This window comes from Leptosomus discolor, chromosome 5 (genome assembly GCF_034619465.1).
Source record: "Leptosomus discolor isolate bLepDis1 chromosome 5, bLepDis1.hap2, whole genome shotgun sequence".
In the NCBI taxonomy this organism is placed as follows: Eukaryota; Metazoa; Chordata; class Aves; order Leptosomiformes; family Leptosomidae; genus Leptosomus; species Leptosomus discolor.
The window spans coordinates 43,209,329-43,271,140 of NC_141395.1; the positions used below are offsets into that span (position 1 = coordinate 43,209,329).

Consider the following 61,812-nt stretch of genomic DNA (forward strand, 5'->3'; position numbering starts at 1 on the left):
TCGTGTTTCTCTTCTAACATGCAGAAAATCATGAAGAGGGGAACTCTAGGCAGGGGAGACGAGATGCTGAGACACCAATGCTGTACCCATCCTGCTCACCCACCACTGCAGAGCCTGGGGGGGGAACCAGTTTCGGCCCCCCATCTCCATTCTCCTTCCCTTGCCGTTTTGCCAGGAATACCGATGAAGGCTGCCAGGTGTCAGCTCAGAAATCTTTTAACTTTACCTCGTCTCCCCAAATGGACAATGTCTCCGCTCATTAGGTACACGCCCAGGGGGCAGATGTCAGCTCTGCTCGTGGCTTTTCTCAGCTCATCTCTGCTGAGCCTTTTGACGTCTTCAGAGCGCTCAGGTCCCATCACGTCATGCCGGCTCCTGCCCGCGGGGCTGCCCGCTCTGCCTGCCCAGCGGCTGTGCTATCCCGGCGGCATCTCACCTATGCCCCCCCCCCACCCCCACCTTGGTCTCACCACCTCTCTTGAGGAGTGTGGATTTGACGGACGTTATGTTAGAAGGCTGGAAAATAATGGGCACCGGTGGCACATGCATGGTGTGTGTGTGTGTGTGCAGAGCTTGAATCGGTTTTCCTTGCCCAGGCAGCGCCTGGGAGGAGAAGCAGTCTCTCAAGTCTGCCTTTTGAGGCTGATGCATCCTGACAGCTTGTTCACTGGGACATTAAAATCATTGCCTCTATCTGCGTAAAACACCCAGTAAGGCAGATGATGGGAACACAGGTCAGGGGAGGATCGTTCTCTCCCCTGCGCGATGAGCGGTGGCACTGAAAACGCCAAGCAGCAGAACAAAGCGGATCCCAGCAGCGCAGGGGCTGCTGCACCCTGACTGGATGGCAGCAGGGTCCTCTCCAATACGAAGGGAGCCAGCAGCCTGGGGGGACACTGCAGACGGAGCCATCTTGCTGGTGTTCCCATCTGTAAGGTGTACTATAGCTCAGGGATTTGGTGATAAGGTGGCAGAACATCCCTATCCCTATCCCCATCCCATCCCCATCCCATCCCATCCGGTGCATCTGTCACCAGCTGCACAGCATGTTTTCCCAAAGAGCTTCAGTTTTCCCTGGGGGGTTGTGGCAAAGCAAGAGGGCATCTGCAAGCTCTCCGTGCTCTCTGCAGACCTTGGACCCCATACAGGTGCCCCATGGTCCAAAAGACAGGACCAAGCAAGATGCCCTATGGGCACTGACAGCCAGTTACTCACAGAGGAGGAGAAGCTGAAGTCCAGCTTGGCTGTCTGAGTTTGCAAGGAGAGGCAGGCTGGGTGTTGGAGCAGGCTTTTTTTGGGAGGTGGGCATGGAGGGAAGGTATGTAATAGGGGACATGGGAGGACCTGCTGGTATTTGGGATGGTAGGATAGGGCAGCATGCCAGGGTCCTGAGTGGGCTGCTTCTGCATCTCCAGCCTAGAGTAGGCACATAGATGGGCAGGGCTGCTGAAAATCTGGGTTTGATTGAGCAAGCCTTGCTTTGAGGGCCTCTTAAAAATGATTCCTAGTGTGATCTGCTGGTTTGGGCAGGGCAACAAGGCAGTGTGTGAGCTTGGGTGCTCTGGCCACCCACCAAGGCAGCGCCAGGGGCAGCCCCCGTGCCTAGGTGCTGCTTTGGATGGCCACAGATGTCCTCAAGAGAAGTGTTGACCAACTTGCTCTGCCTGAGCAAAAGTGGGGGAGTTGCCAGAGCCCAATGGGACCAGGCATAGGACCTGTTCACATGTGGAAGTATCCATCAACTCACCTCTGAGGCTGGGCGCAAGCAGGGAGCCGCACCCAGTTTGTTCACCTTTGCATCCTATTGCTGCCACGTGGTCTAACCCTCTTCAGAGAACGTTTGGCCATATCTCCGTGACTCCTCCTTACCCACTCAAGACTAAATGCTGTGAAATTTTGAGCCCCCTGGAATGAGGTGACTGAGTCCTCCAGTGCACATGGATGGCGTCAAGCTGAGGGTTCTGCTGAGCCCCTGAGGAGTGCTGTCCTGCATGCATTCCCTGAGGGTGCTTGGTGCCTCTCTGGGATGAGTTAAGGCTGTTGAAATGTCATAGTGTACAAAGGTTGGCTTTTGGGGGTACTGGCTACATCAGTGCATTGGAATTCATTGCATCCTCAGGTGCTTTTATTTGGGAGAAATAGGTGTGATTTTGCTGGGATCTGGACACCTTTGCCACTCTGCTGTTCACAAGTGACTCCTTCGGCATCCTGGGTGACCCCTTGTGAACACTGCTGACCAGACTTGCTAATGGGACCTAGTCCATGAGAGCTAGCAGGGGAGCTGGCCATGCAGGGATGGAGCTGTGCTCCCCACTGCCATTTATCAGGAGATAGAAAGCTTTCAGCATGATAAGCTTGCTGGTATCTCTCTCACAGCACCAATGCATATTTCACTGGAGAGAAACAACCAGGAAAAAAAGTAATGAACTCCTCTGCTTGTACTTCCAGAGTAGACACAAGGTGCAGAGGCTTTAGCCATGCTGGAGAGAGGATTTGGGAGATGATGGCAAGAATGATAGTCTACCAGGAGACCAAAAAGTTGCTTATACATAAGCTTGTGGTGCTGCCTTTTAAGACAACTCCTGACTGCCTTGCATTGGTCACTGATGAGCAAGATACCACTCTTGTGTGGGAACACAGGCAGCTGCCACAGCCAGTGCTGCTTTGGCCGTGGTAGTGCCACTGGATGGCTGCTGGCAGCAGAGTTCTTCTGGAAACAGGCCCACACGAGGTGTCAGGATATGCTTAAAGCAGCTGTGGTCAAGGCATGCTTTGCAGTGCTGAGGTTCCTGCTTGGAGGCAGCTTTTGGATCACTTGAAGTGCACTCATACCTATGCTGAAACTGAGGTTGCTCCCAGCATGGCACCAGTCCTCTGGGAAACACAGCCATGTCCATACCTGGAGATGACCTGCACCTTAATCACAGAGAACAGAAGTTAGGTGGCTAGACAAGCATGCAGCTCCTCTGCATGGCCTGACTGACCTGCTCCTGTTCGTCTCAGGAGGCTGCAAGACATAGAAATAGCAGCTTTTGAGACTGGCTTACAATTCTATTTGCACAAAACATTTTGAGGAAAAAGCTGCGCTGGAAGCAGGAGTTTCTGTGCATGGGTGTGCACATGCTGCACACTGCAAGACCACAGGGTTGTGGTTGGGAATCTCACCGTGCTGCATGTTGGTGAAAGGGTGAAAGTGTTGTAACATAACAAGAAGCAGAACTACTGGGAGACAGACCAATATTTGATGAAAACTTCTGACAAATTATGTAATGACACGTTTCCTGAATGCTAAGCCTTGTCTTGGGATAAACTCAAACCTGTAACCTGGAAGAGAAGTAAAATTTCTTTCCTCATGAATTTGTCAGCTGCACTGCTGTGGGTCGCTGCTCTCTGCCGGCATGGGCAGCAGGGAGGCAGGGTGTGCCTATGGGGCTGAGGCAGAGGGGCTTGTGCCTGGACTGCCACTGGAGAGAAGGAGGAGGGTTTCCTTGCAACCCCTTGTCCTTCCAGCATCCTGAATCCTTGTCTGAGCCCTCTTGTTTGTATGTGTGAACATGTGATGAAGCTGGTGCCGTGGTCGGTGTTTTCCCTTCTTTTTCTCAGTGCTGGAATCAGTGACCAGAAGTTTGTGCTTATTGGCATAAAAAAATAGCCAAGGATCCCTCTGCTCAGGGCTGTTTTCCCTTGTGCTTCCCTGTTCCCCAGCTTGTCCTTGGCCACAGCAGCAGTGCTGGGAGGATGCTCTTGCGGGTTCCCGGGTGAGGGGGCTGGCTGGACACGCCGGGGTGCTGAAATGTCGTGCTGTCTTCCAGGTCCTCCCCTGCTGCCTCCACTGCTGACCCCCAGCGCTCTGCCCCACAGGATCCTCGACCTGCCCCCACTGCTCCTCCAACAGTGAGTCATAGTTTGGGTTTTCCATCCTTTCCAATTTTTTTTGGCTATTTGGATTCGTTCGGGGTTGTTCCTTTTTTTTTTTTTTTTTTTCCCCCTTCTCTTTTGAGAGTCCATGGGGAAGGATGTTACGACTGTGACAATGGGATTTAAAATTTATTTTGCTTGTGTAGGCTCAGTGAAGAGTAGTGAAGTTCCTCAGGGTCTGTCCTGGGACCTGTCTTGCTTGCAGGTGGCACCATCTGGGGTTGCAGTCACTACCTTGGAGGACATGCTGCTGTTCAGAAAGACATATAGGGTATTGTAGGGAAAAAACGTTTTCTGAGGAGAGTTGGTTGCTGAGAGAGGCTGTGTAGTCTCCATCCTTGGAGGTTTTCAAGCCCCGAAGGAGTAAAGCCCTGCTCTGAACTTAGTGCTGACACTACTGTGAGCAACAGGTGGGATGGAAGACTGACCTCAGGGGGTCCCATGAGCTCCCCTCCCACTGATGATCTCCTTTCCACAGCAGCAACATCAGCTTCTCATGCCCAGGTCACTGGGGACGAGCAAGATGGTTGCTGAGTCACCAGGAAGAGGAAGGTTTCCCCTTACAATACACACGCTGCCCTGGCACATCAAGAGCACCGCCAGTTCCAAGCAATGAGTGGGGCCTGCAGCACACCCACCCCGCTGCCCAAAAAAATTTTGGGCAATGGAGGTTTTTCTGCCCTCTGGCACTCAGCTTATTAGCGGCTCAGGCTGCTCAATTGATTTTATTGATGGGTAACGCATGCTCCAGTTAACTTATTGGAAACAGCAGCAAAAATAAAGCAATAAAAATAACCCAGCACCCATGTCAGTGAAACGTGCTGGATTATTTCCGTTGCAGTTTGATTTCTGTATGAAGCAGACTCCTGGCTCGTGCTTTCCCCATGGGGGCAGTTCCTGCAGCCAGACCACTGGGCTGTGGTCACCTGGGGGTCTCACTGCGGTCATGTCCTGGGCATCCCACTCCACAGCCCAGCTCTTTGGATGACTTCCCTTAGTTGATGGGTGCTGGGGCAGGACCTGCCCAAACCTGCTTTGAAAGTAGAGAAAAATATAGGCAGGGCTTAGCTGCCAATGCCATAAACAACCTGGAGGTGATGCTTCCAATCATTTTGTGTCCCCCCCCAACCCAAATCATGTTTTATTTCTCTCTGAAATTCATTTTTCCTGGATGGTAAGCAGCCATTATGTGTCCTTCCTCTGCACTGTGCCTAAACTGTGCTGTGTCCTGGTCTGCAGACTTGTGCTGCAGACTGACAGTTTCCGCCCCATGCTCAGCATGCCCTTTTCTGGTGGAACTGGACCCTCTGAGGAGTCGCTCTGGAGCTCGAGACCAGCCTGCTGGGTAAGGTAAGGTGAGCTCAGTCCCTTTCCAAATACTGGGGAGCCTTTGCAGTGGCACCACAGTCTTACTTAGGCTATAAAATGCCTGCAGGGAGGATGTGGTTGGACTCTGCAGAGAGAGGTACTGATGCACCGCAGGGACCTGGCTCCACATGAGGAGCAATGCTGCAGTGTGGGCAAAAAAGGAAAAGGGGTTTTTGTGCCCTGAATGGTGCAATCCTGCTAACAGGGCTTCTATGAGAGGTGTGTTTTGCTGCTAGCACCTCTCTCTGCAAAGGGGCTGGTGTGGTCATGCATCCAGGGGGGTCTCCTGTCCTGCTGCCTCTGTCCTTGTTGCACTTGGCCGCCTGCTTTCCACCACATTGGTCACAGGGGTCCATTAAAACCAGCTAAAGAGCTAAGCTTGGAAGTGCATAGATGGGGTCATTTTCATCAGCCACTCTGCTTCTGTTACTAAAATAGATCTGCTTTGGCCTGGGGCCATCGTGTTGTCCCAGGCATTGACTGTTGTAAATGAATGGCGGGGCAACATTTTCCATTAGTGAAGAGGAGGACACATGCCTCTGAGTGAGAAGACAGCTCCATAAAGCAAAAATGTTGTAGTGACAGACAAATCCACCTCTATTCTCTCTCTTTCCTTTTAAAAGTGTCGCTATCCCTGTTTTCTGCACATAAAACCCTGGGAGAGACTGGCTGGAGCAACACCCTATACTTGCAACAAGATGTTGTGTTTTGGATAACGCGATGAAGGTTTCTCAGAGGAGCTGCAGGTGACCCATTAAGGTGCAACAAGGGTAAAACTTGACCAAAAACCTACGAGGAGGCTTGTCCATGGTCACTGGTGATGTGGTGGGTACTGGTTATGCCTGGTCTTGAGCATGCATCGTCTGAGGTCTCTGCTGCCACCATCTGCAGCTCCTGTGTGCTATGGGCAGCCTGTGACAAACGCATCCATATGCAGAGGGGTTTTTGCAGGGGTGGAGGGCTACTTTGTCTTTCCTGCTGGTAGCCTGGAGGCCACGAGCTGAAGGAAGGATGCACTTGGGAGTGTTTCCCTGGAGGGTCCTGCCTCTTCCCTGCTTGCTGGCATCTCCCTGAGCGTGGCAGGTCTTGGGGAAGGGATCCCCATCGCCAGCTCCAGGAAAACTGGGACATGCCCTTGCTGAGCAAGCCAAGTGTCCAGCCTGGGACCAAGTCCCCAGACTGTCCTTCCACAAGTGTTCATAACCCCAATCTGTCCAGCCAATGTGTTTTATTCTCTGGCTTTAGTGAAGACACTTTCCTGCAATTAAATCAGCATTTGATGTTGGATGAACATCATAACATCCCACAGCTCCCACCTTCCTCCATGAAGGTCTTCAGTCTCATTTCTCTGCCTTCCCATGCTCCCTGTCCAACAACACATCCCTTCTCCCAGGCCTGTGCCCCAGCCCCTCTCCCACATCCGCAGGCAGGAGAGGAGCCTGGTGCCTGGCTTTGTGCAAGCCTGCAGCATCTGGCTCAAAATGCAAAGCAAGGTTTGGTTTTCATTTTAAATGCTAAGCCCTCTTCAAGTCTGTGTCTTGGACCTCTTGCCCTATGGGATTTCACCCTTTGAACTCAGAGCTGATCCTGTGCGTGTAGTACCATGACTATTTTACAGAAAAACTACAGGCATGAGGGACATCTGGAAGAGTTTTTGGAGACGACTTGGCACTGGGAAACTGCTGGTGCTCCATGTCACATCCAGGCAATGTGACGAGTGGTCACTGCTGGTGCTGGGGGCCGGAGATGCTGTAGGGTTAGCAAGGTGCTCGGGTGGGAAGTGTCCATGCTGTCAAGGAGAAAAGGCTGCGACACAAGGCTGCGGGGTGGTGGTGGAAACATGCCAGCCAGTTGCAAACGATTTCCCAGTTTGACCTTCGGCTTAATCTGAACTTGAAGGTGAATGAGCAAAGCTAACGGCATCGATCCGGGATGTGGCTGATGAGCTCTGTGCCCTGCGGAGAGCTCGGCCCCCAGTGTCAGGTCCCTTTGTCACAATTTTTTTCCTGCCTCCACTTCACGCCTTTCCAAAGTGATCAGTCAGAGCATGGCACCCCATGTCTCCGACCTTGCTGGGGGACAGGGGGATGCCATATAGGCGCCTGCAGAGAGCTGCCCTGCTGTCTGATGGGCTTCTCCCAGCTGCAGCCGCCTCTCCGCCACCGCTAAGCCTGGCGTCTGCCTGCCATCACCTTGGGGGTGCGAGGAGGCACATGCTGAAGGCAAAGGCGTTGGTACCAATAAAGCCCGTGCTGTGTGCCAGAAGGCACGTTTCTCATAGGTACTTGTCTGCTGAGCCGCACGCTTATTCTCCTGACTCAAGGGGTCTAATGTCTTAACAAGCAGTGATGCATTGATGGTGTTTGATTCGGACTTGCCTTGCGGGGCAAAATGTAACTTGAAGCATCTCCATGCTGCTCTTGTCTTTAGATAAAATGCCACACAAACTGGCAAATTGTATTTCTTTGACCCATTGGGAAACAGAACCTGAGCATAGGTTGGAAACCTAGAACATGCCTTGACTAATATATAGAAAGCTTGTTTTGGGGGAAGGAAAGAAAGATGATGCCCCTTCCCTCAGCATCTTCCAAGCTTTAGCCACAGAATTTCCGCAGCTGAAAATAACAAACCATTTTAATCTAAGTATTGCTTGTTCTGATCTTTTAATCCAGCTTGCTTTCTATTGACAGAGCAGCCTAAAATTATTTCTCTGCCTGCCTCTCTATTATATAATTATTCAGAAGATTACTCGGGAGCCAGATTTAGCTGGGCATTTCTGGGGAAGGATGAGGGGGTTGCGAACGGGGGGATCTGCAGGGCTGGAAGGTGTATGTGGGATTCTTTTCTCCCTTTGCACACTGGCTATCACAAAACACAGGAGGGGAAAACAGTGAGCTGAGCCCTTTTGGCTGTGTCTGTAGTTTGCATTTGAGTATGGCAAGTTTCTCCCTTGGCTTGCATTTGTTGGACTAAAATGGATTGTCTGGTGAAGTGTGACCCCCTCACAAACCAGAGAGGATTTCACATGAAACCCTGAACTTCTCTACACCATTTGAGGCATTTTGGGGCTGTACTTCTGTCTTTGATAACAGCATCTTGAGACAGTCCAGCCTCAAGAAGGACTTGGAAATAGGGGCTGTGCTCCTGATGCCTCCCATCCCCGTGCAGAGCTGTGTGCGGAGGAATAGCTGCAAGGAAGAACCAGCAACCGGGCTGAGTGCCGGGCTGGGCTGTGGCGGTGATGCCAAGAAGGCATGGAGGTGGCCAGAGGTGTGGTTTTTCACCAAAGCCCAAGCTCAGCTGGTTCTTCAAGGAGCATTAGGTGTTACCCTTAGATAAGAAGGGCTCAAGCCCTTGGATGATCGGATGGCTGGGGACAGCTGCCCTGCAGAAGAAATGCCACTGAAATTCAAGGGCAGATGCCAGTGGTAGATTCACTTGGGGCTTTCCATTGGCAGGGATGATGAACAGACATATCGCTGGCATGACAAGATGGCATAGCTGAGGGATTTGCCAGTGGAGACTCAGGTTGTCAGAAAATGCATCTTCTGATTGGCGCAACCCATGGGCTTGAGTTTTGACAGGAGAAGTAAGAGGGTGTCTTGGGCTACAAAAATTCCTTTTCCCTTCCCCAGACTGAGTGGGCTGGTACCTGCCGTTACTGAGGGAAAGCCAGTAGCTGCTTGGCCTGTGGACCATGACTGGCTGGGATGTGGTGGCTCAGAGCTGCTGTCCCCTGGGAAATGCAGAGCTGGGGCAAGGAAGAACCCCCAGTGCCAGTCAAAGTCAGATGCTGGGAGCTGTGGCTTGTCTTGCCTTGTTCCACGGGACCTCGGGGACCCTTCTGGGGCGGAATATCCCCAGAATTGTGCTGAGTTTTAGTGGGGTGAGTGTCTGTGGGGAGACACTTTGCAATGCCCTTTGAGCCTGGCATGGCCATGTGGTGGGGGCAGGGGGCAGGCGATGCCCACCCAGAGTGTGCCACACTCCCTCCACTGCGCTTGGTCCTTCTTCCAAAAAAGCTGTTTCAGCAGACCCTCTACCTCCAAAGCAGGAAACTTGTCATCTGCAACCACCATGCATTAGCCAGGAGGGCAGCAGAGGATCAGACTGGGAGAGGTTCAGGAGCAATGTGGGGGCACAGGATGGTCTTTTTTTTGGTGATGGAGCAGTGGTAACACATTCCTTTCCTCCAAGGCTCAGGGAGCCAGCTGAGCTCTGGGGTCTGCAGTCAGGGCTTCAGCCTGGTCCTTCCCTCTGCTGCTGCTGCTGCTGCTGAGATGGAGTGTTTAGCACAGCCCATTGCCAGCAGCCCAATGTGCACTGCTGTATGCCCTCCTCTCCCTCCCGGAGGCTCTGTCCCCAGAGTGGGTGGGCAGGCACTGCTCTGCCAGTACCCTGGTAAAGCATCTCCAAATTTCCCCCTGCACACAGGAATCATCCCGGTGCTTGTCTCGTACCCGAACTCCTTTCTCCTCCATGTTGAAAGCAGTGGCTGGTTCGCTCTCATTGCCTCAAGGCAACCCAATTTGCTCAGTGGCCTTTAAAAAAAAAAAAAATCAAAGCCCACTGAAATGACAAGAACATCAGCATTGGGTGCATCCCCCTTTCCAGCAAACCAAGGGATTTGGGAGAAAATAGGTCACGTGCTCTTCATCCCATGCCACGTGGTGGACCTCCCAGGGCCAATGAGGTTCAGAGCCCTCTGCGCCGTACAGCGAAAAAAATCACTGGGATTTTTTTCCCCCATAGCATTTTTCATCCTTTCCAAACGTGAAAAGACTGGCCATCTGTCTGGACACCCCTCACGCCAAATCGGCACTAAAGCGGCTCTTTGGGGAAGGTAAGAAGATTTAAAAGATTGTGTTGGTGGAAGAGCACCTGCCATGTGCAACTTTTCCTACTGATGAAAATCAAGGAAGAATCATTAAATGAGTCAGGTCTGGGGCTCCAGTATGTGTTAGAAGAGCTTTGAATGCTTAAGAGCAGTTTTAAGTGAATCTCTTATAGAGGAGTTTTAAGTCTGTGTTGGAGGTAGGTGGGATTATGGGAGAAATAAGTGCGCGAGCAAGGGGGCTAGCTTAAGTTAACAGCTGCTCCTCAAGTCTCTCCTATAAGATATTTGCAAAATATTTTTGCAAAATTGCTTTGCAAAATATTTTTGCAGATTTGTTTTGCAAAATTGTCATTCTCTGTTATAGAGTATTTTTCATTTTGATAAAATTCAGGTTTACCTGTGTCTCGCGGCTAAAGCCAAAGATTGTATCCCTGTGTAGGGAAGCATCCATCTCTGCATTAACCAGAATATTCAGCAGTTCCTAATTTGCGTGATTTACAGTGCAGGCTTTGGACAGTGTCATTTACGTATGCGCCTGGGTGGGAATAGCACAAAGCAAATTGCCTTAAACAAATTGACACTAAAATAAGATAGATGTTAATCATGTCTTAGTCTGGCAACAAAATAAAATCCCCAACCCTGTTTGATTTAATTTTCACCTTTTGGTTCTATCTCCATTAATTTATTTCCCTTGTGCCAGGGAAATTTGATTTGGCGAGAGGAATAACTTTTATGAGGCTCGCTTTGTTTTCTTTTCAGTTTGCCTTTAGATATCCATTTTACTCAGGGTGGCTAAAGTCTTTCTGATACTGTCAGGTTTCTGTTGCATATTCTTTGGTTACACCATTACTTTATAAGTAGAAAAGTGAAATATTAGTTGCAAAGGTTATAGAGGTCTTCAATGCCGTCGAAATCAATCCCAAAATATCATCTCCTTATTAGAATGGGAAAATGTTCTCAGACATATTTTTTTTGTAATCTGAGTTTTCTGGGATAATGTCATTTTAATATTAACCTTATTAGAAAATCTTATTTTATTAGTTGGAAGTCACATCCATCTTAAAAATAAACCAGAAACAGTGGATCAAGGGCATTGTGTTTAAGTTTCCATAAAATGATTGACCTTTATTTTGACAGATGCAAAGACAGATGCTAGCCTGCATTTTGATACAGAAACCAAACACTGAAAAATGGCAGTTTTTCCTAATGTCTGAGGTTTTGCTTTTAATACAGAATTCCAAAATAATTCAGTAATATTTCTGAAGCTCTTAATCTCAGACTTTCCTCCTCGTTTATGGATTAATTTATATAAACATTTTTAGTGTTCTCAGATACAAAAGCAATTTTGAAATTCTTTCTTCCTGAGAAATAACCATAGAAAATGTTCTTTTAATATTGCTGAATTAAGACGACATTTCTTTCTGAAGAAAACCGGTTATTTTGGGTTGGGGAAAAAAAGGCTACTGATCAAGACCAAGAGAAAAAAAACCTCTCTAATTGGTTTCAATGTGATTTTAATGTTCATATTGCAATAGGTGCAATTTCTGCCTTCAGAATGCATTAGAGAAGCTGTGGGATTTTAGTGCATGAGATCAGAAAATACAAATGCTGTCAGAATGGGTGCCGTGGGTCGTGCAGAGTGGACTGAGCAAACCACCTCTGCAGTGGCCAGCACCCGTTTGAGGTGGAAGCAAAGGAGACCTAGGTACCTACACGGGGAGGTGCTCACCACCTTGCAGGATGCTCTTCTGGGTACCTAGCAACAATGCTTTTTCCCTCCCTGGTTTGGTGGTCCCAGGACCACTTTTCTCAGATGATGAATGTTTTTTCCTCCAAGTTGGACACACACTTGGGAAATGGGCATTTGCTGTGCACCAAGCAGAGGGGGCACCTTGCTGGCAGCACACTGCTGGCCAGTGTGGCTCCCTGCAGCAGAGGGGCTTATGCTTGGCACACGGCGACGAGCTCAATCCCACCAGCAGCAGAGCGCTTGCAGCCCTGGCCTCTATCTGTAGCAAAGCAACATGTCTGCTTTTGGTGAAGCAGAGGATGCTTTCCTGGCCCCGGGACATGCTGCATAAGGTGACATCTCTGGCATCAAGCCCCTGCTTCTGCAGTGTGAGGGTGGGTGGCAGCCTGTATGGCTTGAGTTTGCCAGGCCTCTGCAGCTGCTTTTTGGCCAGCTGAAATGGAAAGTGAATTTAAATGCTTCCCCAATGGGTAAGAGCTGTCCCCATCCCTGTAGTGAGCTTTTTTCAGCTTCTCACTGAGTGCAGCCATACTGGCGCTGCAATTGCGCACACACACATATCTGGTTTAATTTCTTTATTTTATTTTGGGAGCTGGTAGGGATGAGCACAGGGCACCCCGCTGACACCAGACCTGCTCTACTGCATGGATGCACCATCTGCTGGAGCTGCTGGGGTACCATCCATGGCAGAGGCAGGTTGGGGTGCTGGTGGCGCATCCCACCCTGGATTTCAGCAGAGACCCACAGCCCTGTGGGGATGGGAACACTGCAGCAGTGATGTTCTTGCAGCCAGGGCCAGGTCTGGGGACAAGAGTGGTCATGTCCCTTTCCCAGCAGACCTGCTTCCCAGCCGAGCAAACTGACCAATTCCCTTGCCAGTGCATTTTGCTCAGTGTTTAGACCTGAGGTTACAGAGGACCTACCATGGAGAGAAGGAGAGAGGAGAAGGAGGCTTTCCTTGATTTTAATCGGGGTTGAGGTTTAGCTGAAGTGAAAACAGATCTGGAGTGACAGTTTTGGAGCCTGCTGTCAGGGTCTGAGTGCAGCGCGGCGGCGATCCACCCCCAGCCTCTGAGGGTCCCCATCCTCCCCCTCCTCGCTGACCGTACCCGGGGAGAGCCGCCACCGCCAAGCGTGGAATGGGGACCATGCAGCCTGGCCCCACTGCTGGCATGGCTGCCGGACAGCTTTGTCACACACCGCCCCTGCATCCTCCTTCCTCGCGGCTGCTTTCGGCTGAGGGCAGCATCAGGCAGGACATGGCCTTGCGGTGGCCGCTGAACGTGGACTCACCCCCCCGCCTTCTCCAGCCCTGTGAAAATGGATCCTTGAAAAAGGAAGGATGGGGTTAGTGCTGCATCCTGACCGATCCGCTCGGTCCTGAGTGATGCTCTTCCAGGGCAGGGAGAGACCCCAAGGGTCTCCCTTCCCATGTCTCCCATTCCCAAATAGCCTCTATGGCCAGGGTAAAATTCAGGGGTTTAGGCCTGTGGAGAAAGGGCATAGGCAGAGCACTGGATACAACCCTGAAACTGAAGGAGCTGGGATTTATGGGGCCAGGCTGGTTGTGGCTTCCCCGTCAGCCTCGCTTGGTCCCCATGTATTTTGCGTGGAGGGGACCAGCAGAATGATGATGTACCCAGTCTGTCCCTTATGTCCCAAACATGGTGGCAGGAGCGAATGGGAAGACCTGCCTGTTCCCCGTCCCTGGATCAGGAGGGGCTAGGACCTGTCCCAGGTGCTTTGAGAAGTTCAGTGGCATTCACTAGAGCAGCCCCAACTCTCCACCTTTCATCCTGTACAGCATGGCATTGGGCTGCCATCTACTTTAAAAAAAAAAAAAAATCTGCTAAATCCATTTGGCTTTGTACATACTGAGCATGGTCAAAATAACAGGCTCCTTGCCTGTCTTGACCTGGCACCTGCTGTTTGCCCCTGTGTGCTCTGGGTCAGTCTGTCTGTCTGTCCGCTGGTGCCTGGACAGACCTCTCCAGGGCAGACTATGTGCTGCAAGCCTTGTCCCTGTTTCCAGGGATTAGAGAGAGAGAAATGAAGATGGGATGAGGCAGTAGATTGCTTTGCTCTTGGGATGAAGGGATTTGTGGACTGCCCCCAGATCAGTAGATTGAAAATGGAGGGAAATTATTGGGATGATGCTGCCTTCAGGATTAAACCAGGGCAGTCAGCAGGCTCTGGAGGAGGAGAATGAGGGGAGTCGTGAAGGGGGGGGGGCCTGCTGGATGCCTGCTGCTCTGGGCTGCGGGGAGATGCTCCTGGTTGCATCCTCATCTGTTTCAGAGGATGCACTGGAAGCAGATGCCCCCCTGGCCCCAGCTCTCCAGGATGCCTGAAAGGGTGTGCAGCTTGATGAGCCAAGGTGGAGAGAGGGATGAGGGGACAGGACGCCATGTCCCTGGTGGCTGGATCAAGAAAAATAGCGGTGTGGGGGTGGTGGTACCTGCTCTGAAGTTGTTGCCTCGGTACAGCAGTGATGTAGAAACAACACGGGCAAAAGTCTTGTGCTGGTTAAGTCCATTCAGCTCTTTTAGGTGACCCCGTTGAGGTTATGGTTAAGGCTGTGCTGTCTCTGGCACAGCAGCGGGATAAATGTGCCCGTTGCTTTTTCCTTTCCTGACGCACTGGAGATGCTCTCCTCTCAGCTGACCCCCAAGTTAAAAGGATGCCAGGAGTGTGCCTGGAGCTCTTTGCAGATCTGTGGCCTTTTGTTTCCAGGCTGCTAGAGGACAAGCCGCTTGTCCTCCGAGGTCCATACAGCTCCCTGGGGTCCCTCCTCCTTTATGAGCAGCCAGCATGGACCTATGGCCATGAGCATCTATTTTTTGTGTGTCCTTTCACCTTCCGCTGAAAAATGGCATGTAAAAACTGGTACATAGGGGACTGCTATCTGATTGTCTCACCTCTCAATCTGCAGAGGGGCGAGTTGCCAATGCTGGCTGCGCTGGCATCCTTTGGGCAAGACACAGGTCCTTCAGAGCTGATGCATGGCCCCAGCAGAGCATCCCTGGGCCATCTGTTGAAGCATCTCCTAGTGCAAGGTGGCATCTTCTTGCTCCCATTCCTTAGCCTTTGGCTGGGGGGAAAACAAGGCTAAATTGGGTGCATCCCTGAAGCATGACCAACCTTGGGCATACCTCAGTGTCAAGGTTATAAGTGCAGTTGTCCAACAGAGATGAGCTTTCTTTGCAAATATGCAAATGTTTGTAAGATTTTGTCACCAACAGCACATGGCTGTAGGGAAGCTCTTTTCCAGTGCCTGACCTTCACTGCAGTTCAGGCCGCTCACTCAACACCTTCAGGCCCTGTCTTCTGCCACCCCCTTGTCCTGCAGAGCCTTGGTTCCTCCAGCCCTTCCCCATGGGCCATGTTTTCTGTCTCCAGGGAGCTGGGGTTGTTCTCTGCTGGCTGGATCTCCTGTGAAGACCCACCTTGTCATTCTTGGTTTCCTTCTGCAGATCCTGCAAGTTGAGTTGTCGCTCCCAGCCATTTTTGTGTGGTTGGGGAGCTCTTTTTCTGTGCACTTATTTGCACACAGCCAAGCTTGGTACTTTGCCTTTCTGAACTGCATCTTATTTTGTCCCCTTTGCCAAGCTCGCTTTGGCTTCTTACTCTTTTCTCCAAGAGCTTCCCCCACCCAGGTTGTCACCTGGTGGTTTAACAGTAGTGCCATTGATAAAAGTTCTGGGGGTGTTTAGGGCATTTGCCAGCCATTTTCAAATGGTTTCATCTACCCCAGGCTTTCCTGGCTTTTTCAAGACAATGCCATGTAGGACAGTGTTAACAGCCTTGTCACTGCCATGCCTGTACTACTAGTCAGGGCTTTTCCCCACTCTGTGAAGCCTCATCCCAGGGCATGTTTATTACCAGTGCTTGCAGAAATGCTGGATGGACTGCCCTGGCTCCCTTCACGTCACACGAATTTCTCCATTCTCCAGCGGCTCGGTCCAGTCACCCTCTGCAGCACTACTAGTGGTGTTTCCCATGTCCTGTGACACTGAAGTAGTCATCTTCCTGGTCTCTGCAGTGCAAGGTGGTGCCATTTCAGCTAATTCATAAAAGCTTTGGGATTTTTTTCCTGTCACTTGGATGCTGCAGCAGAATCCACCCCACTCTGCAGTGCTGAGCCCTGCGGCAGGGTCCAGGCTGCGGGTGTAATGTAGTGCTGCTGGCTCTGCCTTCCTGAGATGACCAGGGCACCTACATGGTCCTCACTGATCCATCAGCAGCTCCTCTGGGGCCCTCACTCCCAGCCTCTTCAAAACATTGGCTTGGGCATGGAGGAAAAGCCAGTATTTCAGAAAAAAAACTAATGGATCATTTTTATCTGTTCTTTAATCTGCTGGCAGACCAAAGGAGACAGTGACCTTCCTTATCCCAGGAAATGTTATTTTCTCTGCACACAGGGTCTTGAGTCCATCCAGCAATTACTAAAGGCTCACAGACATCTGAGGGTGCTCTTTGTCACTGAGTTGTAATGGACCCAACCAAGTCATGCAAAGAGCATTGGCTTTCGTCATGTCATGGGATGAAATTTCTGATGTACTTAAGCAGTTTGACATTCACTGAAAATGCTATTTTTATTGGCAAATTGTTCCAAAAGTAACTAACAGGGTGAATTGGAAGTGGCTGAATTAAAGTGCACTGTTCCCACCCACCCGCTCACCCAAGGCTTCCAAAAGCAGTTTTAGTTCACTACAAAATGAAACAAATTCAATGAAGACCCATTATTATTCCAAGCAGGGTTATCTCAGTTTGTTGAGATGGTGGTTTAACAGGTTCAAGTCACTAATTTTGCTCTGGGTCCCACAATCAAAGAGCCCTGAAACCAGCCGAGATAGGGTTTTCTGGCTTGCATGAGGGCATCTGATAGCCTGCTCCTACTAGTCAGTGTTGTGTGTACAACCTCTGATTGCAACACAGCAGCAGCTCATGTGAATGAATGGAAATTCTGGATCCTATAGATCTCTGCAGATACATATCTCAGGCACGGTTACCTAAATTTCCTCTATACCTGGTAATTAACATAAGCCTCCAAGTTTAGTCTCCTGCAGATGTATCAGGACAAGAGGGAGGTGCTACCACCCTGTTGTCCTGTTGCATAGGGTGTTCAAGACCTTCATCCTGGGAAGACTGGTAGGGAAAAGCTGCAGCCTTGCTTGCTAACCTTCACACAAAAGATTGTGATAATGGCGAAGCCACTGCGACAAAACCAGTCGTTCTCCTCACACTGAACTTGTCTTAGAGATGGTGGAGACTAACACCATCTGACATGTGGGGCCCAATTCTGATTTCACGCATGATCGCACATCCCTGCACCAGCCGTGCCAAGGTTGCACTTCTGTAGGTGGCTGCTGCTGGTCTTAGATTAACTGTTGAGGTGCAGTAGGCTGTGATGAACCACACAGTGCTCAGAGGATGAGCTGGGGTTCTCACTGGACATCCCTCCCTAGGCTAATTGGCATAGAGGTGAGTGAGACCGGAAGAGCCCCGTGTTGTACACAATCAAGAACGGGAAGGCAGGTTATAATTGCTTGTCAGAAGCCAATGAATGACATCCTAGTCCTTGAGAGAAGCCATCTTACCCAGAGGACAGCAGGGAAATGGGAGCAGGTGACTGAGAATGAAGCCTCCAGAGGTGCCTGTGGTGAGGGAAAGAGCAGGGACATTTGTCTCCCGATGCTTGAAAGATCAAGGGCAGGTGAGAAGCAGAAATATACTGCTGGCTGATGTACCAGGGTAGCATGGAGCATCTTTTTTTTTCTTTTTTGGTTAGAGATATCTAAAGTACTTCTCTGAAGCTGGAGAGTAAGCAGAGGAAAGGTCAACCAAAGTGACCACAATCTGTGGAAAATGGCAGCAGCTGGAAATGCAAGTTAATTGAAAAATGGCATTTGGTGCCATTTGTGTAGATGGTGCTACTGTCCTTTCACATCTTCATCTTCTGACAGCCAAAGCCTGCTAGTGGCTGATGTGTTTCCATTTGGAGCCTGGGTTTAAGGAATGCTTGGTTTTGGTTTTCTGCCGTAGCGGTTTTTTTTCCTTCCACCCCCATCCTGACCTGGCCAGACTGTGTTGCATCATAATCCTGAGCTGGCTGCATCACAGTGCTTCCCAGCCACTAAAACACGACTGAAAATCACCGGATTAGGTCTTAATGGCAGGATCAAGCCACTGGGAGATGAGTGGGGAGAAAGCTCCTGCTTATGCAGGTGGACAGGCAGTGCTCCTCAGGAAAGCAAGCTAGAAAGCGTAAAATGTCAGAAAAGCAGCTTCTTTCGTAGCTTCCCCTGCTTTTCTCTACATTTAGCACATCTTTCATTTTTCAAGGGTCTGAAAATGCTGGTCTGAAGGTATGCTTTTGTGAAGGAGGTATTGAGAGGTCAGAGGTGTTTAAGCATTTCTTCCCTAGCAGTGTAAAATGTTGTCTTGAGTGATGGACTTTCTAGCCAAGTTGTTAATCCCCAACATGAGTCTGCCAACCACATTAGAAATCTGAGCTGTGCTGTAGTGTATTGGGGTGCGCTGAAGGACACTGAAGCTTTGTGGTTGTCTCTAACACCTGGCTTTCTGCTCATGGGGCTCCTGAAACACCAAAGAGCCTGGGAAGTATGTTGATGTTTTTCAGGGTGGCATTGCCATGGAGCAACCACCAAGGTGCTCCAGGGCAGGGTCTTGGGGACCTCTGGGCAGGTGGCACAGCATCCCCATACAGACTGGTGCCCCAGCCACCCTGCTCTTTACCTGCACAGGTTGGCAAGGGTTCTAGGTCAACAGGGCTCCAAGGTGTTTGAGTTTATCAGCCTGCACTGACCAAACCTATCAAGAATGTATGATTTTCTGCAGGCTGTGTGATGGGTGAGAGGGGTGACAGAGACTTTCTTCTTTGAGTTTGCTTGGCAGTGCCTATGAACTTTCCATCCAGATCTTTCAGGCAGGGAGTGGGTTATGCCTGTGGGGTATTTTTGCAGCAAGTTGTCCTCTTTGTTTGTTTTTTGGACAGCTTGAACAAAACATTGCTGTCAAGCAAAACAAATACCTAGATGAAGCAATGAAATTTGTTCTCTATAACGCTGATGAGAATATTCCATGACAAGATCTACCAAATAAACTCTACTTTGTGTGTCTGTCTTCTGGCAGGACCGTCTGTCCCAGAGGCACCAGGGTGACTTTAGTTCAGATAAGAGAGACGCTCCCTCTGGAGTTGAGGTCTGCAGGCAGTAGCAATGCTAGTGCCAAAGCAAGAGGAACAATTTTGTGATGGAGCTCATTTATAAGAGCCTCAACCACCTTCTCCAAAATGCAGGCTGCTACTGCTGTGTCCCAAGGTGGTGGGGACTGTCTCAGGGGAGCTGCCCCCCAGTACTGGCGGCAAATGCCTTGGCTCTTCAATGGGCATTAGCAGAGGAGGCGTAGACAGCGTTTGCTGGAGCTGTGCCGCAGGACTTGCTCACACGTGGCTGACGTGCCTGGGGAGCCCCAGTGGATGCATGGGAGGAGGAAGAGGAGGAGGAGGAGGCCTGGCACAGGCAGCAGAGCCAGAGATGTCTCCTAGCCCCTGCAGGGATACTGGCTCTGCCTGAGCTCAGCTGAGTCTCCTGCTATCGCCCGTCTGGAGGGGGCTGTGGGGATCCCAGCATCTGCTTTTCTGGCTCACATTTGGAAAGCAGGCTGGGGAAGAAAGTCTAGCTCAGAGCTCAGTGTTTCTCCCCCTATTCTGCTTCATGTGCTGTCTCCTGTCTGGGAGATGATCATGGTATTAAGTTCATTTAATACATGGTGTTCAGATTTCCCCTAATTGGAAGGTTTTGCTCAAATTTTAGGAGTGTTAGTATTTGTGAGGTATCAGCAAGCATAAACGCAAGAGCTTAGGCAATCACAGCAATCTCTAAAAAACTGGAAAGGAGAAAAATCAGAGTGTGTGTGTTTGCACGTGGGGAAGAGATGTCTTTCTCCTGTTCTGGATTTCCTCTTTTCCTGCTTCTCCTTGGTCACTGGTACCTGAGCTGCTTTTTCAGACATAAGAAATTCCTGATAGATTAAGGAACTTTCCCAGAATTTAATATATTTGATCTCAAAATCAAGGGAAAAGGAAGAACTGGATTGCTTTGAGTACTGATGATGCCTCCTCCAAGCACTCTTCCCAAAGGCAACTGCATTTAAAAGGCCTATTTATTCTGCAATGGGATTATCCTTTGAAAATATGTTATCCAGTTTGGGGCAAATCAGTGCCAGGCACCATTTTCCCCACCCTGCAGAACTCCACTTGCTACAGTGCAAAGACATCTGGCTGCTCCCCGCCATGGCCATGCATGGGAGGATGCTGCTCCGGTCCTCCAGCTGCAGTTGTCCAGGCATGATGCTCAGCAGAGCCTTGCTTGGCTCACTGTGCAGCTTCCATTTTGGGGCCAAATTTGAGACTTTTGTCTCCTAATGCTGCATCTTTGATCTTTGCGGGTCTGCACCTGCTTTGCACTAATTGGAGTTGGGCTCTGGATCTACTCTGTCCATGGGACTGGATGTAATGGTGTCCTCAGGGCTTTCAAGTAGATGGGCAAAGAAGCCATTACAAAGCTGCTGTGAACTAGGCAGCATACAATGGTGAAGAGGAAGGGTTCAAGATGGGTCTTTCTCCAGGCAGGGAATGCTCTGAAATGCTCAAAATGGCGTTTGGTGGATAATTTTTCCTAGCCCTTTGTCTGTGAAGAATGAAGGCTGTGGGAGGAGGCACATGCCCAGGTTAAATGCCTTGGTTCTATTGTTCCCATCATTTCCATTCAGTTTATGAACCCCCATATAAAAGACTTACCTTTCACTAGTATGATTAAGAAAAGGCCAATGTAGCTTTCCCGCTCACTGGAGCATGAAGCGTGTTTAATTTAATAATGCTGATAAATCTTAAAGCCAGGAGCATTTGGCTAACACATGACCCACTTTTTCAATCAATTGGAAACATTTACATAACGGCCTGATGCAGGATTCCTCTTGTGAGGGATGTGGAGCAGGGGATGACAGACACCCCTGCAATAAGTGCAGCCACTGTAGGGCAATTGGTGAAAGCAAAATGGTGAATTTGGCCAGTCCTTAGCGGGCAAGTCATGACCCACCTCATTGGGACCACCAGCTTCCCCACTACCACAAGGATGTGCCTGGGCTTAGAGCACCTCATCCACCCAGCTGGGCTTTGGGGTACATCACCCCGATGGCAAAGCCCAGACTGCTCCAGGGTCCCACCTCCCCTGCCAGCTTGCAGCCACAGGGCTGGCACCCAGGGCTGCAGCTGCCCAGGCAACCGCGGTTGGACAGCTTGCAAAAGAAAGCCCTTGGGGTGATGTGCAGGGCAGAATGGCTTTGTAAATACTGCCTCTGCAAGTCATGAAAGTCACTGCCTGTGGATACGCCTTGACTATCATCTGTGAACAGCCTCTGCCTTCCTCTAGCTGGTGCTGTCAGAGAACTCTCATCATCCGGGAAGGGGAGCTGCACCTCTCTGTTGATGTGCACCAGCCTTGTGGGTGGCTGCAGTGGTGTTGTGGCTTTGTTTCTTTCCCTGTGGCAAGGCTAGTTTGCTCCTGGGGCAGGACATTGCAGATGATGGCTGTCCCCCTGTGTGACGAGGGCACCTCTTCAGTGCAGGCGCTTTGTCTCCTGACATATGAAGAGCACTAGCAATGCTGACCTCCACCAAGCAGCCTGTTCAACTTTTTCAGCTTTGCCTCCCATGCACAGAAGTCAGCCTGTGGTTAACCGACACAACCAGTTATTCATTTGCCTTTGTCGTTCACCTGCAATGGGCTCAGTCTTGAAAGAGAAAGTTCCTGATCTCGCACATTGTGCTATCATGTCTCAGCCCGTTCCCATTACCCTGGTCCCCAATGTTGTCACCTTCTTCCTTGGAAATATTCTCCTCCTCCCTACCTTTAACAGTGCCTTTTGGCTTGACATTTAATTAAATTCAACGTATTCACTTTCTTATCCTTGTAAGGATTTTACTTTTTTCCATTTGTAACATCCAGTGGCCTCAAGACCAGCATTTGCAGGTAAATTATGAGCAACCTCATTCCCAGTAAGCTGGTCTCCTGTTAGCTTGGTGGGAACACCATCTCCCTGATAATCATACAGGTTTTATCCATTTTGGGTTTCATAATAACCTCTTGGAAGAGGTTTTACATCAAACCCATCTCCCAGACATGATTTGTGCATTGCTGCATATTTATTCATCCCAACTGCCTCTTTGCATTAAAGTAATACTTAAGAACTGGTTTACTTCCCATTTTTTGGTCACATAAGTCCCCGCCTGAGCAAAGAAAAATGCCAGATGCTCGTGACCAGGATGAAAAATCTCCATCTGATACATACTGAGGGATTAAATAACATGGGGGAGAATTGCTACAAATCTCTTGGTATTGCACATAGAAGGATGCTGGCACCTCCCTCTGAGATAGGACCGGTCTCCCCATGCAGCAGGCTGCAGAGACATTTTGTATGCTGGGTCCTCACACAGAGGTGCAACTAAGGAGACGTCAAGAAAGAAAAATGATTTGTTGCTGTTTTGTGATTTTTTTCCCCCTGTCTTCAAAACATCAGTGGCGTTTTTCCCTCTAGAGGGCAGAGGAGGAAAGAGAGAGAATGGGAAGGGAAAGGAATGTGACAGCACCAGGAAAACTCACAGAGGTTTCGTTAGATACATGCAAAGCGTGAACAGCTGGAAATGGCGTAATCCTGAGATTCAGTGCCCAACTAGGGCACTCACAGGTCGGGATGAAGATGCAGATGTGTAGCAATCAGGACACCAGCTCCATCCTTCCCACTCTGTGCTTCTGGGGTCAGATAGATATTTCCTGGTTACTGAAAAATTGGCTTTTGTGTTTCTGAGTGCCCATTCACACTTGAAATGGTGAATTTTGGTTTGCTAGGTAGGTGCCCTGGGTCTTTAAAGTCTCGATTCAACCATCAGTCTTTGGCCAGATTGCTCTGCCTACTCACTGCTCCTGTATCCATGCTGCTTTTCATCTCACGCAGGTGTGGGCTAGCCGACTGGCTGGGCTACCTCAGCCATTTGAGTCTTGGCTCCCGCAATGGCTTTTGCATAAAGCTGGTGGCAAAGCCACGGCAGAGCTACAGGCTGTTCCCAGGCTCACACCCAGCTCAGTCCCTGTGGTGAGCAGCCAGCCCGATCTGCACCCATGAAGGTGCTCAGCCCTTGACATCTGCCCACAGCTCCTCCAGTTGTGGCTTTCCCATGCCCTGCTGCTCTACAAGGTCCATCCCACATTGAGGAACCTGCCTGTTTTGAGAGAAAACCTTTCCCCTCTCTGTCCCCAGGTGATACGGCCGTGGTGCTGTCTCCTTCTGCACCAGGGCTGCCCTCCCAGCTAACACACGTCTCCCGTCCCCTGGTAGGAAATGGAGTCCAAGGTCTCTGAAGGTGGCCTGAACGTCACCCTCACCATCCGGCTGCTGATGCATGGCAAGGTAAGGGGCTCTCTGTGAGGGGGTTTTCTCACAGCTCCCTCTCCTACCTCCACTCTGGCTTTGCCCAGGTCTGGCCAGCCCCACACGCCACCTCCCCAGCCTCGGGCTGCTGAGAGCAGGTGTCCTCCTGCTGAAGGGGAGGGTGGCTTGATGCTCCTGGCCCCTGTCATGTCTGACCCCCACCTGTCCTTCTGCTGGGGACAGATTGCACCAGGTCTTTGCTTCTTCAATGGGATTGGGCTGGATTGTCTTCATGTTTTGTAACAGCAATTCCTCTGTGTTTGGTGCTTTTTTTTTTTTTTTTTTTTTTTTGTAGGAAGTTGGAAGCATCATTGGAAAGGTAAGGATGTCTTTTAAACGTGTGTTTAATGCTATTGCCTGCACGATTTGCTGCCTGTGGTGTGGAAGATCCCAGTCACCTCTTCCCTGGAACATCCCTTAAATGTTCGTTGTGCATGAGCTTGTCGCTGGGTTTGTGAGACAGAAATGATGGGAGCCCCACACAGGGATCAAAGATCATTCCTCTAAAAAAAAAAACCCAAACACCATCAAACTTACCTAGTGCTGTTTCCAGCTGCTTCATTGCAATGACAAATGGATATTTATGATCCTGTTGCCCTGATGTGTCAATTAAATGGAATCATTAAGAGAGATTGAGAAAAGTCATGCAAACCTGTTTAAATTCTGCAGAACTGCCCTCTGAGGCCACAGAGCACCATTTACCTTGTGCAGAAAAACTTCATTGCTCCCTGGTGCTTGCCACAGTGGTTTGGAAAGCCCTGGCTATACAGGATTGTTTTTTTGGTGTTTTTAAAAGGCAGGTGTATGGTGGCAATGATTTGCAGCATGAGCATCTTTGCCCTATATGCTTGTGTCTTATTTTTCCATCAGCTTGTCCAGCCCTGGAAAGATTCACAGTTATACCTGCTTTATATCTCTCTGTAGATACTAGATCAGAAACTGCTTTTTGAAGCCACTCTGAAGTGCTAGCTTTTCTCAGCATCATACCAGTTTCTGAGCTTTTTCCGTGCGGTTTTCCTCTTAATGGGAAATGTAGAAAGGGAAGTGGAGACTGCACTTGTGTGTTAGTAGCTGTTTTGTCTGTCATGTTGTACAGACACGGGGAGAAGGGCTAAGATGGCTTACACCCTCAGCTTTTCAGCTGACCATTGTGTGGGGATGGAGGGCCAGGCATCACAGAGCTGCCCAAATGTCTGGCTATGAGTTGCCACCTATTAGAGAGATGCATGTTTGGAAGGGTTGTTTTAAAGCTGGAAGTACCGAATTTTTAGTAATAGCCTGTGTTTCTGCTTCTTATTTCAGAAAGGAGAGACGGTGAAGAAGATGCGTGAGGAGGTGAGCAATCCTGCTCTGTAGAAGGATTTGGAGGAGGAGGGGAGAGGAGTGGGAAGGGCTGTCATGCTGTCCTGCCCAGCAGTGTGCAGCACAGCGGCCAGAGATGCACAGGGCCCTGTGTAGTACGTGCGGTAACTCCCAGGGTCAGGACATGCAAGCGAGCTCTTTGGTCCAGTTTTCTCACTCCGTACTCAAACAAACTCCTATCACATTCAATGGGAAATTTCCAGAGCCAAGAATTTGCTTTTAATGAAACACTGAAATTAAGTCACTCATAAGATGCTTGAGTTTGTCCAAGGTCTTTGTGCCTGCAGCTACCAAGGAGTTATCAGATCAGTAAGCAACACTGTTCTTACAAGCAGTGATACCACGAGCTGGTCTTTCCTTGATTGCTTGGGTTTGCATTGCAAGTGGATGCTTGAAAATCCTTTCTGAGGGTCGGGGTAAGGCAGCGCTGGAAGCACCACGGGAGGCAGGGATGGGAGTTTTTAAGGTTAGATGGGATGTCGAGAGGCTGGCACAGAGGATGACAAGGGACCGGGCTGGGACAGGACCTGACCCAGAGGAAGGGCTGTGCCTCCAGTACATCTGCATGGCTTGCTTGGCTGTGGCTATTCCAGGGCTGCCTTTCTCTTACCAGAGTGGAGCAAGGATCAACATCTCTGAGGGGAACTGCCCCGAGCGAATTGTGACCATCACTGGCCCCACCGATGCCATCTTCAAGGCTTTCGCCATGATTGCCTACAAATTTGAGGAGGTGAGCAATGTGAACCCTTTCCCCCAGGAGGGCAGAGTAAAAGGGTCTGCATCCAGACCCTTGGGTGGCCCACCAGCCAAGCAGACCTCCGGCATGCCCACTGCCGGGGCCAGCAGTGCAGATGGGCCTGGGTACCTCCAACCTATGCGTGCCTTGCTGGACTTGCTTAACCAGTACACTGCCTCGGCACAAAACCTTCCAGACATCTCTAACTAGGCAAGAACTGGGCTTCAGTAAACTGTCCCAGAGGTCTCGCAGTTAATTAACTGCAGGCATGAGCATTGATGCAGCTGCAGAGAGAGACCAGCCACAGTCTGGGGGACATGACCCCTCTTCTTCTGGCCCAGGGCATTTGGTCTGGCCCAGATGGCAAGCATTTTGTTGGGTACCAAGGGCTGATGTGTTGCGCTGTTCCTTCCCAAGGACATAACCAACTCAATGAGCAACAGCACTGCCACCAGCAAACCTCCGGTGACGCTGAGGCTGGTCGTGCCGGCTAGTCAGTGCGGCTCACTGATTGGCAAAGGAGGCTCCAAGATCAAGGAAATCAGGGAGGTAAGTCAAACTTGATTTCATTGTTACATGTAATCACAGCTCCTCGGAGCAGATCTGTGATCAAGGGGGAGCTGCCTTGGAAAGGTGAATCCTTATGCTGCATAATGCACCACATTGCTTCCCAGGATGGTCCTGCTGACATAGGAGCAGCATCCCGTGGGACTTTGCAGGCGTGCTCCTGCGGATGCAGTCAGCGTGCCACATCTGAGCTTGTGCAGAGCAATGAGCTCTCGGGAGGCGCGTGGTGTCAGAGCTGGAGCTGGCTGCAAGGAAAGGCATTCAGCTGTGGGATTTCTCCTCCTTTCTCTTTCTGTCTCCAGTCAACAGGTGCTCAGGTTCAAGTGGCGGGGGACATGCTGCCCAACTCCACAGAGCGGGCGGTGACAATCTCAGGGACGCCCGACGCAATTATCCAGTGTGTCAAACAGATCTGTGTGGTGATGCTGGAGGTACAGTCTGTAACAAAGGGGGTAAAGTACATAGGAAAAAATACCAGCTGGCACCACAACAGCTCTGGGAGCTGTGGAGCGTGTCTCTTGTACCCTTCACTATGCGTTGTTGGACCACTCTCATTTCCTGGTACCTCTGTTTGAAACCCACCCAGTGTGTTTTCCCCACCATTGTCCCTTGTTTCTAGAGTCCCACACTGGAAACCTGCCTGGTTAGGTGCCCCAAAGGTGATGGTTTGTGTTGTAGCATAGGGTGGCTTTGGGAGAGAGGGGTGCTGGAGTATGCCAAGTGGGCTGGACAGCTGTAGCCTGGTGTCCCAGCAGCACCTAGGGTGCTGTGGGAAGGGGACAGGGACTGCAGCCACTCCACCAAGTGTCTGGCCTCCTCTGCATGGGGCTCGCACTGCCCCATGAGGACCATGGCTTGGAGGAGAAGGCCAGTGCATCCCCTGTGCTGGGGGAGCTGGGACTTGGAGTGCAAAGCCAGGCTCCAGTGAGGCACAGCAGGAAAGGTAGTGAGGAGGGCTGATGGAGTGCAGGGCCCATAGGGTGCATGTGTCCAGGGTGCCATTTACTGGGAGAAATACTGATGACTAGAGCTTGAAGCTGCCATGGAGATATGCTGCTGTAGCAATGGCTTATTGCCAGGTATGATCACAGCCACATACCCAACCTCCACACATGCCACCTCAGATGGGAGAAGCTCCAGGATGAAACCCCTTAAGACAAAGGACAGTGCCACCCTCCACTCCTGATGCCTCCCAGAGGCAGACCAGCATGGTCCAATGTCATGCTGCACAGCCCACGCATCACTGCCCTTTCATGGCAGGGAGGAGCACATTTGCCACTGCAGGAGCTTCAGATGAGGACAGCAAGGCTTGGTGGAGGTGAAGCAAAAGCAAATGTAAGCAACTTCAGTTTGGCAGCAGCACAGCTAAGGAGGAATTGCCACAAGCCACGTTACCCACCACTGCTGGTACTGATGCTCAGGCAGGTGGGTGCACTGTGTGGCCAGAGGAGTGCAGTTTTAGCCACACAGTGACTCTAGGTTATGCTCTGGACTGCGGCAGAGATGGGCCCCAAGTGATGCTTGCAGATGTGTTATAAAGTCTTCTGTGGCTGGTGTTCTCACTGGCCAAAGCAAGGGGTGCTGCTCCTCTGTACGGCTCAGCAATGGGAAAGAGTTTTCTCGCAGTCTGAAATCTGGGAAGTCCCCTGACTTTAACAGTTTACAGAGATGGTCCTTACAACCTTTCAGTCTTAATCCTTGCTCATCCCCTCCAAGACTTGTAATGCAATAGAAGAAAAAACAGGTTTGTGATTACAGAGGTTGTGCTTTGATCATACAGCTTTCCTGCAGACCTGTGCTTAGCAGGCAGATTTGGATATGCCACTTGGCTACAAGTAGACGTCTAGAAGAATGTACAGAAAAAAAATTAAGAATTTTCCATGAGATAGCGTAATTTATGTTGCCTATCTGTACATCGGAGTAACTGGGTCATTTCACTTCGCATAGAACCAGGAGGCTTTTATCTGAAATCTCTCCTGATCCCTAGAAACCTCCATAATCTCTTCTATGTCCTCTTGGTTATGTTCAAGAGAAAACCAACAGAGAAAACTCAAGTGAGAAGATCCCATGCACTGTGCAGTGGGATTTATCACTACAGCTTGATGTGCATCACTACAGCTTCTACTTGGACCTAGCCAGGGACCATCAGGCTACAGCAGGGAGGAGCAAGTTGTCCTGGCCAGCTGGAGCAGGGCTGCCCTGGGTCATGCTGCTGCAGGAAGAGGGCTGGGAGTGCATATGGTCAGTGCCTCTGCTGCTGGTGTCTGTCTGTCTGCTCACATGAACTGCTACCACCGTGCAGCTCTAGGATAAGATCTCTGGAAACACTGGTGTTGCCATCTGAGAGGGGTTTCCAGCCTCTGGCTCCTCCAGAGCTCAGCATGCTGGCTAAAGTGATCGCTGCCACTTGTCCCACCAGGAAGTTCGTGACCACAATGACAGTGCCTTGAAGCATCTGCCGCACAGCCACCCACATCCCAGCTTGGATGACGATAGACCAAACCAAGTCCTGAAGGTGACCCTGTTCCAGCAGTGGGGAAGATAAGAGGGATCAAAAAGCTTAAGCATCGTGCCAGGCCACTCAAATGGGCTGCTTACTCCTGATGCCTGTGCCCACGATGCCATGCTGCAGCTCCTGGTGCTCGGCAGGGCTGGTATGACTCCAGGGCGGGCTGTCGACATGCAAGACCTCTCAGGCTGCAAAGAAAGCCACCGTATGAGGAAGCTCATGGCATCTAGGGATGAAAAGCCTGATCTGTGGGTGTACCTCACCATCACGCTGCACCTTGAGGGTCTCCTTGGAGTGTTTTAAGGAGGGTGCTGCGTCCAGCTTCAGGCTTGAGTCTACAACAGCTGACGCAGTTTGTGGAGAATGGAGCAAAGGCAAAGGAGGCAGTGGAGGTCCAGGAAGTGATTCAGGGGCACGTGCCTTGGCAGGGGATCTCTTGTAGCCCAGGTTGTCCTTGCTGTCCATTAAACACCAATTTCCCCTGTGTCCTCCTGTCCAGAAACGTGCTTTGCCTGGTGTGGGTGTTGCTGGCAGCGGCCCTGGGGGCTGTGCTCCGTCGGGTGCTTTCTAACGCTCTTTTTGCCGCCGTTTCAGGAAAGCTGTTCTAATGTTCTCTCTCCCTCTCCTTGTCCCTTTTCCTAGTCCCCACCAAAAGGTGCCACCATTCCCTACCGCCCAAAGCCCGCCTCCACCCCTGTCATTTTTGCAGGTGGTCAGGTAAGAGCCGACCCGCTTGCAGCCTCCACTGCCAACCTCAGCCTTTTACTGCAGCACCAGCCGCTGCCCGTTAGTGCACTCAGGTTTCTTGCCTTCTGACTTGCATGGTGTCATCCCATCTGTTGCGTGCCATGGCAGGTGGACTGAAAGCTCTTTGCAGAACTGCTGGCAGTTTGCAAGCCTGGGCAGACGGCTTAGCTCCTGTGATAGCTGCTGGAGGACAAGGAAAGGGCCAGCCTGAGGAAACAGGGTGTTAGCTCTGCCGGGCACTCGCACACCAAGAAAAGGCTGGAGTTTGCTTCATTAGACCCAAATTCAGTATTTGCCCCCGACTTTTACCAGTGTGAAGGAGAAAAGGAGAAAAGCTTCACTAAACAAGAGGCCGTGATCATGCTCTCACAGCAGTCACAAGTGTTTATTTTCTGACATCTCTGGTCCAATTAGAAATAACTTTGAATAGCTAAGTAATCAATAGTAATTGATCTGAGATGGAAGGGCTCATCCTAGCCACTCCAGGACTGTGCTGAGCCTCTGTTCAGGGCAGCCTCAATGAAGGAGTCATGTCCCAGTCACTGGTGCTCAGGTTGTTTGGGGTGCTACTTCCCCTGAAACTCCTGTAACCTCTGCTGCAAATCTGGCTCTCAGCTCTGCCCGCAGGAGAGCCTGCACTGCATTGCCTTTGGTGACATTGCACAGTGGTTGGTCTGCAGCCTTGCAGTCATGATGTGGTATTTCTAGCGACCCTTGGGAAGCGACAGCAGATTTTTTCTTTGCAAGATAACTATTGCACACACATGCCACAGGAGCTGGCAGTTCTTCTACAAACAAAAATCAGCTCCTGCAGCACGTAGTTTATGAAATAAGAGCAGTTGAGCAGGTGGCTGCTTTTAAAGAGGGGACTTGAACCCTTGCTTTTTCCACCTCTTCTGCTCACCTCACCAGCTGACTGAGGACCTGCCTGTAGATGCTGCCATGCCATGGTGCACCAGTGTCAAGCAGGAGAGGTACTTTCCCAGGAGCTCCAGCAGCCAGGTAGAGCCAGCACCACAAAGCTACAGCTAATGCCATCCAGAGCATCTCCACATGAGTTGTTTCATTTCTCCCCAACCATAAAAAATAGCAGAAGGACAAACTAAGGATGCGAGCAAAGCCCAAAGCACAAGCTATTTCAGGCAACATGCTGAATTAGCATCTCTTAGTCATTGGCAGCATCAGGAGGAGTGTGTCGTTTGGTCTGAGCAGCTGTCCTGGAAAAGAGCTTTGAGTCCAGCTGCTTGGTGAACTTATCTTCTCAAAAGGGAGAGTAAGACAGAGGTAGCATTTCTCCTGCTGGCAAATGGTTGGTGTCTTGCACAGAAGTGACATTGCGGGAAGCAGCAACCATCTCTGAAATGAGAGCTCTTCCCTGCCACCCTCGAGGGAGTGCTGGCGAGCCCCTTGGCTCTGCCTGAGGGGTGGCACGGGGTGGGTGGGCAGAGGACAGTAGGTAACAGTCAGTGGTGCTGCAAGGTGCTTGGGGTGGGGTTGAACCCACGGGAGCTCAGCAGGCTGAGGGACACAGTGGCCGATGGCAATTGCCAAAGGGATCAGCCCCATCATCCATGTGCAGTGTCAGTCTCTGCAGAAAGCCAGGGGTCACACAGGCAGGTGCTGTCAGAGTTGGATTGCATCTGTCCAAGACACCTTCCTGCCTTTAATTAGCTTTTTCTAATAAAAAACCTGACAACGAAATTAAACCACCAGGAAAGAGTGAACTTTTTAGAGTGGCCTCTGCCACATCCCCACAAGCACACTGGTCCCCATCACGCTGGGATGCCATCAGGCACTGGGACTGCGTAGGGCTTTGCCTCCTTCCTCCAGGATTTCAGGGAGTTTCCCCACACAAAGCTCTTTGCTGTTTGCAAATGATGTGGCAAATTTGCAGGAGGTTCAGAGGTTTTGTTTTCCTTTTTCTTGGCTATCTTTACTCTCCCTTTTTAAAGTGTTATCCATCTCTTGCCATTTCTTTCAGAATCATGTGACTAATGTGTCAACCAGTGAGATACATTTTGCTAGCTGTATTGAGTCCTAAATATTGGATCTCTAGTGTCTGACTCTTTACCCACAGTGGCGCTTATTTTCAGGTTATTTACAAAAGAGAAAGGATTGCTACAAATGATGGAAAAACACTAAACAATTTGCCTGACAGACATCTGCATGGATTTGTCAGTTATAGCTGGTGAAAGGCATTGCAATGCAGGCAGCCTGTCCCTGAGCCCTCTCCGCCCTTGGTGAGACATCAGCACCAGCTGGCTTTCTGCACGGCAATGCCTTTCCCCCCCAGCACAGCACTGGAATATACTGGATAGATGTAAAGCACGTTGAGAGTTGTGCACCTGAAAATATGGAGAGACTCACTGCACTGGCTTGCTTTCCAGGATCACGTTTAGGTGTGAAGGGCAGCAATGATGTTACCGTGCATCCACTACACAGATAATTCTGGTTTGATGCACATCTTTTGTACAGGAAAGCCCAATCACAACCTTATATTCCTGCTCCATGCAATTCTGGCACCTTTAAAGAGCTGTTTCCTTCATTTTGGAAAAGCCAAACTGAGCCCGAGCCCTTGAAGTTGGGTAGCTCAACATGTTTCAAGTTTGATTGGAGGCGTACATCTCCCTCCTGCCCCAAGGACTCACTGCCCCAGGAATTTAATTCAGCAAAGTGGGGTTCTTCCCCTGGGCTAGCCAGGGGTTGCATGGGGCAACTGCCTGCTGCACAGAAAGTGCTTCCCTCATCTTCTTTGGCCTCAAAATTAAGCCAGTTAAGTCAAAATTCAAGATCCTGCACCCCACTTTCACCAGCAGCGGTGAGAGGAGAGGTGTGCTGGTGGCATAATGCTCAGCTCCCTGTGCTCAGTTATTTGGGGGCAGCATGGGGTCCCAAACAGAGCAGGGTGGGGGCTGAGCTCCTCTTTAGCCCCTGCATTCACAGCATTTACCCCACGTTAGGCAGAAAGGAGCAAAGCCCAGGGACAGCAGTACCTGCGGAGAGGCACGGAGCTTTCCCACTGCCTCCTGACAACCCTAATAACATCTGTTTTTTCTTTTTCAGGCCTATACAATTCAGGGACAATACGCTATTCCACACCCAGATGTGAGTTTTGCCCTAATTTTTCTTATACCCTTTTATGTCACCTGCATGCTACTGTTAATACACATAATATTAATATTAAACAATAATATTAATAGCATATTTTCAAATAACTGGCCATGTGTAGTATCTGTAATACCTTGAATAGCCTTTTAACCTGTTAGCACTAAACTTTATTAGTTCTGAGGACTTGGCCTGATGCTAAATTGTTTGCATTGTTCAGTGCTATCCCTTTGTTCTGAGACAAACCATACTTTATGCATTTTGTGCCTCAAAATGATTAAAACATGCAAAGAAAGGGAAAACAAAAAAAAAAGACTTTCCTCTCTGTTTCCCCCTTGTCCTTAAAATGTTGGTAAGCCAAGGGCTTATTTAGGTGCTGAGTGCCTTGGTGGGGTGGGGAGAAGCCAAAATCCCAGCGGTGATTCTTGCTTGAAGTCTGGGCAGGGGGATGTGCCTTTTTGGGGGTCTTCCTCTGGGTGACTCAGAGGCAGGCACGGGAGCTGCACCCCAGACTGAAGTGGTCACCTGGGGCTTGATGGCTGTCTCGCTGAGTTTGGCTCACTGTCACCTGGGGTGGGGAGCATGCCAGCACGGTCCCTGCTTCATCTCATGCTCCTTGGTGTGGAGACAGGTGCCTCTCAAGCTTGCAGCGCCGATGGGTTTTGCTGATGCTTGTTCCCATGCCTGGGGTGGGTCAGGGAGCCACAGTATGTTTGTGGGGGGATGTGTAGGGAACATCTGCTGGCATGTCTGTGCGTAAAAGTACCAACAGAAATAGAAAACAAGTCTATTTTAAAGGATTCCTCTATGAAAAGCAGCAGTGAAGTAATGCAATGCCAGCAGCTCCTTGCTAGCAGCAGACAGCTGTGCTTGACTTCTGGGGTTATAACTGCTGACATGTGCTGGGGAGCTCTTGGAAAAAGCTGGGATTTTCTAAGTGCATTTCAGAGGGGATGAAATACCTGGCGAATCCCATTGCAGAGGCCCATTCTTGCTGGCATGCCTGTGAGTCAAGGGTCCGCTGTGGGGCCTGAGCCCAAAGTGTCACTCTAGGGATGCAGCTTAATTGAAAGTGGCATGGTCTGTGTGGAAAGCCTTCTGCAGCCATCTCACATATGGGAAGAGTATAATGTAGCTTGGTGTTCCTCTTTCTGATGGGTGTGTTGGGTATTAAATCATGGGATTACTTTTTGCATGATTGCAGATGGGGCAAGGCTGTCCGATACCATGAATGTACGCTCCTGGTGGGAACGGTTAGGAGCTGCAGGCTGGACACTGATCTTAGGAGCAGTTTTACCCAATTTAGTGGAGGCCACGCTTTGGCTTTCCATGCAACACCAGTATGTATGTAATTTGAATAGCCTGCTGTGATGGTTGCTACGAAATATGCTTAATTGTGTATGCTTCACTTTTGCTCCCTAAATGGAATATAAATAAATACACCTGCGTATTTAGTAAGCCTAGATCAATATATTCTTTGTCCCAGTTTTCCTTTACAAGCCGTGGTGATAGCTTAGTGTTTTCCTTGTTATTATATATCTCTGATTGACACAAATGAAATACATTTAATACATTTGCTGGCTGCACTCTGCCCTACTCCAAGCAGATTTTCTGAGACCTGGAAAAAGTTGTTTGTATGGGGGTCATGCACTCCACCCTTACTCTCGTAGCTGTCTCGCAAGAATCGGTCATTTTAAACACTGCTCAGTGCAGAATCCAGTCTTGAACGTGATTTTAGGACATTATTCCTTAGGGCACCTTGCTCTCGCAGGTGTCTGTGTTTAAGAGATGCCTTTTGCCATGAATGCAGAGCAGGCAGAATTTTGAATGCCAAAGCTAAAATGCAAGCTCCTGCCTTGATTTTCTCCCTGGGAAAAACCCACCCAGGTCCACAGGAGTTTTGGCTCACAAAGGGCTTTGGCATCGCCTGGGTACTCGTAAGCCATTCAGTATGTGACATGTAGCTATCTGCCTTCATGAGATTTGCTGAGAGAGATGAAATGATGGCCATGGCAGCCAGCAGTCGGGGACACTTGGGAAAAAAATAGGTGTCGAGTGCAGGAAAATTCCCAAACCAGGACATTGCTCCTGGGTATGCACCAGGCTGGCAGCTGATGAGATGTAATCGGGCGTTGCTGTGGATACCTAGTGGTGCTTGGCATGGCTGTACGTTGGTCCCAGCACTGCTGTCCTGTCGTATCGCTCCCAGCAGTGCTGGTGGGGAACTGCCTTCAGGTCTGTGGGGAAAACCAGAGTTTGAAGAAATATTCTCTGGTTTTTGCTTCCAGCTTTTTCCATGAAATGGACAAGGAGGTATTTCGTGCACAACAAGCATTCATGTAGTGGTTCTCACTTTAACACCTAGGCACAGCCATCCTCTCTTCTTGTAGGCTTTTTTATTGCTATTGTTACAGGTGTTTGCTAAATACCACTATCCAAAATATGTCTTAAAAATATGCTAGATCAGTATTAGAAAGGACTTTGGTGTTTCTATCGTTGGGCAAAGCAGGACCCCTGCCCCAGGGCACGGTTGGAGCCTGAGGGACTCTGCCTCCCCAGTGCTCCTCAGCAGTGCTGGCAAAGAGGCAGGAGGTTTCATCTAGAGTCCTGCCAGTGGGACCAGTTGTAACGAGGAGCTCCACAAACAGCGTTTGATTTGGTAGAAAACAGGATAGCTCTTAAATTAAAAAGCAACAGATCCTGATGTCCCTGCTATCTGCAGGAGCAGTGGCGTGTCTGGTCCTATCCAGACCTGTTTCAGCAGGAACCCACCATAGCATGTCTTAGGCTCATTTTCTTTGCTGCACAGGGAGAGATGTGCACAAATCTCTTCTTGTGGGGCAGAGAGACCTCTCCCCCAAGTTGGCAGAGGCTGGAAGTCCTCATGCCTCTGCCAGGCAGGGCTCCCTTGCATATCTCTCCGGGGACCTGCAGGCATTTCCCCTCCCCGCTGCCTCCCTCCAGTCTCTCCCCTGGTGTTCTCAGCCCCCAGGTCTGCTCTCTCCAGTGCTTCCCCCTGACCACTGCCAACCAGACCTCCCTGTGCTCCCTTCCCAGCCATGCTGCAGGAGCAAGGAGGTTTTTGAGTATTGTTTCCAAAAAAAATCCCATGGAAATTGAAACTGCTGCCTCTCCCTTACCAGATAGGGGATGAGTGCAAGGAGCAGTTTGCATTTAGGGGATGATGTGATCTTGGCAACCCTCTGAGCACCTGTGGAATCAACGAGTAGGAGGTGATAAAGACCCTCCCTCCTGCTCACTGATGGACTTCAGCCCAGTTTATTTCGTTTTCTTTTGTTTTATTGTTGTTTTTTGGTGTGGTTTTTTTTTTTTTTTTTTAATTTGGAGCAGTGAAACAGAGCACAAAATGTATTCCAAACAAACTCCTCTCTATGCAACCGCTTCCTGACAGGGCACGAAAAGCTAGCCGGCACAACAAGGGATACAAGGATCTGAAATACCTACTGGTCATGGCTGAAGCCCATATTTCCCCACACTGCTAAGGGGCTTGCACTCATAACAAGCTGACATTAAGAGCCGCAGTTTATCCGTCTCCCAGAGGCGTTTCCCATAGGAGGTGCAGCACAAGAGCGTTTGCCGTGGGGGCAAGCGGTCACAATGCAGCTCCAGCAGCACAAAGAGGGTCTTCTGGCTGCTGGCATGTGATGGCCATCAGCCTGGCAGTGCCTTTGCCACTGCTTCTCTGCTCTAAAGCTACCTTGAAGCGAGCAGCAGCCTCTGGTTTCAGGTTGCAAAGCCCAGGAGGGGAAGGCAGTGGCTGGAAGCACCATAAGCAGTGGCCCTGCCGCTACTGCAGCTGCTGCCGTGCTCTGAGGTGGACGCTCCTCGCGGCAAAGGAGCTGAACTGTCTGACGAGGGGCGAAAACTAAGAATGGGCTTCTTGCTGGTATTGTACTTCAGACCCTGACCAAGCACTTCTGCAAAAGATTTGGGCTTTATTGCATTTTACCCAGGCCAAGTCCTTCTGCTAATGTTTTTGCCATGTCTCACCATGGCTTCCTCATTTGGTTTTTTTTTTGTTTTCTCTTCTTTTTTTTCTTCCGTTATAATTTTGTTCTTGATTTTTGGTGTGACTTGTTGTACTCTATGACAATAACCTTCTTAGCTCTAATGTCCCTCCTACCCCTCAGCAGTTGACCAAGCTCCACCAGTTGGCTATGCAGCAAACCCCCTTTACTCCCCTTGGACAGACCACCCCCGCTTTCCCTGGTACGTACCCACACTCCCTTTCTAGATATCCTTCTCTTCTTACCTGTAGAGTTTCTCTCTCTTTCTAAACTCATGCTATTTAATGGAAGCAAGCAGGGCAAGTAAAGCTGAAGTTGCAATGTACACGGGGAAAGGTTAACAGGGAGACAGGACGAATGTTTGGGGGTTATGGTCCTCGTGGGTGAGCTCTCAGCTGTTAACTGTGCATGCCTGGACTGCTCCTGCAAAGCCATGCTTACCTTGCTCCAAGCTTTGCCGGCTTTCCCAGTAGAAGCAATGACAGCCAGTCTGCCATCCTTCCCCACCTGGAGGAGGTAGCATCTCCCATCGTGCACTGATCCTGACCCCTGTGGGACATCCTCACTTTCCCAGGGGGAACGGCTTGGTGCTGGCTGGGGATGCTGCCCTGGCATCTGCAGGGAGCAGTGCAGAGCCAGGCAGGATAGCACCCCCGCGCCTGGGAGAGTGATGGGAAGAAGCTGTGGCCATAGGGAGCTGCGTTGATGGGAGGACAGACAGATATGGCGTGGCTCAGCAGCCTCGTCCCCAAGGCTGGCGTGGCAATTAACACATTTCACGGTGACCTGGGAAGCAGATAGAGCACAGGAGATGGAGATATTTAAAGTACTTTTGCTTACTCGGTGGTCAAAGTGCTGGTTGGAAATGCCTTTTCTGACAGTATGTTCATCATATTTTGAGCTTCCTAGATGAAGTGACATTGCTTATCTCCTTGAAGGCAAAAGCATTAAACCTGTTTCTTCTTTGCTCTTCAGGAGAAAAGCTGCCCTTACATTCCTCCGAAGAAGCTCAAAATCTGATGGGCCAATCATCAGGTAAAACACAAAGCTACAGGGAAATAAGCAGGTTTCTGTTGAAATATATTTCTTAAATAGGACTGTGCCATTGTTGTGCTCTTAGATAAACTGTGGTATTTGTGGAGAAGATGGCAGGTTTTCTTGGTGGGCAGGGAGAGACCAGGCAGCATCGTGCCAGCCGTTGTACAGCATGTCAAAAGAAAAGTGTCTGTAGTTTATTGCCTAGGTTTTTTATGTTTGCGTGTAACTGCCATCCGTGTAACAGAAAGACATCAGAGTCATTGCCCTTATTCTCTCATTTAATTCTGCATGAACTTTGCTCAGAAACAGTAGAAAAATGCCTGTGGGTACAGAAACAAGACACAATTTTAGCAATCTCTAAGATATTCTGGGAGATCTGCGTTTTTAGTGGGACAGGACCCTGAGGAGCCAAAGCATGGCTGTAATCTTGCAGAAATTTTGATGTCAAATGTCGTGCACATTCATCCATATGTGCCAAACATGCTTACCTTTTATAGCCTATCATTGCTTAGAGGAGTTATCCTGAGGCCTGGAGGCTCATAGGCAATGTCATCCAGACCTCCCCTGGGCATACCTGGGGCACGTGTGTGTTCTGCAGCCAGCCAGGTTGCATCACATGCACGCCTCGAAAGAATCTGGGGGCATGGCCTAACTACAAAAGCAAAAGTAGCTCGAGTAAATAGACCCCACAAGACTACAGCAAAAATAGATTTCATGATACCAACCTGCGCAGTCTTGTTTTCTGCGTGCCCTGCTTTGCCCTCTGCAGTCACACAACGCACCGATCCTGCCCTGACCCCCCCACATTACAGCTGTGGGGACTGCATGTGTGTATCAGAGAGGGAGGATATGGTATGGTAAAATAAACAGTCTCCAGGTAATGGAAAAGGATGTGGCCATTCCTCAGTGTCCATTGTGATGCAGGGGGTGATGCAGTACCATGGCACCACATGGCCCAAGGGCTTTCTGCAGCACCTGTGCCATCTGAGCATGGGACAGGGGGCCCTATAGATGTAAGGAGCCTGGCCTGCGTTTCCAAAGACCCTTGGGTGCCTCAGTGCTACTCTGAGCCGATTCCCTGCTCTGCTCCCTTCAGAAGACATTTTCTGCCATACCCAGGCTGCTACTGAACTGAGCCTTTTAACACATGGCTGAGAGACCAGGACATCCACACCCTGAGGGACATGTCTTTGTGTTAGGTGCAGTCCACCTTGCCCTTGACTGTGAGGAGGCTTGGCGTGAAAGACGGTCCAGGGCTGGTGAAATGTCTCTTCCAGTGCAGCGTGCTATAAAGTCAGCATTAAGCATTGCCCACTATGTAAAACCTGGGCAGGTGTTGTTTTGTGCAGGCTTTGGCATCAATACACCTGTCTGGGGTGAAGTTGTGCATAGGGCTGCTGAGTGGAAGATTTGCATCCCCATCCCCTGCATTTCTGTGTGCTCCTGATTGAAAAATGTGGTAGAGAGACCTCCTGCAAGCATGTTCCTGGGCAGTGTACCCAGGTGCTGCATCTCTGTAAGGGAGGTGCATGTGGGAAAGCACAGGAATCATGCAGGAGCGAATCAAGGATACCTGACATTTGACTGCAACCTAAAGTTTTGTTTTAGTATTTTAGAAATCTTGCTTTGAAGTGCTGATATCCAGACAGACATCAGTTCAGACCTACTGGGATTTAAAACCTGGGCAGCTGTTGCTGGCAAAACTGGATGGGAGCTCGTCTTCCATGGTGCAGAGGACCTCGATGGAAGTGCAGACCAGCAAAACTTGGCCATTTCTTGGAGGAGTTGCTCAGTGTGGTTAAGGCAGCGGCATAGTGTCATGCAGTGTGAGGAAGCCCTGCTGGATTGGGTGACTAGTAATTTGGTGCTGCTGATGTCTTGTGTTGCAGTAGCCCAGCACTTCCAGTCTCCTTGTGCTTCTTGTCTCTGCACAAGTGTCTTGGACTCTTGCACACTCTGCTTTTAAAAGCCTTCCTTGGTAGTTCATATCATAGGTAAGGGTTTTTTTGAGGTTACTGCAAATCTGTGTTAGCCACCAGACATCTTCTCTCTTGCAGATTTGACATAGGACATCCCTGCTTCAGCACTGAGGTGATTTAATATGGAAACCTGTGGGAGAGGCAGGCTTCGACCTGGCCTAGGAGCGTTACAGCATGCTGTCCTCTTACCTCTGGAGCTGCACACACAGGGTAGCCTGCTGGCTCCAGCCTTGCCCACCATGGAGGAGAGTGCCCTCCCTGGCCCAGGAGAGCCTGAGAGGAAGCATATTGCTGCCTTCACTCCTTGCCATGTAATTTTGTAGGGAAGCAGGCTCTGAATGTCCATACTGTTTGCCATGCTTTCTCTTGGAAGTAAGAGAGACCGTCAGTCCCGGGTCCAGCTAGTGTGCATGTCTTAGCAGTCTGGCTTAAATTCAGCATGCAAGTTTGTGGGGCTGTAACTTTCAAAGTGCTTTGCAGGCTGCCCTGCACTAGCGCTGCCAGATCCCCTGGGGAAACTGTTTTTGGGGCACCAAGCTGCTGTCGTAACCAAGTGGCTCTGTGCTGCTCTGTCCAGAGAGGGCTGCAGGGTGCGTGTACAGCCCTCCCGCTGGCAGGCTGTCTGTCTCCAGGGTTGGGTCTCCCAGCCAGCAGGCTGTCTGCTGCTGTGTGGAGGAGGGCTTCGTGGGAAGGTGCTTTTCCCACCTCCCTCTGGTGATGCTGCAACTTTGCACTATAATGCACCCTCCTCCGAAGCCATTCCCAGTGGGAGGATGGAGGATGGGAAGCAAGACACTCATGGGGTAGCGCCTGCGAGGTCAGCTCAAGGGATGCATGGGAAGGTGGCACCCAGCTCCAGCAGTGTCAAGTAGCAACCGTCTTCCTCCTCCCTGTACCAGAGTGTGTGATCCCCTTCCTCTCCCAGTCCCGGAGCAGGACGCAGCCTTTGCAGTGTTGACCGTTGCAGGAAAGCAGTGGAGCTCCACCTCTCTGCCTCTGCAAGCTATAACCATTTTCCCTTGCATATGCCCAGGTTTGGATGCCAGTCCCCCGGCCAGTACTCATGAACTCACCATTCCCAATGATGTAAGTAAATCCAAGTGCTTCCTTGGCATGTGTGTGTGTGTTTATACACATATATATATGTGTGTGTGTATATATATATACATTAAAAAATAGCTGCAGGCATATGACTTCATTAAATATGTTTAGAGATGCCCGTTCACCAGGTTCATCCATGCCATGTACAGTCTGTTGGGGATCAGCCTGCAGCATGAAGCACCCATTGGACTTTACCCTGTTGGTAGCTTTCCTAGGTACAATCCTTCTTAATGCTCCTTTTCCCATTCCAAGTGAACTCAGTGCTCATGAAACATGCCCAGTTGACAGCACTGGGAAGGGGAGATTGCTCCCAAGCCAGCCCTGATTAAACCATAATTGCTTAATCTAGCACTGGCTCAAATGTAGTTACTGGGGGGTTGGAGAGGAGGTAAGCAAATAGTGTTTCTGATGCCACAAAGTGCCACACAAGCGTCGGAAGGACGATGCATCTCACCTTAGTACTGGTGGCAGGCAGCTTGTGGGTCTTATAGATGGAGGCATTGTGGGAAAGTGGATGTTGGACTGGGATATTCACTGGGAGGAGGCTGGAGTCACGCTGGGCACTGAGTGGTGCTTGGAGGATGTTTGAGGATGCTCAGGTGGGAGGAGGTGGGATGCAGAGCCCAACACAGCCGGCACCTGGATCCAAGGATCTCACTTGCTTCTGGACTGGACCACTGATTTCCATGGGTTGATAACCAGCAGGTGCTCAAATCAGGATCAGGACAAGCAGGGGGATGACTTCCAGTCTCTGTCCCCATCTCCATCACCTACAAGCACCTTCAGCCCGTCCTCATCAGGAGTTTCTGGATTGGGTCTGGCAGCTGTTGCTACTTCCTGCTGCTCACCAACACACAGCAGCACCAGGGAAGGGTGGCGAGCCTCTGCTTCTCTGGGACACTTGTGAGGCCTCCTTCCACCCATCAGATGTGGCTGGGAAACAGCTTCTGAGCGTCTGCTGGCTGAAACTCTCTGACATGTTTCACTCCCCAGGGGCAACTGCTGCAGGAGGGCTCTGCGAGGAAGTCCATGGGAGACGGCAGCAGGTATGATCCCACGTCTGCTTCTGTCCATCCAGCAAGGAGTCCCCTGTGGGAGGCTGCGAGGAGCTCTGCAAGCCCTCCTGAGGTTGCAACAGCCATGTCTGTCAAGTATGGGGAGACCTTGGCCCTGGCAGCAATGAGGGCATCTTCAGGAATATCAAGCGACCCTCTGCAAAGGGGCCTTTCGTCCCCTTTAACATGCCAAAGGACCTGCCATGGGACCTGGGAGCACTCAGAGCATTCACTCACTAAAAGCCTGGCTCTCATCTGACCTGCACACCATTAAATGTCATCACTTGCATCTTTCTGCCTGCTGAAAAATGCTTAGCTCTGGGTCCTATTGCTTTGAAGGCTCTTAAATTCCTACTGCCACCTTCCCAGGAAGCAGAGGACGGGTTTGGGTTTCTTAAAGCAAAGGGTCTACAGTGGTGGTGTAGAAGATCAGCTTGTGGTTGCATTGCACTGCAGAGAAAGGAGAGTTAAAGGAAAGCTGATGTTGAAATTCATCTTGTCACTCCTCTGACTGTCAGGAGAAACTTCAATGCTGTGCAGAGACTCTTGGATGTTGCTGAACATCTATCCAAATAGATTTGTCTCCTCATGTCTCCCCAGCAGGTTCCCAGCTGCAATGGATGTTCATTTTCTAAAGCATCTCTGAGTAATTTCTGCGCTGTGAAGACCAGGATGGGTGGCTCTTGGGCTGAACATCACACTGCAGCCTCTGAAATAGTTGATACCTTTCCAGCACTGCTGTGCAGTGTATATTCAGGTCCATATGGGACAACTAAGGTAGCCCCATGATCTGACAAAAAGACCAGTGGACATTTGGAGGAGTAGTTGTCTCCACTTCTACAGTGACAGAAATCCAGCAGCTGCCAAGATGAATGTCCCACATATAAATTCCCAGGTGCAACCTTGGAAAAAAGCTCAAATGCTGATGGCCAAGAAAGGCATGCAGGAACACATCATGCCTGTGTTGGTAAAGGTGGACATCTCAGTACATGTTACCAAGCTGCAGAGCTGCTTGAGGGAACCATAGTTTGATGCACAAATGAGCAAGAGCAAAGATGAAGACTGTTGAGGAAATTCAAGCCATTGAGGACCATTGAGGAAATTCAAGGAGCAGTCAGTTGTGGAAATTTAAGCCTCCAGCTGGCTCTAACTTTTTTGCAAGAGTGTGAAAGGCATGTTTTTAAGTAGGATTCTCTTCTGCTGGTGCCACAGCCAGGTGGTGCTCTGCTGTCAATGGTGTGCATGCCGGCAAGCCCTTGCATTGCACCAAAAGAGCTGAAGGGGGTAACAGAGGCAGCGAGGGTGTTCCAGCAGGGTAGAAGTGTGGGATGGGGCAAGAAATGTGAAGCTATCAATGGTGTGTGGCTGCACCAGCTGATGAGGGAGCTCTTGGGCTTCAGCTGTCACCGGGGGAGGTGGCGGGCTTGTTTTCTTCTAGTAGCGTGTCCTGTCCAACCACCTTCAGGCCTGTGATTGGCAAGGGGATAAGTGCGGCGCACAGTCTGAAACATGGCTTATTCCCATCCTTGCAAAACATTGACTAATTATTAGGCCATGAAAATCATTGTTACTGAAATGAGCCCAGTATAACACCTTGCCCTTCTTGAAGCCCTCCGAGATGCTGGGCATCGTGTGCGGATAGCTGAAATTTGCCCCCCAAGGAGCAGAGCAGGGCAGGCTGCTGGACGTGTCCTGGGAGGACTGTGATCACATGCAGGTGGGATTCACCCCAGGTCTGTCCCTCTCCTGTTTTCATGAGCATTAAGGTCACTCACGCCTCAGGGCAGAGTGAGGAAGGCTTCTGGCCCATGCCATGCAGTTGTGCTCGCGTCCCACTGGTGACTGCCAGAGCTGCCGCTTCTCAGACGTTCCCTCCGTGCTTTTTTTCTAGCTAATAGGCTGCATAATCGGACGCCAAGGGACCAAAATCAATGAAATTCGGCAGATGTCGGGAGCGCAGATCAAAATCGCCAACGCCACGGAAGGTTCATCGGAGCGCCAAATTACCATCACAGGAACCCCTGCAAACATCAGCCTCGCGCAGTACCTCATCAACGCCAGGTGAGACGCTCCCCGCTGACCTCCGCCACCTCCTGCCACGACCAAACACGTCCTGCCAGCATGGTGGGAGCAGCACTCACTCCCGGCACTGCAGGCCAGGAGGGGCTTCCTGAGGCTGGCTGGGACAGATGGTGGCTTGCTGAGACCTCTGAGCAGGGGACCAGACGTCACCAGCAGGACCTCTTCCCCCAGCTGGCACTTTGGCTAGGGACTGGGAGCTGCTTCGCTGCTGGCAAAGCAGCCACGGGTTGCGCCGGTCGCCTGCCCACCCACCACCCTCGCTCAAGAATTTTGCTCATGGGTGGGCAAAATCACCGCTGTCTTTCCCTGCGGATGAGGCAGGGGACAGGGACGGGGATGGAGCTCAGCTGGTGGTGGGGAGGCATCACTTGGGACCTGCTCGCTGGGATCCCAGCATCGCTTACTGCCACCTCAGAGCCTTTTCCACGTGCTTCCAGGCCTCCCAAAGGCTTTCCTCCATCCAGTGAAAATAACCAGTCCAATAAACTCAAGACTTGGGAACGGCCTGATTGCTTCCTTTTCATGCTATAAAGCTTGGCACAGCAGGACTTTGCAGGGGCTAAGAGTTCCCAATGCTGCCTCCAGCCAGGGGGCAATGCTGCCTGTGCCATGGAGGACTGGGGGTCTGGCAAGGGATTGCAAAGGGAGCATACAGGGAAGGCATAGCTGGAGAGGGGTTGGGGACCAGTAATGTGCTGATGGTGAGCTGTGTCCAGGGCGCTCACACGGTCCTGTTTGCCTGCGTCTACAGACTCGTGGATGGGGAGCTTAAAGGGAGACAGGGCCTTTCACTGTCTTCATGCCTGCCTGGCACAGCTGTGCAAGCCGAGGCCATCCGCCCTTCCATGCCCTCTGCCACGGACAGAGTTGGTGCTGTGCCAACCCACCACCAGCCCAGGACACACGTGGCTGTGGGAGGCTGCTGGCAGGGTCCCGAGGATGGGGGGCTGTTGGCGGTGACTCTGATGTTTGTTGGGGTGTGGGCTGGGAGCACCGGTGAGGTCTGTACGTGCTTTCTCCTCCTTGCACCCAACCCACCTCAGCCCCGACCTGTAACAGACCTCCACCATCCCATCCTGCCTTGCTGTCCCGCTGCCCACACCCATGGCACCTCTCCAGCTGCTCCAGAGAGGGACAGGGCCAGCCCCACCCCTGTGGGCATGGCCGAGTGGCTTTCCCCACAGCTCCTTGCCAATCCCCCCCACCTCTTGAGACAAGAGAAAGAAAAGAAAAATGAGCAGCTCTTCCTTACTGGGAAGGGCTGGCTGAGCTACAGCCTGTGCTGTGGCGGAGGCAGAGATGACCTGGCAGGGGGCAGGATGGGGCATAACTCAGCTTCTCCCATAGTTTCAAAAACCAGAGCAAAACAAAGAAGCCAGAGGAGCTGCAACAGCTGCCTGACCTCCATGGGAGGGATGCTGATAGAAGTGAAGCTGTGTGCTGGGTTGTCTCCTGCCAGCTGCCGTGACACAGTGCCAGGGATGGGCATTACCTGGCAGCAGTGAGGTAGCTGGTCATTGAGCTGGCTCTATGCTGCAGCTCCCCGTGCCCTCCACGGGGACCCCCAAGCCCCATGCGCTCAAGTCACCCAGTGATGCTCTGCCCTCCCGTCTGAGTGGAGCATAGGCAAGAGGAGGAGCGCTGCCCTGCAGGGTCTTAGTTTTCTTTTCTGCTCTGGTTATTAAGTGCTTGTTTTTGTCTCCCCCTACCCCTCTCTCTGCCCCTGTCTATTCTAGGCTGACGTCTGAGGTCACTGGAATGGGCGCACTCTAATTTCCACCCACCATCCTCCACTCTGCACCACCCGACCCTCTCCAGCCACCGGCACTCCACCCAGCCTGTACTGCCTGTACATTTACTGTCTTCCCTTTGCCTCCACAGATACTCTTTTCTTTACTAATGAATATATATATATATATAAATACACATGCATATGCACACACTAGAACATTTCTTTAAGAGCTCCTTACTGTGCTCCTGAGGCTGCTCCCGAACTCTTTGGTTATGGTCCTTGTTTTCAGCGTGCGGTGTTATTACTTCATCTGCTTTTCGGGGGGCGGGGAGGGTTTTTTTTTCCCACTGGCAAGACTTCAGAAGATGACGGGTTCTCTAGTGTCAGTCTAGCTTAGCTACTTACATGTTTGAGTTGACGTTGGCGGTACTTGCTGTAGCCTATGGATGTGTGACGCCACCCAGAGCTGTGTGTGTGCTTCAGAGTACTTACTTTTCTCACGCTTCTTCCTTTGATGCTCCCTCTTTGTTCTCTTTGCTTGTCCTGGCTCACCTTTGTGATCTCACATCCCTGCCCTCAGGGTAAGGCATAGTTTTCACCCCATGTTATTTGGGAAGCAAAATGTGCGGAAGCCAAGCCAATGTGCACGCATAGGTTCACCCGCAGACTTCTCTCTTTGCAACAGGGCAGGGTCCAGACAAGCCATTTTTCATACTAAATGAAGGGAATCACACACACACACACACAAATGGTTCTCTTTTTTAACTAATGAGCAACTGGAAGTGGGAAGAATTCAGCTGTATGGGATTCACACCTCCAGGGGCCTTTGAAAGCACTCTTTTGACAATCCCCATGAGTAAAACCTTTGGACGATAGCTCAGGAAGCTCTGTGAGCTGGCTGTGTTTGTCGTTGTTTGTGTTCAATAAATGTCTGTGCAGCTCTGCTACCGATGGGCTCCGACTGTTCTTCTCCTGGATTGCCCTGCCATCTGCAGCCCCATCCTTCCTTCTGCATCCTTCTGCACCTTTTTAGCTGCTTGGAGGGAAAGTAGGGGTTGTCTACAAACCCTTCGTCATTATTATTATTATTATTATTATTATTGTTGTTGTTGTTGTTGTTGTTGTTGTTGTTGTTATTACCATCATCATCATATTTTATTTTATTTAGAGAATGTCCCCATGAGCAATGCACTTCCTGAGTGATTCTAGGCTTTATTTTTTTAAAAGAGAGGGTACTTGGCTTGCATAATGCTTTGGTTTTCTCTAAGAATAATTTACAAGTTACTGTATGACAACCAACATCTCTCACTCCCCCTTTGTCTGGACGGATCTGCCATGTCTGTGCCCCACACCCTTCCCCAAGATCCTCTATGCCCAGCCCTGTCTTCTGCTTCCAGGCTTTACATCTCTCTCCTACCTCTCAAACGGGGAAACAAATATATTTTCCATCTGTTAATTGCCTACTATGCAAAACGTATGGTACACATTTTTCCCGTATTGCAAATGATGAGATCGTGATGCACCATGTCACCAGGCAGCTAAAGCAGCCACACAATACATTTTTGCACCATACCACATGGGAAATAAATTGTTTTGCCAGGTGAGCTTCAAGACTTCACATCCTTTCACTCTTCCTCTTCCAGTGCCAGCAGGCACCGCTGGCAGCTCTCCCTCCCTTCTTCTGCTGGGATGCTGGACCACTTCTCCTGTTGCCAGTGCTGACTGCTCAGCACTCACACGGGGCTGTGGTAGGGACCCTGGGTGCTGCCACTGCATCAATGGAGCCAGGATTATGGGCTCCAGCCCCAGCACAGGGGCTAATGCACCTGCCCAATGGCTGGCAGGGATGATAGCATGGCTCAGAGAGGGTGAAAGGAGTGAGTTTACTTGAGCAAGACAGGATGTGCCTGCTATCTGTGTGCATCAGACAGCATCACCACCTCCCCTTAGATGTCCATTCCCCCAGCCCAGGAGCCCACTGCTGGCAAAGCTCCAGAAAGGTGGAGGTGGCTGCCAGCCCCTGCCGCTGAGCATCAACAATTCACTCAGCCTAGGTGTTGTAAAACCCATGCATGCCCAGCTCTCTGGAGCATTTCAAGCCTCTGCATTTAATGGTGCTTCTAGCTCCTTCATAAGATGCTTTGCTGCCCATTCCCAACTTCTTGCTGTGCTCTCCCTGGCAGTTTGGATTCAGATGTGCCTTTCAAGTGGTCCAGTAGGCAAACTTGCTCAAGAGCATCCCCTTATTCCACATCCAGGGGAGTGCAGGTGCTTTGGGCAGTGCTATGGGGGCTCAGGTGGAGCCAGTAGCCTCCCAGCAGCAGCCCCTCTTTGTATTTGTGCAGATGCTGGAGGAGGGAAGGAGCCCAGGCACCATATGTTGCCTGCCCCAAGTTGCCAACTGGCCAGAGGAAGCACAGAGCCACCTGCCAAGGTGGTAAGTCAGCCATGGGCAACTGGCACTCCTCATCCTCTCCTGTTCCTCACTCTGGTCTAGTATTTTTCCTGTTGAAAGAACAACATATCTGTGTGTGAGACCCAGCATGTAAATAACCACCCCATCAGCATGTCAGAGCCACCCTGGTGGCCTGGGTGGTGAGACGGGCCAAGTGCCAGCCAGCAAAAGCTCCACATCTCACTGCCACCACCCTCCAAGCAAAGTGATGGCAGCCCAAGGCCTGGGTTGACGCCCCCCTTGAAGAGGGATGGTGCACAGAGGGACCCAGCCCATCTCACTGTGGCTTGGCTGTCCCATGGGGCTGTAGGACAAGCTGGAGCATAAGCAGATCTTGTAGGTGATGGAGGCACATGGAAAGCAACCAAGATGCATGGCAGGAGCAGCCTACCTCTTCTTGTGCTGCTTTCTTGGCACACTGGAACATTTGAAAGCTCTGGCACACAGGGCACAGTGAGAAATCAGCAGCAGGATCATGTTGACCAAGACTGAGAAATCCATCACAAGCCAATGTGTTTGTGGGATTTGTACATCTGTTGGGCGCTTATGGCCTGAGGAAGGTGGGGGACCTTAATAGTGTACTAATTGCAATGAATGTGGAAATGGCTTTGCATGGGCATCTACAGTTTCTGCAGATTGCGGCTGCCCTGAATTCCTTTGCTCTGTGTGTGCTGTGCTCCCCACACTATTCCCCACCTCCACTGAGACAGTACTGCCCAAACTAGCAAATGCCAGATTGGGTCTGCCAGATGCAACTGAGCTCAGAGGCTACTAGAGGGCAGGAACAGACTGCAGCAATACCTCTACACCCATCCCTATGTCAGTGAGCCTGCAGATAACATCCCCCTCTGGGTACCATCCCCATTCCAGCCCACTGCGATATGTTTGTCACACAGCAAGACTGTGCCTGCCAGTAAAGCCACTGCAGGAATTGATGATGAAGGAGGGGTAGTCAGATACAAGCATCACTCTGGCATCAGGCGGGTATCTGAGATGTCGTGTCAATCCACGAGCTGCAGCAAGGACTTGGGTTCGTGGGAGCGATCTGGGGAACGGTGCCCAGGGCTGCAGGGGAGCAAGTCCCAGCAGTAGCAGCCACCTTACAGGAGCGCCGCATCCTTGCAGCCTCAGCTCTGTGTGGAGCCGCAGGGGAGTCCCACAAATCTTCTAGATAACAAAGCTACGGTGCTCAGGATGTGGTTTTTAAGGACGGTTGCTGAAATGTGTCATCCTGGAGGTCAGAGCACAGGGGTGGGTTTTGCCTTCTTCCCGTGGCATTTCAGGTGGCTTTGTCTGAATAATGTCTGCTTGCTTGATCATTAAATCTTGAGGTATTTCCAAGGGACTTGAGGAGGCTCAGGAATCCCCTCCTCAGCAGAAGGAGAGATATAGCCCAGCCCACTGCCTCTCCCTCCTGTGCATTTAGGTTTTAGAGGATGCAGGAAGGAGCTGAGCCCTTCACTGTAGGGCTGGAGAGAGGAGAGCCTGCGGAAAGCATTGGGTGGCATCCTGCAGGAGAGGGTGCAGGGAAAGATATGGTTGTGCTGGCGTGGCCAAGGCATCCCTCCTTCTGACATTACCCTGAGCCTTTGATTTTGCAGTTCTCTTAGTGGTTGATTTATTTTCCAAAGGGAAAAAAAAAAAAAAAAAAAAGAAAAGAAACTCCAGTGTTATGTGGGAATGTAGCATCTTATCCATCATCATCTGGGCTTCAGCAAGGCCTGGAGAAAAAAGGTGTTTAAACAATCACAGCATCTCCTGGGAACACGTTGATGACGACAATGATAACAACAAAATCACAAGGAATGTGTCCAACTCAGCTTTGATTTCCTTGGTACAGCTCAAAAGGAGATTCTCTGGGTTTTTTTTTTTTTTTTTGAAGGAACCTCGATATTTTGCTTTTACTTGTGATATGTCTTGGTTTTGCATTTTATATGAACTTAAAATGCTCCATTGATGCATCCACAGACATGTCACTGGGAAAAATATATATGCATCTCTAATATTAGAGTGAATACTCCATACAACGTGAACATACCAGTTAATCAACAGAATAGCTTTAGTGCATTACTTTTCTCTCTCAAAGCAATGCATTTTATCCAGACAGAATAATTCAACATTTCTGGAAGTAACCAACTGGGTATTAGTCAGTCAAACTCTTTGGGAAGGTGTCATTTTGTGGGGAATTGTTACTTTGGCAGGAAAGTATTGGTCTGATGCCTCCCCCTGCCCCTGGAGTGTGGTGGCTCTGCATCAGAGAGGGTCCAGCTGAGGTCCTCTCTCAGACCCTTGGGCCTCAGCTGAAGGTCTCCACTCCCCCTCACATCCTTCCCAGGTCATGCTCCCAAAACTAAGTGTTTGGAGTGTTGTTATGTGCGTCTTTTCAAAAGACTCTCGTTGCAAATCTAGTACATAATGGGGTTGAAAAAAATAGATTGTTTCCCCTAAGGGAAAGTGACTCCACCAGGAAGAGTATTTAAATTTAATACTCTCTTTTGGTTGGAATTCAGGGGTTTTTTTATGTATTCATGCTAGTCACTTTTAATTATGCTAATGTCAAGCTTATGGTCCATTAGCAAGGGTAATTTCACCCCTCCAGTGCCAGCAGAGGTAGGGTTTCTGGGGGATCGCTGTGTGCTGTGGGAGGGATGAATCCTTAATCTCATATTCTCCTTGGCCGCAGGGGTGATAGGATGGAGCAGGCTCGGCGCAAACCCTTTCTGACACCTTTCTCATGCTGTTTGCAGAAGATGATTGCCCAGCAACCCATCTCCACTAACCCTGGCTGGCTGCAGTCTCCACCCCCGGGAGGGGACGTACGCCGGTCCCCGGCCCTGGGCTCCCCCAGGCTGGTCACTAGGTGTCCCCCTTGACCAGTTTTTTGCATGCATCTTGCTCTAGCCAGCGCGTGGGCAGCATTTGGACTTCGGGTGCTCCAATCCTCTGCTCCATCCACTTGCAGAAGACATGCCACGCTGCTGGACGTGAGAAGGGAGTGGGTATTTGTGTCACTCTCGCCGGTGACCAGTGATGACATCCACCTGGCAGGTAGCCGGCACTGTGTCCCACTTCAGGAAGGGTCCCATCAGTGCTGGGACCTTCATGGAGACACCCAAGCCCATCTGGGCAAGCATGCATGGCTAGCAGCTCCCTTGACTGTGGGTGTCCCCACACTCTCCAGTTATACTGGTTGCACCAAGGGACAAAGTCAGCGGCACAAGCCCCTGCCTTGTGCTGGCCCAAGCCCATTCGGTCTTCCTGACCTGGCGTTTTGCAATAGAAGTGTAAGGTTTTGCTGGAGAGGTGCCAAGGGTCTCCAGCCCTCGCTGTCCCTGTGGAGGTTGGCTTGCGCAGGTGGGGAGTGCAGTGCCTTGGCTTATGGAAGGAACATCTGCAGCTGGCATGAGCATGAAGCTCAGGGTGGAATGACCTGCAGAAATGTCACAGTCTCAGTGCAATTCTCCTTGATGGGTATCACAGCGAGTTGGGCCTCTGCTGAGAGGGTTATTTTTGCTTTCCCTTCAAAAAAAAATGTAACTGCGGATCTTAATCTGCTGTGCTATGCATCGAGCCCCAGGCCTCCATCCAAAGGGTAACGTGGCAGTGACTTTTAGGAAGTACTGAATGTACCAGATGTACAACTCCTTCAACTCCAGATGTGCAACCCCTCCCCCCACTGCGCCTCAGCACAGTGTCCTGCAAAGAGGAACAAGAGACACCAGATCGCTCAGAAAGCATCCCACAGACTAAATCTAGCCAAGTGAAAAAACAGACTGGCTCTGGATTCCCACACCCATGTTTAGGCAGTTTAACCGCAGCGATGTATCTTCCCAGAAACAATGCTCGCACTGGCTCCACACATGGGGAACGAAACCAGTTAGGAAATGAGTGAGAAAAAATGGAGCGGCAGGAGGAGGCTTCGTTGCTGAGCCCCATGCTGTACTGTGGCCTGTTGCTGATTTAAAACACACGTGCTGTTTCTAGAAGGAACTGCTTTGAACCTAAAAGGGAAAGCCAGGATGTGCATGAGGACTTGAGTATTTGAAACACTCCTGGAGCGCTGTATTCTGGTTCCCTGTGGGCAGCATATCAGCAGCATTATTTATTCCTGGAGGAAAGCCTGTGTCTAAGAGCATCTGCATCTGGACAAAAAAGGGGACAAGTGCTGCTTGGCTCTGGAGCCTTTCTGGGTTTTGATGCTTCAGGTGAGACTCTGGAGCACAGAATGCTGCAGGGAAGAGCAGGCACAGCGGCACAGCAGCGGCAGGCCAACAGCCAGCTGGCAGCATGGCCAAGCACAAAGAGTTCAGGGAGAGTAGACTGGAGGGATCGAGCAGCACTGCTCCTGAATTCAGGTTTGCGTGCATGGCTTAAGGTCGAACCGCAATGGAAATCCAACAGGATTTCCTAGTGCAAAAGAGAGCAAGATAGCTTCATGACGTGTTCACTCAAAAGCTCTCATTTAGTGGTGTGGGCTTTTTTTTCGTGGGGTCCTTCAGGGAAGAGCTCCCACCCAGACATTGCAATGACATAACCTGAAGCTACTGCTGCAGCCAGTGCTGTGGTTTTCCCAAGGGATGTTGCTGTGTGTTACTCAGCACGCAGCCGCGCTCCCAAATCTCTTACAGAGGCACTGCAGAGGAACAGTGTGCTGCTTCTCACTGGCTATAAAAGGCCAGTTAAAGATGCAAACCTGACTCCCCAGAGAAACCTCTATCTCTGTGTTTAAAATGGATTTTAGGTTGCATACTAATATATCGTTTCTTGCCTCAAGTAGATTTCCCCTGCAAACATTTCAGGTTGAAACGCAACAGTCTCAAAATGCACAGGATGGCACAGTGCATCTTTAAATGCAGCAATGCTCAGGGGGGTGGTTTACTGAAAAAATTATTTGCTTATGTGCATGTGTACCTGGGATGCAAGATTCAGCCTGTGATGCTCATCCCCTCTGTGCTGGGGCAGCCTGGGGCTGGGGGACCGTGGCTCCTTGTCGGCCTGAACATGGGCACAGTGTGGTTTTTTTTTCCCTTAGTGTGATGCCAAGCACAAAACCTATTCACAGGCTTTCTGCTGTTCATAGGCAGAGGTCAGGCAGGGATGTGTGCCCTTCCCCAGTGCTCCCCTCCCAGCTGCTGGCTCCTGCCCATCACCCCCAGCCCCTCGATTCAGTTGCCCTTGCCTATTACCCCCAAACCTCGCTGCCTGGGCTGATGGGAGCCAACAGCACCAGCTCTCCTCAGTCACCACTCTCGAGGCATTTTCCGTGCTCAAAGCCTGTGGCCTCAATACATTGGGACAGCTCCTCTGGAGCTTCCAAAAAGCCGCTCTCAGCACCTAGTGAGAGCCCACTAGGCAAACCACAGCATGCTCGGTGATCTCCTTGGCTCTCGTGGCAGCCCAGGGTGCTCATGTAGGATGTGTTTGGGCGTGAGCTCCAGCAGCAAAGGGAGGTTTGTGTTGGTGTAACAGAGCTCAGCCTGGGCACGGCTCACCCAGGCTTGGCCTTTGGTGTGTGGGTGATTTCAGCATCACACTGGAGAGTTGCTCAGGGCGTTGTGCGGGGCCACGTGTCCACAGAGCCCAAGGCATGGCTGGGGCTGGGAGGGGGAGGCACCGGTGTTGGAGCCTTGGCTGAGCCCTGACCATATCCCTTCATTCACCCCCCCCAGCTCTCCAGACCCTGATCCTCACGGGAGGAACACCTTCACTGCCTGACTGGAGCACCGCAGCCACCACGGGGCCAATAGCTGATGCTTGAGTCCTACCTGAAGACACCACCAGATTCCCACGAGCTTCTCCCTCTCCTCTGTGGCACCCTTCGGGCTGGCTGCCCAAAGCCCCCTGCACATGGCTGCACAGACCCCACTCCCTCAGCTGTGGTACGGGGCAGCAGCGGGACTGGGGAACTTGAGCAGCAGCTCACAGGAGGACAGCATCTTGCAGCCAGCGTGCAGCAGTACCTGCTTCTGCAAGCAAGCATTTCCCCATTGCCCCTCTCTGCTCTTCTTTATTACCCCTCACTCCTGTGCTGCTTTGCAATGTATTTTGTGGCTTATTTGTGTAAATGCAATAAAGCTTTTGTTGCTTGAGGTACCCTCCATGGTTAGTGGGAGGAGGTGGAGGCGAGAGCAAAAACGGGGTCCCCAGTGGGTGCACATGCTGCTCAGCCACCACAGACATGGCTTTGGTAGTGGGGCATCCACGGGGAGGGTGGTGGGGCAGCCCAGTGGCACAGAAGCCTCTGTCCCCCTGGAAGGGTTAATGGGAAAACTCAGCCCACACAGCTGACGTAACAAGCCACAACCAGCTGGAAAAAGGGCCTCAGAGTCCTGGCTCCAGTAGGCATCAGGAAATGATCCCATGTGGGAGTGGGGCTGCCAGGAGGGGAGGAGGAGCGGGGTGGGGGGAAGCACTGTGAAGAAAATCCAGAGCTTTCCCCAAAGGCAGCAACGGCCAGAATTCATTATCTGTTGGGAGGCGTGTTTATAGCAAGTGTGAGTCACTGTCGGGCCCCGGATGGGAGCAGCCCATGGCAGGGGCCACCAGAAACTGGGACGGGTACAGGCTGCCCAACCAGTCCTACACAATGGCAGCTCTCAAGCTGCCCCCCGCCCAGGCTGCCACATGCCAGCCCCAGAACTTGGAGCAGACCCAGCGCTATTTTGGGCCACATTGGGGCACATGCTTTCTCTGGGATGCTTCATTTCTCACTCCAGAAGCGATGCCAGAGTGCTGTCCCTCCCTGCCATTCAACCAGCTGCAGCAGTGCCCTTCAATGCCCTCTCATGCCGCTGGGTAAAACCAGCCTCACATGGGGGTTATCACCCCATGATGAGCAGTGGAGCTGCTGGCTTCAACCCCGGCTCTGCATGTTGCCCAGATGCATCCCCAGTTGATCCAGCCCCAGGGCTGAAATGCAGCCAGGCAGCTGAGAGAAGCCAGCACTGCCTGCCAGGACCTCTGCCCCATAGGGAAATGAAGGCAAAAATGACCATTTTGACCATTTTGTCCATTTGGAGTTGTATTTTTACAGTGCACATCATCCCTGTTCCCATTTGGCCCTGCAAAGGGGCTGTGGGCAAGCAGGCAGCCCCTCTGGGTTTTGGCAGCTGGCCAAGCTCAGGCATTGCTGCCAGAGCCTGCTTTTCACCCCTGCTTAACCTGCTCCCCAGGCAGCACTAGCCCCAAATCTGTATGGGTGCTGCTTCTTGCCCCAAGTGCCTCCTAGTGGGAAGTCATCGTCCCCTCATCTGTGCCACGCCTGGCATAGCCTTGGCTGGGCGCCCAGCCCCCCAGGCAATCATCCTGGCCCTGTACAGAGGTGTCAGACTGTGGCACCACCTGGGAAGGTCTCAGTTAGCTCATAGTCAGCATTATGGGCCCACAGGCAAGAAAGGTGCTCATTCCCACTCCATCCCAGCACCTGTACCCTGGAGCATCCCCAGCAGGAAAAGCCACCCTTGCCAGCTTGCAGAAAGCCAGGATGCTTCCACGGGAGTCAGCTGCCACCTTCCTTAAAAGCACACTCTTATCTTGCCTGAGATGGGAATTTGCCTAGAAAAAGTAATTCTGCTCCTGCTGTCCTTCACAAACCTCTTTATTTTGGATGAGGCAACACAGCAAAGGCAACGCTTGCCAGAAACTGAAGATGCACACTGCTACCCATGCTGGCTCCCATGGTGTGTCGGTGCTCCAGAAAACATGGGCCAGCCTGGCTCAGGGCTCCTTTCCCACCTCCCTGCAAGCCACGGCCATCCATAAGCACCTTGTGTGTCCATGCACCCTTGCATAGTGCTAGGAGACACTGCCAGAGACAGAAGACAGACCGGGGTGGGAACAGGCCCAGGGAAGAATCTGGTGGAGCTGTGAGTGCAAAAACCACGGGCTCAGCACCAGATACTGCTGCCCACCCACAGGGCTTAAATCCCTGCCCAGGCTGGAAAGGTGGGATGAGGAGGAATGTTAATCACCCACATCCTTCACCAAGCTTTTCCCTCCTGCAGAGGCACTAAGGGATGCAGATGCCCCCCACCCCTCCCCATTGCCTTGATTCCTCTGCTGCAGGGCAGCTGGCTGCAGCAGTGGTGGCTTCCTCCTGAGAGAGTGAGTGTTTGGAGACTTGAAACAGCCTGTTTACCTTTGGCTACTCCTAAAAAAATAAAGCAGTGAAGGAGACATGCTTATCTTTACGCCCTGCTGGGATTTCACTTGCTGCAGCTTGTGCTGGGGGCCTCTGGACTGCTATCTCTTCTGTAACCCCTGCTTCTGCTTCAGGATGGAGTAGCTCAGACTCTCCTTGTGTGCCTTGTGCTCCAGCCCCCTGGCCAGCTTGGTGGCCTAGTGACTTTCAAAAGGTGGCTGCTTCCATCCCTTTGCAAGGGGGCTGTTCTAGAGCTCTCCCAGGCAGGATGCGTGTCTGCAGGACCAAGGGCTGTCCTCCAAAGAATTCTGCTCCTCCTCTGTGGTGCTCCTGAGGGACAGATGTGCTCCCTGCTACTTCTCCAGCTCAACATCATTGCTGCTGTCTCAGCCACGGCTAAGCATGGAGCAGGTGAAATAGGTTTGAGGACAGCAAAATGACTGGACGGTTTACATTTGCTCTTCATTATATGCAAAAGATCCAAGGAGGATGCTTGGCATTGCTTGGAGTGGGCTGGGAAGGTGTCCTTGCTGGGAAGGGTAGCTGACTTCTTTTGTACTTCTAGGAAAAGGCTGCAGGCTGGATCTGCCTCTGGCATGAAGAGAGCTCAGCTGCAAGCCTTGCTGCATCCTAGGACTGCTTTTGAAGGGCATAGCCACCTCAGAAGCTGCGATGGCTCCTGGAGTGGTAAAAATAATGAGCATAAATGGTGCATGCTGAAAAAACTGGGAGCAGAAACAGCCTGGGAAGGGGCTAACGAGGACCTCGAGGAGTTTGCCAGACACGTGCAAGCTCCTGGATTTGGGGTGGATAGAAACGGGTCAGGTTGGTACTGTGCTGCACTGTGCTGTGAAACCAGCTGAGTATGTTATCTGGAGACTATCCAACAGGCAAGAGAGCCCTCTGTGCTCCCTAGGGCTTTGGGGCTTCCTGCCTGCACCAAGGGAAAATGAAAGGATATTCAGAGGAGTGGAGGGTACTTGAGAGCAGGAGGAAATGAAGTGAAAGCAATTAGGGGTGGTCTTTTGGCTCTGCAGAAGACAGGCTGTGCTACAGCACCCACTGCAGCTTGAAAGACAAGCTAAGCTGGTGGGAAATGGGCAAGGGGTGAAAGAAGCACAGCATTGCATGGACATCAGGGCTTTTGCTGTGTGGCTTCAGAAGATGGGAAGCGTTGCCAGCCTTATGCCACCCCTTCCACCTAGGGCTTGATGGGACCAATCCTGGGCACTGCTGTGCACCAATAATTTGCCAAACATCTCCACAGATGCAGAAAGGGGGACTTAGAAGTGGTGCTGTAATCCATGGCTGGGGAAAAACAGGTTTTCTGCGCTGGTAGCTCATTTCTTTGCAGTTTGGTCATGCAGGTTGGCCCAGCTTCTGCAAACTGCAGGGCAGGGGAGCTCTGTGCCACCCCCTGGTGTGGGGCTGGGTGGAAGCCAGCACTTCCAGTCCCCCCAGCTGGAGACAAGGTTGTGTCTGGTGGCTGCTCAGCTGTTCCTAGAGTGCCTGATGCCTCCCTTCCCCAGGAAGATATGCCCAGTTTGGAGAGCACTCTCCGTTCCCTGGGAGTTGCCCAAGCGATGTGTTTTATTGCAGAAAAATGGAAAATATTCTCCACCCAACTGCCGGAGGGGTTAGTGCCTGTTTTTCCACCCAGTTTTCATACTGTCCCTCCTGGACTTGCTCCGTGTGTTGGTGTCACTGATCTTTCTGTTTTCGGCCAGTTTTATCCCCAAACCATGATGCTCCCAACCCCAAAAAGCCTATGCTTTGGGCTGTTTCCATTTTCTGAGTGAAAAGTGTATGCTTTTATTAGAGAAAAGGAAAAAAAAGAGCCCCAAAAGTGAGGTTTGCTTTGTTTGCTTTCAAGCCTCCATGGTCGGGCTAACATCCCCAGGAGAGCGTGGGGAGGCCCTTCCTGATAGCCGAACACGTGACGTCCCAGCGTCCTGCATCACCCCCAGGAGGAAAGCATCTCTGTGAGAGCTGGGGGGCCACAAAAAGGAGCCCAAAAGTGTTATCTCCTCTCTTTCAGCTCCCACGCTGCATCCGCAACCTCCCCTCTCACTCGACCCTCTTGTCTTTCCTAAGAAGCTGAGCCAAGATTTCCCACAGACCCAGACAGCTATTAGAGAAATATTATTACCAGATGGTTTGTTTTTTCCATAGAACCAGAGGCCAGCATGAGGTAACGGGGGGAAATTATTAACCCACCCCACCCCAGCCTGGGTGTGAGGTTGTGGCTTTGCTGGTGGAGCTGTGCTGTGTCCTGGCTGTGCTGGCATGCAAGGGGTCTGCAGAGGTGGGGGGGAGCACTCGCACCCCATGCATGCTGGAAGGGCGAGGTGGCTGGAAATCCCCCCCCCCCCCCTCCCCCCGGCCCCTTGGACTGGTGGTGGCCCCGTGGGGTAGCTTGGGAAGGCTTTGATGGGGAAGAGAAGATCATGTCCCCAAACGGTGCTGGAAGGGAAGGAAGGGTCCCCTCAGGCCAGCTCAAACTGGTAGGAGCAAAGCCCAGCTGGCAAACTGCACAGCAGGGAAGTTCGCACTAGGTCAGATGAGCCAGCAATTCATGTGGAGGAGAAGCATCATGTCCTGGCTGTCATGCCTCTTGCAGAGTCAATATGAAAGCTAGGCAAAGAGAAGGTGCCACTTTAAGTTGGGGTGTCAAGGGATTTGGAAGATGCTGCATAGCATGGGTTGGGTCTTCCACTGGGCCTTTTTGCATGTAGGCAGATGAGCGCGAGACCCTCCACTGACACTGCTGAGCCTGCTCTGTGCCCACGGTAGGATGCTCACAAGGCACCACCTGGCAGTGCTGGGAGAGCAGCTGCTTCTGTGCTGGGAGAGATGGTGCTTTCCTGCTCTGGAGTTTCTCCACTGCCTCCTCCTGCAGAGATCCACTGTGGGAAGCTAAATCTTCATGTGCAGAAACACCACAAGCCACAGTCTTTCCAGTGAGGTTTGTGGTTGGCATAGTGCTCAGCTCGGACTGCAGCTTCTCCCATTGTGCAGGTCTGAGCATGGAGATGGTGCAGCCAGTGGGGATGTGGCTGAGTGATGGGCAAGCTGGGTTGTACACCTTGGGGGGGCCAGGGTCCTACAGCCAACCTGGGGAGGTGCAGCCCATGGTAACTAGAGCACATGGAAACCTCTCCTATTAAACACCTTCACCACCCCAAACAGCAAGTTTTGGGTGCTCACATCCCCAGGAGCAGAGGGAAGGTGACACAGCCAGCTGGCAGGATGCTGCTGTGCTTCATGTGGTTGCAACCAGCAAAATTTCAGTGCTCATTAATTGTGGCATCTCCTGGGACCCCGTAAGAGGATGAAGTAGTTCCAGCTGCAGAAGATTGAGCTGGAAAGCTGGCACTCAGTCCTTCCCAGCTTTCCAAAGCACCCTTTAGTTATGAGTGTGCTGGCAGGTTCAATCCTGGCTTTTCCCGGGGGAATTCATTTCAGCTCATTTCCGTGTTCCCTATGGAAGGAGCATTTTCCATTTCTAAGTGGACTTAATTAAAGGGAAGAAAAGGTTGCATGAAAGAGTTTAACAAAAAATGGAGCAAACTCATTCTGTTCTCGATCCCTGGGAGGAGAAAAAGCAAAAATACTGCCCTGAGTGCACATTTTTTTTGTGCCCCGCAGCTTGGTCTGGAATTAGACTAAAATTTTATTGCTTGCTGTGCAACGCAGTGCTGTGGGATGGGACTTGGGATGGGAAGCACTTGTCTCCTGGGGCATGCAGGAATGGAGCTCCCCTTTCCCGTCTGCACGGCACTCTAGGGGGATGCTGGTAGATAGAAGGGGTCCTCTGCTCCTGGGGGACCTGGTGTGACAGAGCCATAGGGCTCAGCTTCCCTGGCCTTGCCTGAAGAAGAAGGGAAAGGGGACATCATTTCCAGGCATGCGTCCTTAGATTTCAGGCATGCTGCTAGGCCAAGCAATTACAACACCCCTGGGATCAGCCTGCAAACAGCTGCCTAGCTATCAGCTGGATTTCTGCAAAACTAACCCACACTTTTCCAAGAAAATGGCTATTCAATACTGCAGGGATGCTGCTGGCCCTGGTTTAGCACAGTGGACCTGGAAAAGGCAATGCTTTAAAATGCTTTTGAAGCTGGATATGCATCCAGGCCCATAGTCTGGTCGGACAACCGAGAGGATGCGCCTGGGACCTCATTCCTGGTAACAGCCCCCGGGGCTGGTGGCTGGGTGTTGGGCAGGGAGCAGGGTCCCCTCCGAGGTGGGGGTGGTGGGTTAACTGGGTGCCACGGTGCATGGGGTCTGATAGGCTGCAGCTGCATGGAGCCATATATGGTCAGCAGGCGCCTTACACGAGCTGGCACAGCAGACTGGCCTCCAGCTTGCAAGGCTCTGCAGAGCAGCCAGGCTGTTCCCGAGATGGATGTGCTTTTCCCTTCCTGTAAGGAGTGGAGGGATAGGCTCTTCTGCTTCTTGGGGTAATTCCCTGGGAGGGAAGGGGAGAGAGAAAGAGAGAAAGCAAAAACGAAATGTCTCTGGTGTGCAGATTTACAGGATGCCTCTGCTGAGCTGATGCATGAAGACAGGTCCCTTCCCAGCACCTTCTTTTGTGGGACACTAGCTGGTTTTCAAAATCCCAGGTGATCTCCCTCGTGAGAACCCTGAGGAGGTGTGCTGGAGAGCCAAAACCACTCTGATGCCCCGTGAACTGTCATGCAGCAGGACTCGTCCCTGGACATGCTTGCTCTCTTGGAGGGAGCATCTTCAGTAGGTTTGAGATGCCTTGAAAATTTGCCTTTTGGTGCCCCTATTTCCTGGTGCTACCTGCACAGCTCTGCAAAGCCCACCCATCCCTATGCCTGGGTGGTTATTTACACCAGCCAGGTTCACGCTGGTACTAAAGCTTTCCGGCTGGGGGAAACAATGCTTTCTTCAGCACAACAAACACCTGGCTCTTTTGGGGCTGGGGTGTCTTTCCCCCCCTGACACACACAAAGTTTTATTTCAAATTTTGGTGTCACTCCCTGCCACTGCCCAGCCTCTCTCCAAGGAGGAGCACTGTTGGTCTGACTGCCCCTCAGCCAAAGCATATGGCACCCTGAGACTCTCTAGAGTTATCGAGAAGCTGAAGGGATGGCGTGCAAGCATGCCCAGCAGCAGTCCTGCCCTTCCTTGAGACCACCGGTTTCTCCTCTTTCCTTAGTTTTAACATTATCTTCTACAGATGCACCTAAACTTGTGTTGGCATAAAAAACAGTGCCTGTTGTGCTGTTAGGTTTATGAAGTTCAGTTCAGCACAGTCTGCAGGCTTTTTTCCCCTGACTTTGGCTTTTGTTTGTCCAAAGAGTGATCATTTGGTGCATCTGCCTTGATGGTGGGCACAGGCTCCTCCACTGATGTAATTTGTAATCAGTGCAGCTACAGCTTTTTTTCTACTTGTCTCAACTTCAGACAACTTCCTACAGCTAAGCCTATGACGTTTTCTCCTGATCATTCACACAAAGATGCTGTCAGAGTAGTTGTGCCTGAAAGGCAGGGTGATGGAGGTGGCAGCCAGCTCTGTGTCCCCCTGAAGCAGTGCAGCACATCACCTGATGCCTTCATGCCACCAACTTGTGCATGAACCATTTGTACTGGCTGGGTTTGTGCTGTTAACCCTCTTCTGTGGAGGGAGAGGGGTTAATAGGGAGCATCTGTTATTCATTAGTGGCCAGCTGAGCCCTAACCTGTGAAACCTTTGGAGCTGCCCTGGATAACCCATCAAACTGCTATTTAATGACAGCTTTTGGTCCCCTCTTGTACTTTTG

The 61,812-nt window shown here is 51.0% G+C and overlaps 1 protein-coding gene across 10 annotated transcripts; it reads left to right on the top strand.

Annotated features, from left to right (window-relative positions):
* The first annotated feature begins 5,197 nt into the window (after positions 1-5,197).
* On the top strand, positions 5,198-53,595 carry PCBP3 (poly(rC) binding protein 3). 10 transcript variants are annotated; one of them, XM_086466262.1, is made up of 14 exons: positions 5,198-5,263; positions 23,292-23,363; positions 23,680-23,703; positions 24,687-24,719; positions 25,360-25,476; positions 25,900-26,031; positions 26,352-26,480; positions 29,201-29,344; positions 32,369-32,410; positions 36,562-36,640; positions 37,414-37,473; positions 40,489-40,541; positions 43,503-43,672; positions 53,550-53,595. In XM_086466262.1, exons 1-14 carry the CDS (start codon positions 5,198-5,200, stop codon positions 53,593-53,595), a joined length of 1,167 nt encoding a protein of 388 aa, XP_086322388.1. The 10 variants fall into 10 exon arrangements, with proteins under 10 accessions (XP_086322388.1, XP_086322389.1, XP_086322390.1 ...); XM_086466263.1 differs by having other exon boundaries at positions 29,201-29,275; XM_086466264.1 differs by lacking the exons at positions 5,198-5,263; positions 53,550-53,595 and adding an exon at positions 45,430-45,466 and having other exon boundaries at positions 23,295-23,363.
* The last annotated feature ends 8,217 nt before the right edge of the window (positions 53,596-61,812 follow it).

What these genes read in the sequence shown, in the direction of transcription:
- PCBP3 (XM_086466262.1), top strand. Translation starts at nt 5,198, where the DNA reads ATGCCCTTTTCTGGTGGAACTGGACCCTCTGAGGAGTCGCTCTGGAGC. An exon ending in TCTGATGGGCCAATCATCAG is followed by an intron (nt 37,474 to 40,488) that starts GTAAAACACAAA and finishes GCATATGCCCAG; the next exon opens with GTTTGGATGCCAGTCCCCCG. An exon ending in CAGTACCTCATCAACGCCAG is followed by an intron (nt 43,673 to 53,549) that starts GTGAGACGCTCC and finishes CACCCCCCCCAG; the next exon opens with CTCTCCAGACCCTGATCCTC.